Raw genomic sequence first — 72,089 nt, forward strand, 5'->3', positions numbered from 1 at the left:
TATATGAGAATGAAATCAGATGCTTCCATAGCAAAGAAAAACTACAAGAATATGTCTACACAAAACCAGCTCTGCAAAGTCTCCTTAGAAATGCGCTAATTCTGGAAAAAAAGGAGGCAAACCACAAACAAAGTTGGCAAATAAGAAGGGCTCCAAACTAAAGCCCACACAAGGAAGGGCAATTACACAGACAACAACACACACAAACACACTCGCATGGCAGGGCAAAATTGAAACCTCTCAATTTTAACTCTTAACACAAATGGTCTAAATTCACCAATCAAAAGACAGAGATTAATAGAATGGATCATCAAACAAGACCCAACTATATGTTGCCTACAAGAAACACATCTAACCAGAAAGGATGCAAAGAAACTGAAAGTGAAGGGATGGAAAAAGATATTTCACGCCAATGGACGAGAAAAAAAAAAGCCGGGGTAGCTATCCTAATTTCAGACGAGATAGATTTTAATCTAACTAACATCAAAAGAGACAGGGAAGGCCATTTTATACTGGTGAAAGGAATGATCCATCAAGAAGCAATCACCATCATTAATGTTTATGCACCAAATCTTAATGACCCTAGTTACATAAAGCAATTACTTACAGACTTAAGGGAAGACATAGATACACACACAATTCTTGTAGGCGATCTCAACACATTTAACATCAATGGACCGGTCTACGAAACAAAAATTCAGCAAAGAAACAACAGAACTCACACAAACAATACAACAACTGGACTTAGTAGACATATATAGAACTTTTTATCCTAAGACCACAGACCATACATTCTTCTCAGCCGTGCATGGCACCTTCTCCAGAATCGACCACATGATAGGACACAAAGCGAATCTAAACAACTTCCAAAACATTAGTATCATACCATGTACCCTCTCAGACCACCATGGAATGAAACTGGAAATCAACAACTCAAAACTCCCCAGGAAATATAGGCACTCTTGCAAGTTGAACAATATGCTATTAAACGAACAACGGGTCAGAGAAGAAATTAAAGATGAGATCAAAAAATTTATGGAAACCAATGAAAACTCCAATACAACATTCCAAAACTTGTGGGACACCACCAAAGTAGTGCTACGAGGTAAATTCATCGCAATCGGAGCCCATGTCAAGGCCCAAGAAAGACGCAAAATACAGGAACTAACCACACCTCCAGGATCTGGAAAAACAGCAGCAGAAGTGCCCCACTCACAATAGGAAACAAGAAATCATCAAAACAAGGGAGGAGATAAACCAAATAGAAATCAAAAAAACTATACATAAAATCAACAAATCAAAAAGTTGGTTTTTTGAGAAAACAAACAAAATAGACACACCACTGGCCCGATTGACCAAAAAAAAAACCAAGAGAAAGGGAGAATCAACAGCATTAAAGATGAAAAAGGCAACAAAACAACAGACACTGCAACCATTAAGAAAATAATTAGAAATTACTACAAAGAACTGTACTCCCACAAATTTGAGGATCACCAAGAAATAGAAAAGTTCTTGGACTCTCACCACCTACCAAAACTTAGTCCAGAGGCAAGTGAAGAATTAAATAAACCCATAACCGAGGTAGAGATTGAAACAGTCATCAAGGATCTCCCAACAAAAAAAAGCCCAGGCCCAGATGGTTTCACTACAGAATTCTACAAAACATTCCGAACAGAACTAACCCCAATCCTCTACAAGCTCTTCAAAACAATAGAGAAGGAAGCAACCCTTCCAAACTCATTCTATGAAGCCAACATCACCTTAATCCCAAAACCGGACAGAGAACCTTCAGAGAAGGAAAACCACAGACCTATTTCTCTGATGAACATTGATGCTAAAATTCTCAACAAAATCCTAGCCAATAGAATTCAGAAAATCATCAGACAGATCATTCATCCAGATCAAGTAGGATTCATCCTTGGCATGCAGGGATGGTTCAACATTCGGAAATCCATAAATGTAATACACCACATCCAAAACCTGCAAAACAAGAACCACATGATTGTATCAATAGATGCAGAAAAAGCTTTCAACAAAATCCAACACCTCTTCATGCTAAAAACTCTAGCCAAAGAAGGCATAGATGGGAAAATCCACAGCATAATCAAAGCAATTTATGAAAAACCCAACGCCCGTATCATACTGGATGGAGAAAAGCTAGAACCCTTCCCACTGAGATCTGGAACAAGACAAGGATGCCCGCTATCACTACTGCAATTCAACATAGTCCTAGAGGTACTTGCAGAGGCCATAAGACAAGAAAAAGAAATCAAAGGCATACGTATAGGAAACGAAGAAGTCAAGGTTTCACTATATGCAGATGACACAATTCTATACATAGAAAAAATAGGAGACTCAATACAGAAACTACTAGAACTTATACGAGAGTTTGGCAGAGTGGCAGGGTACAAAATTAATGAACAAAAATCAACAGCCATAGTGTACGCAAATAATACCAAGATGGAAGAAGATCTAACCAACAGGATACCAATCAAAACAGCAGAGAGAAGTATGAAGTATCTTGGACTAAATCTAACTAAAAGTATAGGAGACCTATTCGAAGAAAACTACAAACTACTCAAAAAAGAAATTGAACAAGACCTCCAAAGATGGAATAACATTCCCATGCTCCTGGATAGGTAAAATCAACATCATAAAAATCTCTATACTAGCAAAAGCAATATACATTTTCAACGCAATTCCAATCAAATTGCCCAAAACATTCTTCACGGAACTAAACACAATGATTCAGAAGTTCATCTGGAAGCACAAAAAACCACGAATAGCTAGAACCATCCTGAAGAATAAGAAGTTAGCAGGGGGAATCACAATCCCGGACCTCTGGACATACTATAGAGCAGTGGTTATCAAAACAGCCTGGTACTGGCACAAAGATAGAAAGGAAGATCAATGGAATAGAATAGAAGCACCAAAAGGGAACCCACACAGATACAGCCAATTAATCTTTGACAAAAAGACCAAGGACAGTCCAAGCAAATGGGAAGGCCTCTTCAGTAAATGTTGTTGGGACAACTGGCTGATAGCCTGTAGAAACAAAAAGATAGACCCACATCTATCACCATACACTAAGATCCAATCTACATGGATAAATGACCTAAACCTACATCCAGAAACCTCCAAACTCTTGCAAGAAAATGTAGGAAATACCCTGCAAGACCTAGGAGTAGGTCCTGACTTTCTAAGAAGGACACCAAAAGCAATAGCAGTTGAGAACAGAATAAACAAATGGGACCTCATCAAACTAAGAAGCTTCTGTACAGCAAGGGAAACAATTAACAAAGTAAAAAAGCAACCCACAGAATGGGAGAAAATCTTTGCACACTACATAGGTGATAGGGGGCTAATTTCCAGGATATACAAAGAACTTCAAAACAACCAAAAAACCAAAACAAACAAGCCACTCAAGAAATGGGCACGGGAAATGGGCAAACATTTCACAAAGGAACAAGTCCAAATGGCAAACAAACATATGAAGAAATTCTCCAGCTCCCTAGCAATAAGGGAAATCCAAATTAAGACATCGATGAGGTACCACCTAACACCAGTAAGATTGGCCCACATAAACAAGAACACAACGACGCTTGCTGGCGAGGATGCGGGGAAAAGGGAACCCTACTCCACTGCTGGTGGAGCTGCAATTTGGTACAGCCTTTATGGAAATCAGTCTGGAGAACACTCAAACAACTCAAAATCAGCGTACCATATGACCCAGCAATAGCACTCCTAGGAATATATCCAAAACACCTGTTTTACGACAAACCAACATGCACCCCTATGTTCATAGCAGCACAATCAGTAATTGCAAAAACATGGAAGCAACCAAAATGCCCATCAGCAGAAGATTGGATAAGAAAGCTTTGGTTCATCTACTCCATGGAATACTACTCAGCTATTAAAAAAAACAAAATGCAGTTCTTTGTGGCTAAATGGGCACAACTGGAAACTATAATGCTAAGGGAAATGAGTGAATCCCAAAAGGTTAGATACCACATGTTTGCCTTGATTTAACCTGTAATTTTTGTTTGGTTGTTTGTTATTTTTTGAACCTGTCATTGATACTGTCTCAACCCAGGTGTTTTGAAGAATGGAACTTGTATTATTTTTAACATATTGTTTACCCAATACTATGTCAATTAATTCCATAATGTTGTATATTGATACTGAGGTTTTGTAGGGGCTTTTAACTGACCGGAACTTTACTCTGTTAGCTCTACCTTCAGACCAGTGAAGGTCTCCCCAAGAGGCCACTGAACTTATCTGGACAATAAGACGCTGGACTTTATGCTAGATATGTGCTTGCAAGGAAGGAATCTCAACTGAACTTGAACTGTGGTTATGCAGCAAGGTGGAGGAATCCACTATGGGGGGAGGGGTATGGGAGGGGTGGGGGGAATCCCCAGTGCCTATAAAACTGTATCACATAATACAAGGTTAATAACAATAAAAAAATAATAAAAATTTAAAAAAAGAAGCCTACAGGAGCCATGGAGAACAAAACCACAGGAATGAAGTAACAGCTTGCACATCTCCACTGAACCTCTGTCAGCAAAGGGGAGCCCCAGTGCCTACCTGGTGATGCTTGGCAGCTTCTTTTATCCGGCTGTATTTATGGGATTTGTGGACCTTAGAATTACAACAAACCACACAGAGGAATTCACCATCTTCCTCACAGAAGTAGTACAGCTTCTTCCCATGTTTTGGACATCTCAGCTGTTCCTCTTCTTGCTGCATCCCAGAGAGATACACAGCTTGAATTCTCTCTATCAGATTCCCCAACAGCAAGTTTGGAACAAATGTGTCCTTTATCATATCACTGCAGAGGGGACATTTGAAGAGATCACATAATACAATGTTAATAACAATAAAAAAAAAGAAAAAACCCAACTTTTTGATTTGTTGATTTTATGTATAGTTTTATTGATTTTTTATTTGGTTTATCTCCTCCCTTGTTTTGATGATTTCTTGTTTTCTGTTGTGTGTGGGGCTCTAATGTTGCTGTTTTTCCAGATCCTGGAGGTGTGTGGTTAGTTCCTGTATTTTGCGTCTTTCTTGGGCCTTGACTTGGGCTCCGATTGCAATGAGTTTACCTCGTAGCACTACTTTGGTGGTGTCCCACAAGTTTTGGAATGTTGTATTGGAGTTTTCATTGGTTTCCATAAATTTTTTGATCTCATCTTTAATTTCTTCTCTGACCCATTGTTCGTTTAATAGCATATTGTTCAACTTCCAAGAGTGCCTATATTTCCTGGGGAGTTTTGAGTTGTTGATTTCCAGTTTCATTCCATGGTGGTCTGAGAGGGTACATGGTATGATACTAATGTTTTGGAAGTTGTTTAGATTCGCTTTGTGTCCTATCATGTGGTCGATTCTGGAGAAGGTGCCATGCACGGCTGAGAAGAATGTATAGTCTGTGGCCTTAGGATAAAAAGTTCTATATATGTCTACTAAGTCCAGTTGTTGTATTGTTTGTGTGAGTTCTGTTGTTTCTTTGCTGAATTTTTGTTTCGTAGACCGGTCCATTGATGTTAAATGTGTTGAGATCGCCTACAAGAATTGTGTGTGTATCTATGTCTTCCCTAAGTCTGTAAGTAATTGCTTTATGTAACTAGGTGCATTAAGATTTGGTGCATAAACATTAATGATGGTGATTGCTTCTTGATGGATCATTCCTTTCACCAGTATAAAATGGCCTTCCCTGTCTCTTTTGATGTTAGTTAGATTAAAATCTATCTCGTCTGAAATTAGGATAGCTACCCCAGCTTTTTTTTCTCGTCCATTGGCGTGAAATATCTTTTTCCATCCCTTCACTTTCAGTTTCTTTGCATCTTTTTTGGTTAGATGTGCTTCTTGTAGGCAACATATAGTTGGGTCTTGTTTGATGATCCATTCCATTAATCTTTGTCTTTTGATTGGTGAGTTTAGACCATTTGTGTTAAGAGTTAAAATTGAGAGGTTGCGATTTTGCCCTGCCATGCGAGTGTGTTTTGTGTGTGTTGTTGTCTGTGTAATTGCCCTTCCTTGTGTGGGCTTTAGTTTGGAGACCTTCTTATTTGCCATCTTTGTTTGTGGTTTGCCTCCTTTTTTTCCGGAATTAGCACATTTCTAAGGAGATTTTGTAGAACTGGCTTTGTGTTGACATATTCTTCTAGTTTTTCTTTGCTATGGAAGCATCTGACTTCATTCTCATATATAAATGGGATCTTTGCTGGGTAGATTATTCTTGGTTGACAGTTGTTTTGTTTCAGGGCTTGGAAGATCTTTGTCCATTCTCTCCTTGCTTGTAGGGTCTCTTCAGAGAGGTCAGCAGTGATTCTGATGGGTTTTCCCCTGTGTGTGATTTTTTCTCTGCTTCGTACTTGTCTCAGGATTCTTTCTTTGTCTTCATTGGAGTAGAACTTGAGCACCATGTGTCTGGGTGAAGATCTCTTTGGATCATGTCTGTTGGGAGTTCTCTGTTCATGCTGTACGTGGGCTGGATTCATGTTCCAAGTGTTTGGGAAGTTTTCCTGTATAATTTCATTGAGCACCACTTGCATTCCTGACTCTCTTTCCACTCCTTCAGGAAGACCCATGATCCAAATATTCGAGTTTCTGAGGTAATCTTTCATTTCTTGTATCATTGTATTAGCTTTGCTGAGGCTTATCTCCAGTTGTTTAACAAGCTGGGTATCTTCATTATGTGTGTCTTCAGTTTCGCAGATCCTATCTTCTGCTGTATTTATTCTGTTGTTCAAACTTTCCATTTTAAAATCCATGTCAGCCATTTTGGTTTTGACTTGTTGTATTTCTGTGACTATGTTGTTCTTGAAGTCTTCCCACTTCTTCTCATGGTCTCTGACGAATTTTAGCATTATTTTTTAAATTCCTTGTCTGATAAATCTTCCATGTCTTCATCTCACATCTCCGATATTGGTAATGGCTTTTGGCCCTCATTTGATGGGGTGCTGGCTCTCTCAACTGAGTCGTTGCTTTTTCTGATGCTTTTTCTCATTTTGCTATTTTTTCCACATTCCGGGTGGGTTGTTGTGTTTCCTGCTTACTTTCTCTGGATTCCTAAGTTGCGTGATTCTTCTTGGTTGCTCCGTGTTCAGGGACGCTTCAAGCACTCTTCTCTGCACGTTTCTGGTCTGCTGTTCTTCCCTCAGCTATCTTTCGTCCCTCTTTTACCACGTCCTCCTCTATGCCTGCCCTTCTCAGTCAGCCTCCTTCTATTTCCTCAGTTAGGTATTGTCTTGTGTGTGCCAGCAGGGATAGAGTGTGGATGAAAGATTTTGTAGCCTTGGGTTTCTTGTCTTTGCTGTGGGTTGATATAGAGTGTGCGGTTCCACACTCTGCTATACTCTCACAAATGTACTCCCCTGTTGGGAGACACACTGCTGTGACCCACTTGCCTGTGCCTCCACCCAGGACAGCAGACTCTCTAGCTGCTGTTCTTAACTAAGATGTTTCCTGCAAGTTCTCTCTGGGTTCATATAACAAAATTTTTGTGGTGCTTGGTTTGGTGAGAAACAAAAAGGATTTTACCTGCAAAATGTGCTCAATATGCAAACACATACATATGTTCCTTTAAACATAATTTTAAAATATTGTTTATTTTTATTTGAAAGTCAAAAGAAGGGAGCTGGTTGGGAATACATAACCATATGGGATCCCAGTGGTTACAATATGAGGACCTAGCCACTAGGCTACCGCACTGCCCCAACATACATAAACCTTTATAAACAGAGGAAATTGGAGAAACCAATGACTGAATAGTGTAAGGAAATGTTTAAACAAATAGAGAAACATTGGCCAGTGTGAAGCACAGAGGGCACATTCCAGGAAAAAGGAGAGGACAGAACAATAGCAGAAAATACCTGGAGACTGACAGACACAGGAAAGCACCAGAAATAATGGTGTGGTTTTACAGTGACTGATACTGCAATGACATTCAGTCAGTGGTGATTTGAATTTCATCCACCAGCAGATCCCCGCCTGCAACAAGGTGGGAAGGGATGTTCACTGGGAGCTCAGGAGATGAACCCAGAAAAAGAACTGGTCATCCTGCTGGTCTTGATTTGACCAGGAGCAGAGACTTAGCGGTAGGTCCTAGATGGGTGTTGTGGGAACAGGGTGGATTTCACAGCCCAGCTTACTCCCTAGAGCTAAATCAGGCTCCATTTTGTCTAGAGAGACAAAGGCTATGGGACAGGACTTAGCATGCACTGAGCTGGGAGTGAACTTGTTTTTGGTCCAGTGAACTGCTACGCCGTGGCATACTACGGGTTCCAGACCTGATGGCCAGCAGATCAAGAACTCTATTAGTGGCAGGGGCCATTTCATATGGTGTGGCAAAGAAATTAAGACTGTAGGGACAACAGTGAGCTACACTTGCACAGGTACATGTAGCCCCCAGATCTAAAACGGCCAACAAGTTCCAGCACTACCACCAATAATTTAGTTATTTAGGACACCTGGTATCTCCCTAATGTGGGACCTGCTCTAATCAGAAGTGGGAGAAAGGTCATCAGATAATGGTGCGGCCTCAGCACAATATCACAGAGTAGAGAGTTGTAAGAGTGATGAGCCAGGAGCTTGGGCTATGAAGATCATGGTAGTTGTCTAACATAAGAACTCAGAGGTACAATGACCAAAAACAAAAGAAGAGACAAAGGCACAATGAAGACTCCCCTGCAAAGGAGCAAAATCCTTTGTCAATCTCAGATTAAACTGAGGAAGACAGAGAAAATGGGGGATACAGAATTCAAAACATTTGTTATAAAGCTTCTTGTCTACAACAAGAAGCATGTAATGCAGGTGTTCAAGAAATGTAAGGAATATGTCACACAGGAACTGAACCAAATGGAAGCTGATAAATCAGAAATGAAGAATACAGTGAAGCAAATTAAAATGGAGAGTCTCCAAAATAGAATGAAGGAGGCAGAAGAAAGAATCTCAGAATTGGAAGATATTTCCTGTCACCAGGGGGAAACAAAACAAAAAGCTGAAATAGAACTGGGTCAAGCTAAAAAAAGTATTTAAGAATTGAAAGACACTAATAAAAGGTCAAAAACAAGAGTTATGGGAGTCGTTCGCATTTAATGAAATAATAATGGAAAAATTCCCTAATCCAGAGAAATAATTGGGAAACAACTTGCAGGAGGGGCACAGAACTCCCAACAGGGTTAATCAAAAGTGATCTTTACAACAACACGTGATAATCAAACTCTCTTCAATTAAACATAAGGAAAAGATCCTTAAATGTGCACGTGAAAAAAATCAATTGACATATAAAAGAATGCCAGTTTACATATAATAAAATAAGCATCACTTTATATATATAAAAAAAAAAATTCACAGGAGGCGTCTCACAGTAAACTCTACAGGGCAGAAGAGAATGGAGTGACATATTCCAGAATCTAAAAGCAAAAAATTGTTGGCCTAGGATAACATACCCAGCAAAGCTTTCCTTTGTCTTTGACAATGAAATAAAATTCTTCCACAGTAAAGAAAAGTTAAAGGAACAATGCCTCTCCCAAACCTGCCCTACAAATGATAGAGATGTTCTCTTGACAGAGAAAATGAATTTATTGCACCCAATACAAAGGCAGTACAAAGGCAAATGTGAAGAACGTTCTAGTAAAATAATAACTGAAGATTAAATCAATGAATAATCCATTGTTAAAATGACAGGACCAAATCACCACCCACTCATATTAGACCTGAATGTAAATGGCTTAAACTCATCAACCAAGCGCCATAGATTAGTAGACTGGATTAAAAAAGCAAAACCCATCTGTCTGTTGCCTACCAACAAAGATCAGTGGATACTATATCCCATACATTTTTATTTATTTTTATTTTTTTTGTTTTCATCTATTCAAAACGTGTTTTCGTTGAATTCTTCACTTAGTCATATATAATACAGCAGCATCATTTTCTTCAAGAAGGTTCTTGATTTTCTTGTTCATTTCTTCAGTGACACATTAGACAATCAGCAGCATTGTTATTTAACTTGATGGCATTGTAAATTTCTATTTTTCTTCTCATTGTTGATGTTGTATTGTGGTTTTTCATTTAAGGGGATGTATAGTAACTGTGTAGTGAGGACTATCATACCCAGGTGTGAGGATACAATGCAGTATGAATCTCTACTTCCAAATCAAAGATGGGCTCCAAATGAAACTGTATACTATATCTTGCCAATAGGATGCTGGACTCTCTGCCAATGTCCATGCCGCAATGATGGACGTATGACTGTCTATGAACAACTATACTATAGTAACAATACAGGGAAACTCAATGGGGAGAAAGCACTGGGGAAGGGGGGTAGGGAAATCCCAGAGTCTATGGAACCGAATCATAAAATGATGATGATAATAATAATAATAAAAGTTAAAATGAAAAAAATTAAAAAATAAAAAACAAGAAGAAATGGGCCCGTGTGGTAGTTGCTAAAGTCTTTGCCTTTGCATGTGCTGGGAGATCCCCTATGGGTGTTGGTTCTAATTCCAGCGCCCCTGCTTTACATCCATCTTTTTGTTTGTGGCCTGGGAAAGCAGTTTAGGATGGCCCAAAGCCTTGGGACCCTGCACTAATGTAGGAGACCCAGAATAGGCTCCGTCTCCTGGCTTTGGATCAGCTCAGCTCCAGCTGTTGCGACCACTTGGGAAATGAATCATCAGATGGAAGACCTTCCTCTCTGTCTCTCCTTCTCTCTGTGTATCTGACTTTCCAATTAAAAAAAAAAACCAAGAAATAAAACTTTAAGAGAGAGAGAGAGGAATCACACACATCAGACCCCAGACCCCCAGAAACCTTAGGTCAACCCTACCACCCTGTGATGGAATAACCCAAAGAATTTGCAATGTGACCAAGGAGAATGGCTAGGGGCTCACGCTGATCTGGGAACCTGAGAACAGCAGCATGAAGAAAGGGAAGATTTTTCCCGGGAAGGAGGTGTGGAAAGTGTAGATGTGGTCCTTGGTGGCTGCATCATAGAAGGTGACCTCCTCGCCCTCAAGATCCAGACAGACACTCACTCTCTTGGGGCAGAAGCAGAGGGTCTTCCATGAGTTCCTCTCAGTGAGCGCCTGGCACACAGCACTGGTGATTTGCAGAACCCAGAAGCCGCTTGCGGGTTCCATGGCCAGGTTGCCCTTGCGGGGTACCTGCTCCCAGGCCACGCCCAAGATGCAAGCCCTGCCAATGGGCCCACTGAGCTCAACCTCCCAGGTGTGGCGGCCAGTGGAGAAGCCTGGTGAACCCAGCACACAACGGGATGGATAGAAGCGCTGTGGTTCCGCTGGTTCCTCTGAGTGCTTTTGAGGGATCATGCTCACTGTTACCGTTTTCAGGTCCTTGGAAATATTGAGGCCGATGTGGGCTGAGGCCTCATCGAAGGTCACAGGGGCTGTGGAAACAGTAGAAAGAGGCACAGCCCTGGGTTAAGTCCTAATGGAGGAGGAAGATTTTCTCTTGTTAGTCGCGTCCATAGGGATGGGTTCTGCCACCTGTGAGCAGGCAGGCCTTAACTCCTGTGTGGACTTCCACTCTGGAGGAGTGAAGGGGAGTGGACACAGCAGCAGAGGCCCCGTGTATCCGCTAGAAGGTACTATACAGCCCATGCAATGCCCAGGAGGCCAAGTGGTTGTTACTCTAAGAATAACTCCTTCCCTTCTGAGAGTCATCACCACCACAGCCACCCTACACCCAATCCCAGGATCCCAGACCTCTCCCCTAGTTCCCTCAAGTCAGAGCCCTCAATTGCCCCCAGCACTCACTCAGCACCCGATGGAGCTCTATAGAACTCGTGGGAGCACAGAAGCTCCTTAAGTCTGTGGTGTGGGCAACTTGGGCGGGAAGAGAGTCTCTGCTTTCCGGCAGACTCAATTCTGAACCAGTATCATTTAAGTCAAAGCAGGGCTGAAATTGATGTAGGAATTGCACTGGGGAATTGGGAGTTGAAGATCCCTGATTGACTGTTGGGTCACCTTTGACAGAGAAGGAAAGGAGAAGAATGAGATCGGAAGGAGCAAGAGGGCAGGAATTCCACACCACCCACACAAGCTCAAGGAGCTCACTCTGAGGTTATCTCCTTCCACAGGTGGTGCAGTGTGGGCAGGGACAAAGGAAGGCATGCATGCCCCAATGCACAGCACACCTCACATCTTTTAGACCACCCATGGCACTTGACATTGTCTTCAAGGCCTGTGGAGGCCATAAGGTCCCCGCACCAACAGCCTCCTCCCTCTGCCTCTCATTCCCTGTTTACTGTTCTTTCTCTTTTTCTCTCCATCTCAGTTGGAGCTGACAACAGTCATTCCTCCAAGCAGCTGTGGTGAGGGCTAGGACATGCATCAGGCAGCCTGCTCCATCTCTAGGCTGTGTCCACCTTCACCCACATACCAGCTTTGTATCCCCTCCAGCTTCGCAAGCAGTTTCTTGTGTTCAAACCAGACTCCTAACTGGTGTCACTGGCTCAGATTGTGAGGTTCTCCCCAGCCACTCACTCAGCAACTGATGGAGCTCCATAGCACTTGCACTCCTGCGTAAGCTCCAGGAGTCTGTGATGTCTATGGTGTCTGAGACTTGGGTGTTCCCAAACATACAGGCAGGAGATTCTCTGCTTTGCAGCAGGCTCAATTCTGAACTAGCATTGTTTATGTCGAAGGAGGACTGAAATCGGTGTAGAAATTGTGCTGGGCGATTATGAGTTGAGGATCCCGGGTTGGCTGTTGAGTCACCTTTGATAGAGAAGGAAAGAAGAGCCAGGTCAGTGGGAAGAGAGGGTAGGAATTCAACACCGACCACCAAAGCTCAAGGAGCTCACTCCGGGGCTACAAGCTCCCAGTTATTGGAAAATGGGCAAGGACAGAGGGAGGCATGCATGCCCCAACACATACTACACCTCACATCTACCCAATCACCTGTGGCACCTGACATCTCGTCAAGGTCTGTGGAGGCTCCACCATCCCCTCTCAACCAGCCTCCTCCCTTTGCCTCTCCTCCCTGTTTTCTGTTCTTTCCCTTTGTTTTCCACCTCCGGTTGGCACTGAGAACAGTCATTCGTTCCAGCAGCTGTGGTGAGGGCGAGGACACACATCCCACAGCTCGCTCTGCAGGCTGTGTCCACCTTGGAACACCTAGCGGCTTTATGTCCCCTCCAGCCCCACAGGCAATCTCCTGTTTTCAAGACCAAACTTCCACCTGGGGATGCTGACTCAGGCTGTGTTCTTCTGTGTTAGTATTATTTTTCTCCAACAGTCACCAAAGAAGTTGGGAAAGGGAAAGGTAATTTTTGTCCTGAAACTAAACTCAGAGGCTGAGAGCTAACAGGAAAGGTGATGATTGCTTACCACAAACATCAGGAATAAAGGCAACCAGGGATTCCCTGGGAGCACCATCTCTGACCACAATGGAGGTGTAAAAGCCTTTCATTTGGCTTCAGGTCAGCACAAAAAGGATTCACTGCTGGCCTGAGCTGATGGGGCCTAAGGGTGGGAGCACTGAGTTACTATTGGAGGTGGAGCACCTAGTCATTGTCCCTCCCAATGGAGACCTTGCCCAGGAGCATGGAGATTGCCCAGCAGGGCTGCTAACATGGCAGAGAAGGCCCTGTGTTCAGTACATCTAGAGCCATTTCTTAACTTCCTGGCTCTGAGTAGGAAAGGTATCAGTTGATGATTTTTTATTACATTGGACTGTTTTTGTGTGGCTGTGAGCTATCTGTAGCTAAAAGTGTAAGACATCCTCATAGGGCCTGTTCTTCTCCCTTTGTGGGGGAATTCTCCTCCATATACCTTTGGGGGATCTTTGGGAAATCAACCCCTCACCCCCATGTACCGTTCTGCTTGTGAGTTGTTCTTGCATCTTGGAGGAACTTGCTTTGGTCTTTCTTCCTGTCATCCTGGATCTCATCTAGAGGTAGGGAACAGAAGGCATGAGAAGCTAGAGAAACTGAGCAAGCAAACCTGGGCTGCACCACAAGGCCCTGATTCCCTGGGAACAGTGAGGTGGAGTTGTCTCTCACATTCTCAGTGCATGTGAGACTCTCAGGCTGTCTGCACTGTTCCCTGAGATGTCCTCACAGCCCAGCACTGTTCAGTGGACATGTGATGAGACCACATTTTGGGGTATATAAAAATTCATGGGGATTGGCATAGCAGAGTAACTGACTAATCCTTTGCTTGCAGTGCAGGGGCATGCCATATGGGTGCCAGCTAATAATCTAGCTGCTCTGCTTCTAATCAAGCTTCCTGCTTATGGCCTGGTTAAGTAGCAGAAAAATGGCTCAAGGACTTGGGCTGTAGTACCCACATGGAAGATCCAAAAAGAAGCTCCTGGCTTTAGAGCAGCCCAGCTCCATCTGTTGCAGTCCTTTGGAGACTTAACCAGTGTATGGAAGATCTCTTTCTCTCTCTGCCTCTTCTTCTCTGCTTATAATTCTGCCTTAAGTGAAAACAAGTAAGTCTTTTTATAAAGTCATAGAAAGATAGAATTGAAAGACACCTTTAGGTAGATCTGGGGGAAGTGTTTAACATGTTGCTTAAGACACTTGATGCCCAGCTCTCTTTCCAACTCCAGCTTCCTGCTAAGGGGCACCGTGGGAAGCCCAGGTGATGGTACAAAGGTTTAGGTTCCTGCCACACACATGGGAGACTAAGATTGAGTTCTTGACTTTTGGGTTTTTCTTCACCTAGCTCTGGACGAAGTGAATTTGAGAAGTGAATTGAGTGGATGAAATACACATACACACACACACACTCTATTCTCTGTTTTTTAAATAATAATTTTTTTTAAAAAAATCATTCATTTTGGTGCAACAGTTTTTGAAAGCCATGGGCAGATTTTTTCCCCAAATATTTTCCATGAACACTTAAGCATGTCACATATAATTATAACTTTTGTAATGGTAAGTCCAGTGTTGTGGCATTGCAGATAAAGGTGACATCTGTACTGTCAACATTCTATTTGAGTGCCTCTCTATTGGACACTCAATTCTGCTGCTCCATTTCTAATCCGGTTCCCTGCAAAAGGTTTGGGAAAGCAGCAGAGGATGGCTCATTGCCTGGATTCCTGCCCTCATGTGGAAAAACCAGATGAAGCTCCTGGCTCTTGATTCAGATCTGGCAATCCCTGGCCATGTGACCATCTAGGGAGTAAGCTAGATGATAGAAACCTCTCTCTGTGTTTCTCAATCTCTATCTCTTTCTCTCTCTGAAACTCAAGTTAATAATCTCTTTTTAAAATATATATATATATATATATTTATTGGAAAGGCAGATCAGATTCATGAAGAGGAGAAAGGTAGAAAAAGATCTTGCACCTCTGGTTCACTCCTCAGATACCCACACCAGAGTGAGATGATTTGATCTGAAACCAGGAGCCAGTAGCTTCTTGTAGGTCTCCTACATGGATTCAGATTCCCAAGGCTTTGCACCATCCTTGGTGCTTTCCTAGGTCACAAGCAGGGAGCTGTATGAGAAGTCAAGGAGTGGGATCATGAACTGGCACCCATATGGGATCCTGGTGGTTGCAAGAAGAGGATTTAGCCCATTGAACCACACTGAACTGGGCCCAACAAATAAATCTGTAAGATATTTCTTCCTGTGGCTACATTAAAAATTAATTGGAGAGGTTGACATATGATGCAGCAAGTTAAATGACCCCTGGCACGCTGACATCCCCTGGGAAGGCAAGGTTTTGCCTCCTCCCTACAGACATAGGCTTCAGATCCAAATGGTCCTGAAGGTCAGGCACCCTTTGTGGCTTTCCCAAGAATGTGGGCAGTGGGTACAACCAAATACCATGTGGAATAGAGCATGGGAGAAATGCCTGAGTGAGACATAGCCATGGAAGTGTGCCATGATGCCCATGGGCAGGAGAGAATTCTCCAGGGAGGAGAACAGAGGCCCCTCAGCCTCTTCCTTACCTCCACATTTCCTCAGGCTCCTGATGATGCAGTCATTTCTGGACTTTACTTTCTTGAGTTGTTTCTGCAGGTCCAGAGGAATTGGGGTTTTGCTTTGAAACTGAGACTGAACCACCTCACTCCTAGAAGGACAAGGCAGAGCCCCATGGGGAAAAGAGGGAGAGAGGCTGGTCCTCTGGACTTAGCCTGTGGAAACAGAGTCATGAAAGTGTGAAGAACAGTGGGCATCAAGGGCTAGAGAGTGTTGACCAGGACGCGGGCACTACAGAAATGGGGCTGGAATGAGAAGCTGCCCAAGGGACTTGGAAGTGAAGGGGAGAGATGAAAAGCAGTGGGGCAGAGAGATGGGACCAGGAGGCATCCAGCTGAGCAGGGGACCTGCAGGAGGACTCAAGAAATCCAGAGAACAACTCAGGCTTCTCACAGCCAACTCATTTGCTCAGCTGATATCATCCCCCCTGCAGCCTAAACCTCTGACTGCAAAGTCTTGTGGCGTGGATTTTGGTGAGTGTGGGATGTAGATGATATCTGACATATGTTGAGAACAGAAACTAGCAATGGCTTGGGAGGCAACACACATCTGGGATGGCCATCATACCTTTGCAAGGTACCTTTAATGTCCTGGAAGAGAAAGACAAATAGCATGGTCTCAACACCTGGCTGACCCTTGGTGGCCAGGGAGGAGCTCAGGAGACAAATGGGTGTGGACAGAGCTTATGAAGTGAGACATCCCTAGACTCTCTCTCTCTCTCTCCTGCTCTCTCTCACCATGAGGACGCCTCCTCCACTGATATGGCTCTAAGTAGAGACGTGGTTAGACATCAAGAAGAGCCATCGATTATCAGAAAAAGGATGACAAATTCTTAGATGAACTTTATCTGATACTGAAATGAGCACCAGAGCCCTACTCTCTGGAACAGGAGAAAAATCAGAATGAGTTTGCATTAACTTTCTTGAAAGGATGGACACCCAAATCAGCACAATGGTTAGAAAAAAAAAAACGCAATAGGAAACGCCTGGCTTTTGTCTGGCATAGCCCAGGCCATTATGATCATTTGAGGGATGAGGTAGCAATAGCAGATCTCTCTCTCTTTCTCTCTGTCTTTCCCTCTCTCTTTGTAACTCTACATTCCCAATAAATAAATAAATAAATAAATAAATAAATAAATAAATAATTCTGTATAAAAAGAAAATTTTAGTTTCTATCAAACATTTTGAAATCTATACTTTCCTCATCATGTGGATTTTTTTTTTTGAAAAAAGTTTATTTATTTTAACTGGAAAGTCAGATTTACACTTGAGTTTAGCCAAAAGGCCGAGAAGCAATGGAAAGGCAGATTTACAAAGTGAAGGAGAGACAGAAAGATCTTCCATCCTGTGGTTCATTCCCCAAGTATTCGCAACAGTCGGAGCTGAGCTCATTCAAAATCAGGAGCCTCTTTTGTGTGTCCCTTATGGGTTCAGGGTCCCAAGGCTTTGGCCCATTCTCTATTGCTTTCCCAGATATGTTAGCATGGAACTGGATTAGAAATGAAGTAATCAGGACTCTAACCAGCACCCATATGGAATGCCAGTGTCCTTTAACATGTTGAATGAAGCTTCTCTTATGTGGCTTTTAATACATTGCTAAATTGCCCATGTGGACATGTTACAATTCTAAATTAAACTGGGTAGTAACTCATATTACATTTCTAAATTACATATGCAGTTTACATATTTCTAAATCACACATGTGGCTCATACTGTCCTTCCAAACAACACATTATCACCTTGACTCGTTCTGCTGGGTGGGGCTCCCTAGAAGCAGTGTGTATGGGCAGACTCGGGGATTCTGACAGGTGCTGGGTGCTAGGCCAGACACTAGGGATGGGCTCTACCTTGTGGGGATTCTGTCCCTCAAGGGACTTACCTGTAGCAGCTCTCTGGGTAGCATCTGCTGCTTGGCCTTCAGGGAATCTATGAGAGCCTTGAGAGAGCTGAGCTGTGCCTGCGTGGCAGCGTTGTAGTGTTCACCCTCCTTGGTGCCCTCTTCCTCCAGGCGCTCAATGCTGGACAGGAGGAAGTTCTCTTCATCCTTCAGTATCTGCCGCAGGCACTCGAATTCTGAGTGGATCCGTTCCTATTCAAACACCATCTGGGCCTGGGGGTGAGTTACAGGGACACAGAGAAGAGATGTTTTCAGCTGTCCTTCTACCCACACTGTTCCATTTTAACTTTTGTGTTTGATTATACTGAGTATCAGTGTAGAAGTGGGTACAGACTTTAGAGGAAACAAACTTTTCTTTTGCTTAAAAAATTGCTTGTTTATCTGAATGGAAGAAACACAAGCTCATGCACATGTGTGGACACATATACAGAGAGAGAGAGAGAGAGAGACAAAATCTTCTATCTGTTCTATCTTTTGGTTCACTCCCCAAATTACCAAATTGTCTGAGCTGGGCCAAGTTGAAATTAGTTACCAGGAACTCAATCCAAATCTTCCACATGGGTGCAGGAACCCCCAAGCACTTGAGTCATCTATTGCTGATTTCCCAGGTATATACGCCAGGACTTGGACTGGAAATGGACCAGCTGGAACTCAAGCCAGTACTCATATGTAATGGTGAGTTGAAGGAGACAGATTAACCCCCTACACCATGATGCAGGCCCTGAGAACACACATTTAAAAGCACTTCCCATGGCAGTGTTGTGGAGCAGCCCATTAAGACACTGCTTGCATTGAAAGCATCTCATATTCAAGTGCTGGTTCAAGTACTGGCTGCTCTGCTTCAGACCCAGTTCTTGCTAATGCACCTGGGAAGACAACTGAAAAGAGCCTGAACACTGGGCTCCTGTCACTGCATGGGAGACCTAGATGAGGCTCAGAGCTGACTTCAGCCTGGACTACCTCCTTGCCACTGAGGTCATTGGAAAGTGAAGCAGTGAGTGAAAATTCTATCTTCTTTCACTGTTACTCTTCCTCTCAAGTCTTGAATTTTGTTTAAATAAAAGCACTTAATTTGTGCTTACTGGTAAACTCTGTTATAATTCTCTGTTACAATTTATGTCATAGCTTTTGCTTTTAAGAATTTGGTTATGGGCCCGTTGCGGTGGCGCAGCAGTTAAGGTCCTCGCCTTGCATGCCTGGGATCCCATATGGGCGCCGGTTCTAATCCCGGCGGCCCCGCTTCCCTTCCAGCTCCCTCCCTGTGGCCTGGGAAAGCAGTTGACGAGGGCCCAAAGCTTTGGGACCCTGCACCCGCGTGGGAGACCCGGAGGAGGCTCCTGGCTTCGGATCGGCATAGCATCGGCCGTTGCGCTCACTTGGGGAGTGAATCATCGGATGGAAGATCTTCCTCTCTGTCTCTCCTCTCTGTATATTCGCCTTTCCAATTAAAATAAAAAAATAAATAAATCTTAAAAAAAAAAAAAAAGAATTTGGCTAGGCCACTGTTCTTGCCAGGACAGTAGGTGGACTAAGTCAGCTTGGGCCAAGTACCCATCAACGTGTATGAGATCTCCCACTGGGAGGAGACCAGAGATAGAGTTTGGGGAACTCTTGTCAACATGCATTTCCTGTAGGTGCACACAAGAACTAAGGCAAGGAACAGAGCAGACCAGCCCATGCCAGTATCTGCCAGCACACATCTTTTAGGTCTGGCTGCAGGCCAGGCTCAGCCAGTTCATAATATCTACTGGCATATATGAGAACCAGGATGGGGTACAGGACAGGCTGGTGAGCCACAGCATCAGCCAGTTTCCATTAGGGCCAGGACTGGAGGCTGGCTGACTGTGCTGGATTGGGTGGTAGCACCTGCCAGCAGGAGTTGGAATGGGGGCAAACCAGGCCAGGCCAAGCTATAACACCCACTGGAAACTGTCAAGGTGAAATGGGCAATACCAGATTGGGTCACAACACCCACCAGCACACATGACATAGGGGAAGATGTGTAAGCCCTGTAGGGGAGATATGGGGACTCCCTTGTTGGGTCACTGGTCCAACTGGTGAGCATGAAAGCTGGGAGTTGGGGTAGACCAGGCTGAACAATACTTCAATATCTGTGGCCTACATATAAAAAGGGGTTAGGAGTAGAGCCTGGCTGGGCTAATTAATTATATCTACTGATACAAGCATGAGCCAGAGTAAGTGCAAGCAGGTTGAACTTTGCTGTAGTATCAGCTGACAAATTCTGGGACTGGTGGCAAACCCTGTCGAGCTAGATAGCAGAACCACCTGGATAGTGCAAGATGTGGGAGTGGGTTCAGTGGGAAGGCACCTTTCTGATGGGCTGCAATTGTGAACATAAGAGTGGGTCTGGCTGGACAGGAACTGGACAGGCACTACATGAGTGTGGACTGCAGGGTGGAGTTGGTTGGGTTGAGTTAGGCTTTAACGCTCAATGATGTATTTGATATATTATTGGGATGTAGGACAGACTGGACTGGTCCACTGCACATACCTGCAGGCACATGAACCAGAGCTGGGGCTGGTCCCATGGGGATTATTATGGGTCATTCTAACTGGGCTGCAGCTCCACATTTGGTATGTGAGGACTGAGCATGTGGTGTGTAGGGCTTGGCTGGGCTGCAGAACCCATTGGTTTACACAGGAAGGAGGGCAGAACAAATTGATCAACTACCCTAGCAAGGATTAACATCAAATTTCTGGGTGAATGGAGACTCTGAGATGGACTATGTCTGCCAATCAACCTTGGAAGGATTTCCTCATACTTGGAGCAGCAATATCAACAGCATCTCAGAACTATTGAAACCACTTGGGCAGTACCCGCAGAAAATGCTTCACAACAGGGACTCTTGGATGACATCGGTTAGCTGTTCCCCAACCCTGGGCATTGAGGCAGTTGGGAGGCTGGGCATGATTTCTCCCTTTATATTCTCCCACCACACCTTCACCAGATACAGAAAGAAGAAAAAGAAAATATATAAACAATGGTCTCACCCACTCTCCCCTGATCTTCAAAACTTCCTACCCTTATCAACTATACAAACATCATCAAAGATAAAATCGAAAATTTAAAAATAAAATAAAATTCAGGGAAGATGTCTATTAGGAAAAAATTTAAAATACCTTTAGATTAAAATAAACTTATATCTTATGCCGTTTTGCACATATTTTTGCAGTGTTGTGTATGTTGAATTACACGCTATGTTTTGTTCTTGGCTTATTTCACTTAGTATGTTTTCAACTTCATCTATGAAGTAACATAAGTTGGAATTTTGTTCCTTAAAAGACTGAAATACCATTTCATTTAATGTATATATTACATTTGAGTGTTTGGTTGTCTACTTGTGGATGTTTAGGTTGTCTCTACCTTTTGTATATTGCAAATAAAGCAATAAGCATTAAGAAAAAGGGATCTGCCTAAGACTCATCTTTCCAGAAGGTTGTTCAGTTTTAATGCTTTCATACAAGTTTTTTTCCTTTGATACATCTAAACCAAAGCAATACAGAGTGGAGTGTTTCCTTACCATGAAGTTGAGATTTTGCGTATGCCAGTTCCTGCTTCTTTTTTTTTTTTTTTAAGATTTATTTTTATTATTTTCTCATTGGAAAGGCGGATATACAGAGAGGAGAGACAGAGAGGAAGATCTTCCATCCGATGATTCACTCCCCAAGTGAGCGCAACGGCCGATGCTATGCCGATCCGAAGCCAGGAGCCTCTTCCGGGTCTCCCACACGGGTGCAGGATCCCAAGGCTTTGGGCCGTCCTCGACTGCTTTCCCAGGCCACAGGCAGGGAGCTGGAAAGGAAGCGGGGCCGCCGGGATTAGAACCGGCGCCCATATGGGATCCCGGGCATGCAAGGCGAAGACCTTAACCACTTGCGCTACCGTGCCGGGCCCTCCTGCTTCTTTTGCTCCAAGACCTCAACACACAACTGAATCTGCTCCTGTGGGGAGAGAGACCTTTAGCCTAGGCTCTGCCTGGATTGTTCTTGGCTACATAAAAACCCCTGATCTCTCCAGATAGCACATGAGAGGTTCTAGGGAGTTCTGGGAGTGTTAATCCACACTTCTTTCTTGCGCTGGGGGGAAGGGAGAAATCAGAACCTCTGTGACCTAAAAGACAAGAGGGTTGCTATGATTCATTATGAGTAATGTTTGGATGGTACTTCAGAAAAATTCCCACAAACCTTCCCTTACCTATTCTACCAACTATTTTAGCAGGGATGTCTGTGGTCTGTTGCTAGTGGACTGGGAAACTAATGAAGAATGGCCCAAGTCCCTGGGTTTCTCCACTAGTTTGGGAGAGCTGGGAGAAGCTCCTGGCCCCCAGCTCAAGACTGGCTCAGCTCCAACGGTTTCAGCAATTTGGGGAGTGAAGATGGAAGATCTCTCTCTCTTTCTCTTCCTCTAATGCTGAATTTCAAATCAGTAATTTTGTTTTAAGACATGAATGCAATTTCAAACCTGAAGAATCGGAAGCTCAGAGAACCCCAGGGATTCCTTGAAAGTCACACAATCAACTCAAAGTCTAGATTTGAGCCCATAGCTTTTTAAAAAATTTATATTTTTAAAATTTATTTTTTATTTTGCTTGCATAGTTGAGAGGGATGCATGCACATGTACTTCTCTAATTAGGGTGAGGAGGGTCAAGGTATGTAAGAAGGTAAGTGGGATGAATGCTTCATTTCCTTTCTTTTTTTCCTCCTATTTCTGTTGGGAGAACTTAAGGAAGGGAGAGAGGGGGCAGCACCTTAATGTCAAACTGAATTTGACATGATGACATTTAAGAGACCCCAGTGTGGAGTCCACATCTTCTGAATTAAATTCATGTGTCTTGGGGCCAACACTTGGCTCAACAGACTAACTCCCCATCCCTTGTCTTCAAGTGCCAACATTCTGTGTGGGTGCTGGTTCACATCCTGGTTGCTCCACTTATGATCTAATTCTCTGCTTATGGCCTGAGAAAGCAGAGGAGGATGGCCCAATTTCCTAAGATCATGAACCCATGTGGGAGACCCAGAAGAGGTTCCTGGCTCCTGGTCTCTGGCATAGGATTGACTCGGTTCTAGCAATTGCAATAATCTGGGGAGTGAATGATTCTATGGAAGATCTTTTTCTACTTCTCTAGGTAAATAGGCCTTTCAAATTAAAATAAATAATTATGTTTTTAAAAATTTTAAATCTATTGAGGCCTGAGATGATGGCCTAATTAGCTAATCCGCTTCCTTGCAAGTGCCATGATCCCATATAGGTGCCAATTCATGTCATGGTTACTTCACATACAGTGCCCTGCCTGTGGCATGGGAAAGTGCCAGAGAATAGCCCAAATCATTCAGACACTGCACCCTTATGGGAGACCCAGAAGAAACTCCTGGCTCCTTGCTTCAGATTGGCTCATTTAGGGTTGGTGCAGCCATTTGGGAGTGAACCAGTAGATGGGAGGTCTTTCTTTCTCTGTTTCTCCTTCTTTCTGTAGATATAATTTTCCAATAAAAATAAATAAATAAACAAATAAATACATCCATAAAAAATCATTCTTTTCCATCTTCTTTTATTTCCTGAGTGTAAGAGACAGTAGTACCCCAGAGTAGAACCTTGAGCTTATAGATCTGGTCTATAAGAAGCCTGCAGGAGCCGGCAGGGGAATAAGGGAGGGTTCCTTTGCTGGACAGCTACTCCCACAGGAGAGCATAGGCTGGGATGGGGGCAGACCAGACTAGGCAGAGCTACCACACCTGTGCACCTCATGTGGACTAGATTAGGGAAAAGCTGGGCTGGGCAGATTATTCCTACTGGTGCAAACAAAATTAGAGTGGGCGAGGGTTGTTTGTTCTTAGCCACAGCATCAGCTGGAATCTGGGAGTGGGAGAGGCCTGGGAGGGAAATAGTGGGCTCATCCCTCTTGGGTTACCACTTCCACAGCAGGACATAAAACTAAGATAGCAGCTGGGGTGGAATGGGGTGTGGGACAGACTGGATTACTGCCTCACTTACTGGAAAACCAGGGTAGGAGGCGGGCCTGGTGGGGGTTATTGTGGGTCGCTCCAACTAGGCTGCAGCTCCCACTAGTCTATGTGAGGGCCAAGTATGTGCTGGGCAGAACCAGGCTGGACTGCAGCACCCATTGGTTCCAGTGGAAGTCAGGAGTGAAAACAGAACCAACCCAGCAATTACAACCACCAGTTGATTGGGGCGATGGACTGTGCCAGGCCATGTACTTGTTAGCACATACAAGAAGTTTCTTTGGAGATCTTCCTAATCTAAATGCTGGAGTCAGAACCCTAATGAAGAAAAGAGAGAAGACAGAACAGGTCAACCAACCATCTCAGCTATGATGGACTATGTCAATCAGTGGATTTTTCAAAGACCTTATAGTGCTTGGAGAGGCAAGATTGGCAGCAATTCATAACTGTGGCAATATCAAAACCACTTGAGCAAGAACCTCAGAGGAAGCCCTACATCTGGGACCTGGGGAGGGTGGGAAATGGGGTGGGTCTTCTCCCTTGATACCCCCCTTTAAACATGAAGGTAACAACATGGAAAACATAGTAGTATTATCCACTTTCCTGTAGCCCTTGAACCTTCTTACCCTAATTAACTATGTAAAGATTGTCAAAATAAAAAAAATTATATATATATATATATATATAAAACAGAAGCCTGCAGGAGGAGAATCAGATGGCTGAATAGGGTAAGGATATGTTTAAACTGATGGAGAAACATCTAATCACGATGAAGCAGAGAGGACACATTCCAGGAAATAGGAGAGGACAGAACAACGGCTGAGGGGTACCTGGAGATGGACAGACATAGGAAAGCAGCAGAAATAATGGTGTGGTGTGGCAGTGACTGACTATACAGCAAAACTCAGCCAAGGGCAATCTGAACTCCATCAGCAGCGGAACTCCCCAGCAACCAAGTAGGAAGGGACTTTCACTGGGAGCTTGGGAGGTGAACAGAAACAAAGAACTGTCCATCCTACTGGTCTGTTTGATTTCACCAGGAGCAGAGACAGAGCAGCAGGTCCCAGACAGGCAGTGCAAGAAAAGGGTGTATTTCACAGCCCAGTTAGCCCCCTTAAGCCAAATTGGGTTCCATTTTGTGTAAGGAAGCAAAGGCAAGAAAAAGGACAGAGCATGTACCGAGCTGGAAGGAACTAATTTCTGACTCAGTGAACTTCAGCAAGACAGAAATGGGTAGCCCTCAGACCTGATGACCAGCAGATGAAGAACTCTAGTAGTGGCATTTTATATATTGTGGTAAAAGCTTAGGACTGCAGGGGACAACAGTGAACTGTGCATGTGATGAGCTCGCAAGAATTCACTGAGTTCAGCAAATTACACTAGTCCCAAAGAGAAAATAATACCGACTGTGGCATCATATGGGTCAAAATAGGTCCGTGTGGTACCCAGACCTAATGTCCAACGTGTTCCAGCAAGATCACCACCACCAACATCCTAGCAATTTAGGACACCTTGTGTCTCTCTAATCCTAGCACCTGCTCCAACCAGAAGTGGGAGAAAGATTGCAGAGACAACAGTGCAAACCCAGCATGGTATCATAAGAGGTGGAGAGTGGTGGGCAAGAAGATGGAGCTACAGAGATCATGGTGGAAATCTAACATAAGAACCCAGACCTGGAATTTGCTAGAGGGAGTGGCACAATTGGCTACAAGCAAAGAGCCGTGTACCAACTGCAATAAGTAAAATTGAACTGTAGACCTCTGGGTGACACAGCTTAGAAACCTGTCCCAAGGAGAAAAATCTGATAACCAGAAGTATAATAATCAAGAGCAAAAGAAGAGACAGAGGCACAATGAATACTACTGAAAACTCCCCTGCAAAGGAGTAAAATCATAAGCCAACATCAGAGTTAACTGAGGAAGACATCAAGAAAATGGTGGATACAGAATCCATAAGACTCATTTTAAAGCTTCTGATCAACTATGAGAAGCACATAGAAGAGTTCAAAGAACTTAAGGAAATTGTTACACAAGCAATAGCAGCAATAAAGCAAATCAAGACTGATATAGAACACAGTAGAGCAAATTAAAAGTACAGTGGAGAGTCTCCAAAATAGAATGAAACAAGCAGAAGAAAAAATCTCAAAATTGGAAGGTATTTCCTGTCACCAGGGGAAACAAACAAAAAGCTGGAAGCAGAGCTGGATCAGGCCAAAAAAAGTATTCAAGAATTGAAAGACACTATTAAGAGGCCAAATCTAAGAGTTATGGGAGTCCCAGAAGATGCAGAAAGAGAAGCTGAGTTTTAAAATGTATTTAATGAAATAATAGGAGAAACTGTCTCTAATCTAGAGAAAGAATTGGGCTGGGAAACAACATCCAGGAAGGGCACAGAATTCCCAACAGGGTTGATCAAAAACAATTTTCACCAAGACACATGATCGTCAAGCTCTCTTCAATTGAAAATAAGGAAAAGATCCTTAAATGTGCATGTGAAAAAAATAAATTGACATATAAAGCAATCCCAATTAAACTCACAGAAGATATGTCACAGGAAACACTACAGGCAAGAAGAGAATGCAGTGACATATTCCAGATTCTAAAAGACAAATATATCAGACCAGAATAATATACTCAGCAAAGCTTTCTTTTGATTTGAAAATGAAAATGAAATTCTTCCACACTAAAGAAAAGTTAAAAGAATTTGCTTCTTTCAAACCTGCCCTTCAAATGATACTTCAAGATGTTCTCTTTACACAGAGGAGGAATAGCACCCAACAAAAACAATGGCAAATGTGAAGAACATCCCACTACGATGACGATAGAAAACTAAGCCAATGAATAACCCATTCCGAAAATGACAGGACCAAAGTATCACCCATTCATATTAACCCTGAATGTAAATGGCTTAAACTCAATCAAATGTCATAGATTAATAGATTGGATTAAAAAATGAAACCCATCTATTTGTTGTCAAGAAGAGACATGGTTCACCAACAAAAATCAGCAGAAACTATATACCATGGATTTTCATTTTTTTTTTGTTAGTTTCATCTCTTCAAAACACTTTCTTCTGATTGAATTATTCAATGACTCATAGATCATAGAGTAGCATCATTTTCTTCAAGAAGGTTCTTGATTTTCTTTTTTTCTTCAGTGACACGTCAGTCATTCAGTAGCATGTTATTTAACTTCATCATTTTAATTTCTTTTTTCTTCCTATTGTTTTTGCTTTGTAGCTTTTCATTTAAAGGGATGTATAGTAGCTGTGTAATGGAGACTATCATATCTAGTAACATTTTATTTAACTTCATGGCATTATAAATTTTAATTTTTCTTCATTTTTTTTATTTTATATTGTGACTTATCACTATAAAGGGATGCATAATAACTGTGATATGGAGACCAACATATTCAGATGTGAGGATACAATGTAGTATGCATGTCTACTTTCAGACAAAGATGGACTTCCAATGAAACTGTGTACTATATCTTTACATTAGGATGATGAACTCACTGCCATTGTCCATGCCCACAATGATGAACATATGACTGTTTATGAAGAACTATATTTTAGTAATGATATAAAGGAACTAGGTGGATGGGGGGGAAATTGGGGAGGGGTTAAGGAAAATCTCAGAAGCATATAGAAGTGTATCATAAAATGATAATAATAGCTAGAACCATCCTGAAGAATAAGAAGTTAGCAGGGGGAATCACAATCCCGGACCTCTGGACATACTATAGAGCAGTGGTTATCAAAACAGCCTGGTACTGGCACAAAGACAGGAAGGAAGATCAATGGAATAGAATAGAAGCACCAAAAGGGAACCCACACAAATACAGCCAATTAATCTTTGACAAAAAGACCAATGACAGTCCAAGCAAGTGGGAAGGCCTCTTTAGTAAATGTTGTTGGGACAACTGGCTGATTGCCTGTAGAAACAAAAAGATAGACCCACATCTATCACCATACACTAAGATCCAATCTACATGGATAAATGACCTAAACCTACATCCAGAAACCTCCAAAACTCTTGAAAGAAAATGTAGGAAATACCCTGCAAGACCTAGGAGTAGGTCCTGACTTTCTAAGAAGGACACCAAAAGCAATAGCAGTTGAGAACAGAATAAACAAATGGGACCTCATCAAACTAAGAAGCTTCTGTACAGCAAGGGAAACAATCAACAAAGTAAAAAAGCAACCCACAGAGTGGGAGAAGATCTTTGCACACTACATAGGCGATAGGGGGCTAATTTCCAGGATATACAAAGAACTTCAAAACAACCAAAAAACCAAAACAAACAAGCCACTCAAGAAATGGGCACGGGAAATGGGCAAACATTTCACAAAGGAACAAGTCCAAATGGCAAACAAACATATGAAGAAATTCTCCAGTTCCCTGGCAATAAGGGAAATCCAAATTAAAACATCGATGAGGTACCACCTAACACCAGTAAGATTGGCCCACATAAACAAGAACACCAATGACACTTGTTGGCGAGGATGCAGGGAAAAGGGAACCCTACTCCACTGCTGGTGGAGCTGCAAATTGGTACAGCTTTTATGGAAATCAGTCTGGAGAACACTCAAGCAACTCAAAATCTGCATACCATATGACCCAGCAATAGTACTCCTAGGAATATATCCAAAACACCTGTTTCACGACAAACCAACATGCATCCCTATGTTCATAGCAGCACAATCAGTAATTGCAAACACATGGAAGCAACCAAAATGCCCATCAGCAGAAGATTGGATAAGAAAGCTTTGGTTCATCTACTCCATGGAATACTACTCAGCTATTAAAAAAAACAAAATGCAGTTCTTTGTGGCTAAATGGGCACAACTGGAAACTATAATGCTAAGGGAAATGAGTGAATCCCAAAAGGTTAGATACCATATGTTTGCCTTGATTTAACGTGTAATTTTTGTTTGGTTGTTTGTTATTTTTTGAATCTGTCATTGATACTGTCTCAACCCAGGTGTTTTGAAGAATGGAACTTGTATTATTTTTAACATATTGTTTACCCAATACTATGTCAATTAATTCCATAATGTTGTATATTGATACTGAGGTTTTGTAGGGGCTTTTAACTGACCGGAACTTTACTCTGTTAGCTCTACCTTCAGACCAGTGAAGGTCTCCCCAAGAGGCCACTGAACTTATCTGGACAATAAGACGCTGGACTTTATGCTAGATATGTGCTTGCAAGGAAGGAATCTCAACTGAACTTGAACTGTGGTTATGCAGCAAGGTGGAGGAATCCACTATGGGGGGAGGGGTATGGGAGGGGTGGGGGGAATCCCCAGTGCCTATAAAACTGTATCACATAATACAAGGTTAATAACAATAAAAAAATAATAAAATTTTAAAAAAAGAAGCCTACAGGAGCCATGGAGAACAAAACCACAGGAATGAAGTAACAGCTTGCACATCTCCACTGAACCTCTGTCAGCAAAGGGGAGCCCCAGTGCCTACCTGGTGATGCTTGGCAGCTTCTTTTATCCGGCTGTATTTATGGGATTTGTGGACCTTAGAATTACAACAAACCACACAGAGGAATTCACCATCTTCCTCACAGAAGTAGTACAGCTTCTTCCCATGTTTTGGACATCTCAGCTGTTCCTCTTCTTGCTGCATCCCAGAGAGATACACAGCTTGAATTCTCTCTATCAGATTCCCCAACAGCAAGTTTGGAACAAATGTGTCCTTTATCATATAACTGCAGAGGGGACATTTGAAGAGATCCCTGGAAGCTTCCTTAAACTGAGTGATGCAACCATGGCAAAAATTGTGCCCACAGTCAGTGGTGACAGGGTCCTGCAGAATCTCCAGGCAGATGGGACAGGTCACCTCCTGCTGAAGGTTGGTGGAAAAATGTTGGCTGGTCATGTCAGAGCATCCAGGCTGACCCACATCTGCAGAAATCCTGGAAGTTGGCAGTGGATACCATTGCCAGAAGAGAGAAGGGAAGAGAGCAGGTAGAAGTCAAAGAGTGTGTCAATCAATCATGGGAGCAAGGTGGGAGGAAAAGAAGAGGGAGGACAAACTGATCCAAAGGAGTGAAGTTTTCTATCCAATGAGCATTCTGGAGCGAGGAATCAGAAGGACAATCCTCTTCATTCACCACTTGGGAACAAATGGCTACTGAGAAAATATATTTGCTGATTATTCATATGGTATGTTGTTTTGAACCTTAGACTGGTTGTGTATAAGACAGGTGACTGGATCAGAAAGGGCAAGGTGCAAAAGCCCAGTCATAAAAGACTTCCTAGCAGCATTAGGAAGGGAATGGAAGGCCTGGCAGGCATCTTTGGTGAGGTCATAGGCAGGTGGAGTAAAGTACAGAAGAGGAGAGAAGAGAGATAAAGACAGAGAGAGAGAGGTGGGGAGAAAGAGAGGGGGAGAGAGAGAGAGGGAGAGAGAGAGAGAGAGAGAATATGAGATCACAGCACTTGCCATAGGGAAAGAGAGAAATTAGATCTACTGTAAGGTAATGTGGCTCCTCATTTTTAAGAATATTGTGAAAATTTGGAATATATAATCATTGTCTCAAAACATTTAGTCTCTTCAGGGATTCCAGTCAAGTGGAAGAAACAAGAAACTTCCTTTCTGTTTTTGTTTCATTATTTATTTTCTTTGTTTAATATTTATTTTCTTTAACTTCTTTGAGACAGGTATAGAGAGAGGGACTAAGAGAGAGGGAGATCTTCTTCCAGCTGCTAGTTCACCCCCCATAAGACCACAATTGCCAGCACTGAGCCAGTTTAAAGCCAGCAGCCAGGAGTTTCCTCTGGGTCTCCCACATAGGTGCACAGGCAGTTGGGCCATCCTCCACCACACTCCCAGCAGGAAGCTGTATTGGGAAGTGTAGCATCCAGGACACAAACTTGTGTCCACATGAAATGCTAGTGCTGCCAACTTGTCACTCCACCACACTGACCCAAGGAACTTTCTTTCTGCAGATCATTCTCTTTTTCACATTGTTCTTAATTTTGGTGGAGCTCTTCCTGATGCACGCCAGTGACAGTTGTCTGTCTTCTGTGAAACTCCCCTTGTATGCCTTCAACTCTTTGCTTTGTGTGTTATGACTCTTCTGTGTTTCTTCCTTTTTCATGGTGACTCTAATTCCTGACTTGTTTTCCCCTGTAGATGAAAAACAAGCAGTACACTGATCATTTCTATCTGATGCTTATCCTAGGTCAAAAAGGTGTGGTGAATGATTTTATGATCATAGATGGGCCATATATTCCACCTGGCTTTCCTTCTTTTTCCTGGTTTAATTATTAGCACTATCCCCGTCCTTCTCAAAGTGCACCTTTTGGATGATAAATTACATGACTATTCTAATCCTAGCAGCTGTTGGAAGCCAAGGCTTTTGGAAATGTTTTGCTTCCAAGTCTCTGATTGCTTTAAAGCTGAATTAAAGCAATGGTTTTTAACCTATACTCACCCTAAACTGCTGGTTCCCCAAGACAGAATTTACATTCTTTGATTGGCATAACAATATAAAAAATGGAAATTTGAATGTCTTTAGTAGGGTGCCTTCCTTCTCACCACACTATTACCTTGGCTCTCCTTGTCTTGGCAGACATCTCCTTGTCTATGACCCTGATTTATAGATTTTTTTTTTTTAGTCTCTTCTGTGAGAAATTATCTCTACCCATCCTCATAGAAACTGAGGATGTGTCAGATGGCCTGAAAGCCTTGTTAAAGCTCAGATTGGCTGAGCCTCAGAGCCATGTAATTACATATGAATTACATATACAAATGTATGTATATATACACACATATAACTTTTATGTATATACAAGATTTATTTATTTTTATTGGAAATTCAGATTTACAGAGAGGAGGAGAGAGAGAGAGGAAGATCTATTGTCCAATAATTCACCCCTCAAGTGGCTACAATGGTCAGAGCTGAACTGATCCTATGCCAGGAGCTTCTTCCAGGTCTCCCATGCAGGTTCAGGTTTCCAAGGTTTCAGGCCATCCTCTATGGTTTTCCTGGGGTACAGACAGGGAGCTGGAGCAGCCAGCATTAGAACTGGTGCCTATATGGGATCCTGGCTTGTGAAAAACCATGACTTTAGCCAGTAGACTACTAGGTCCTCTTACTTTAATTTCAGTTTTTCAGCAGAAAGGCAGAGAGAGAGAGAGAGAGAGAGAAGTCAGGTTGTATCCAAGAACCAAGATCTCAGACAGGTCTCCCTCATGGGTGACAGGACCCAGATTACTTGAGCATCACTTGCTCTCTTCCAGGTGTGCACATGAACAGACAGGTGCATTAGAAGTGGAAGGGCTGGGACTACAAGTAGGGTGTCCTACATAGGTGCATTCATCACCAGAAGTGACTTTAAAACTGTCCAATAGACCCACTGCTGCAGGCACTTTACAAACAGCTTGACTTGATTAGAAGCGCAGGGAGGATTGTGTCAGGAACCTTGCCTTCACAGACTTCTGGTGCCAGAGACCATGATCAGAGCTTATGTGTGATTATCTATAGTTGGACAACAGTCCAAAGCCACTGAACTGTGTGCTTAAGAATATCCTTAAGGGCTGGGGGAGCACAGGTGCATCTGAGCTGAAGGTGCTGGTCCTCGACCCTCCTTGCCATGTGACTATGGTTGGGGAAATCCTGGCCAGGCTAGGTGGGATACTAGCTCTGGCCACCACTACCAGGTGGTGACAAATCCTAAACTTGTCTAGGCCCAAGGCCCAAGAAGCTTCTCTGTATACAGTAATCACACTGTGTGTGGATTTCAGGCAGCTATGGGCAGGCGCAGGACCCTGGTTCTGCATGTCAATGCCATCTTGGTCAGTGGATCTGAGCTGGAGGCACAGCTGCTTGACCTCCAAGTCACATGGAACCAGCTAGCATGTCAAAATAGGGAACAGGTTCTGAGAGGCTGGGCTATGAAGTCAACAAATACATGAAAGAATCAGATCTTGGGGTAGAAACTACAGGGGAATATGTGGGCTCACCCATGTGAAACAGCAATTTGCATTGGCATGCACAATAACTTTGGCTGGGAATAGGCCCAGCTGGAGATCTTAAAGGAATACTCTGGCTGGGCTGAAATTCCCTCTAGTGAATGTGAGAGCCAGAATCGGTGCATTCTCCTGAGCTGAACATGGCTCCAATCTCTGTCAGCACAGGTGTGGCCTAGGTGCAGGGCCCAGTCTCTCAAGGGTTGACTCCACAGCTTCACTTGTTTCTCAAGAGGTAACAGAATGTGCAATCTTGGCCCAACTTAACTGCAAGTCTCTGCTTCCTGTTTGTCAAGTTATGTCCCCGGGGCATTTTAGGAGCTACTTGAGCATTGGAAAAATACTGAGAGGAGCCAGGCAGAGTATAAAAGACAGCCTGGAGTTTCAATAAATGGCATTCCCCTTACACAAATAACCCAGTGTGTGTTGTCTTCTTTTCAACCCTAGTCACTCTGCTTGGCTGAGGATACACAGTGACATAGGTGTTGCTGACACTCAGATCTAGGGTGGGCTGGGCTAGGCTAGACTCCAACACCCTCTGAGTCAGGGTAGGTGTAGAATGGGCTGGGCTAGATCCCAGGGCCCACTGAATCATGTGAGAGTTGTGTCTGGGTATGGACCAGGTACGGCTGGGCTGCAACACCCAACAGTAAGAACTGGAATGGGTATGGGCTGATTGGGGAAGGACATCATTCCTGCCAGGACAAGAGGTAGACAAAGTCAACCTGGGTCAGGGACCTGCCAATATATGCAAGATCTGCCACTGGGAGGAGCCTGGATTGAAGAGCTTGGTGAACTCCTTTGTCAAGTTGCAGTACCTGCAGGTAAGTGCAAGAACCAGGGCAAGGAGCAGCCCAAAACAGACCAGATTACAGTTTTAGGTCCAAAAGATCCCCGAACCACAGACAGACAGGTTCCACATTCAACCATGTGAAAGCAAAGACACTTTATTGCTAGTTCGAGCTAAGGTCCATGTCTCATCCATCGCAGTGGAGTCTTGACAAGGACCCCTCTTGTCTCTTGCAGACTGTTTTTATTCCCTCCTAATCATGTACAACACATCTCCAGCAAGCAGTCCTTATCTTGGTCGCGTATAACTCGTACCAGCATAGGCCACAGGAATGCAGACGTGTGGATGCCCCTGATTCTCCCTGCCCACTCCATCACTCTGAGGAAAATCAAACTTTGAAGTGAAGTGAAACTTAGGCCTACTCCCCAACCTTAGGTCCATCATGGCGTTGGTCCTGTTCTTTATGCAGAAAAGCCAAGCAGCAATTACAGAAGCCAAATATAGCAGTTATGCTAACAGTTAAGACACTGCCTTATCACTACTGTTGTTAAGAGTAAATCCCTGCCACCCAGGCTTGTACCCCAACTCCAAAACACTATCTGTTGGTATACATATAGGTCAGGTCAGAGTGTGGACCAGGCCGGGCCAGTTCATAATATGTACTGGTAGATCCGAGAACCAGGAAGGGCTGCAAGAGGGACTGAGTTAGGCTGAATCACCAGCTTGTTCACATTCAAGCCAGGACAGAGGGCTATGGGCAAGGTTAGGGTCCAGCACCAACCAGCACAACCTGGAACTGAGGGCAGGTTAGACTTGAACTAGGTTGAAGCAGCCACTAGTGGATGCTGAGGAAAGATGAGCCATGTCAGTTTGGGGATGGTAGGTGTTGGGTCTGTGAGCCTCAGGGACAGAAGGACCCCTGAACCCACCAGCAAGGTGGACGCTGGATCCATGAGTCCCAGGGGCAGGAGGTCCAGTGAGTTCCGAGTATCATGTTCCAGCTCTGTCTCTCTCCTTTTTCCATAAATCTGATCTGCCATTCCAATAAAAATAAATAAATCCTTAAAAAAGCAAACTTTCCCAGAGACCACAAATAACCACTTGAGAAATGTAGTGGTAATCATAAAATGTATTATGTATTTATTTTTACAGATTTACAATTTTGAAAGAATTAAAAGAGAAGCAGTGAGAAAGAAAGAGTGTTCCATCCATTTGTTCACTCTAAGATGGCCACAATGGCCAGAGTTAGGCTAGTCCAAAGCCAAGAACCAGGAGCTTCTTCCAGGTTCCTACATGAGTTCAGGGTCCCAATGTAGGTAGTTTTCCACTGCTTTCCCAGGTGCATTAGCAGGGAGCTGGGTGGGAAGCAGAGCAGCTGGGACTCAAGTCAGTGCACATATGGTATGAAGGTGCTGGAGTAGGTGGCATTACCCATGACATCACAGAGCCTACCACTTTAATTTATACTTTCTGTGTGAAAAACAGATACATAAACCCGTGAAACCTCTTAAACATATTTTCCAAAAGATGGGAAAAGAAACGTAAGAAAAGTATTTTTTTAGATGAATTGAAAGGCAGAGCAGTAGTAAGTGGGGTAAGGGTCAAGGAGAATGTTTTCCATCAGCTGAGCACTCTTCCAGTGTCTGTGACAGTGAGGGCCAGGGCCAGGTTAAAGGCAGGAGCCAGGGACTCCATCCAGGTCTCCCCCTTGGGAGGCAGGGGCTTATACTTTCTTCCACTGCCTTCACACATACATTAGCAGGAAGCTGGGTTGCAAGTAAAGTAAGCAGGACTCAAACTGACACTGCAAAATAGATGCTGGTGTTGCCATCAGTGACTTAATCTACAACACCATCCCCAACCAGCCCCTAAGTTTAAAGGAACATGGCAATCTAATGTAGCAACAATGATTCATCACTCATCCATAAATTCCAGGTAATACCAGTGATAACTCAATGATAATAATTTTTGTACATATATAAACTATGAAAAATTCTAAAATTCATATGAAAAGACTAACAATCTGCCCCCAACCTCTTCCAACCAGTCCTATGCAAAAGCCAAGCAAATTGTGTTAAAAAGGTAGGGAGAATTGTCTACATGCTAGCACGATTTATTCTAAGCTAAAGTAATGAGATCAGTGTCATCTTGTTACAAAAAAGTAAATAAATATCAGTGGAACTCAATACAGAACTTGGAAGTAATGCATCCCTCTATAATTGAACTAAATAGAGATAAAAGCAAAAATGAAAGTTCTGTTTTATAGACAGTAAATATCAACATACACTATTAGATGGGAGAAAAAAGGCAATGATTCAGAGTAGTACAATCACTGTGCTACTATTTGAATAAAAATAAAAATAAAAATGGTGATGTTGATGATGATCATTGATGAAATCTTTCTTGGGTTTGTGTAAGAACTTTCTGTCTGGAAGGATAAGAATCTAACAGCATTGCCTGCCTCTAGAGAGACAGACTGACTAGCAAGGGAACAAGAAGTCAAAATTTTCATAGTTTGTGTATTCTTAGATTTCCTTAAAGATTTATTTATTTATTTTAAGCCAAGTCAGAGAGGAGGAGAGACAAAGAGGAGCATCTTCCATTTGTTAATTCACTCCACAAGTGACTGCAATGGCCTTTGCTGCTCTGAAACCAGGATCCAGGAACCTCCTCCAGGTCTCCCATGTGGGTGCAGGATCCTAAGGATTTGGGCAATTCTTGACTGCTTTACCAGGTCACAAGCAGGGAGCTGGATGGGATGCATGGCTGCCAGGATTAGAACCAGTGTGTATGTGGGATCCTGGTCCATGCAAGGTGAGGACTTTAGCCATTTGACCACCGTGCTGGGCCCTCTTAGATTTTTTAAAGAATTTTTATTTATTCATTTGAAAATCAGAGTTATAGATGGAGTGTGTGGAAGAAGTCTTCTATCTGGTGTTTCACTCTTAAGTGGCTGCCAAGGCCATGGCCAGGAGCCCAGAATTTCCTATAGGTCTTCTATGTGAATGACGGGGCCTCAAACACATGCACCACCTTCTGCTGCTTTTCTCAGGCACATTAGCAGGGAGCTAGATGGGAGCTGGATGAGCCAGGACTTGAACCATTGCCTTTACACATTCTGACAATGTAGCAAGAATCACCCCATTAAATATGAATATCATATAAGTAGTGAATAATGCAAGAGTTGAGTCATATTCGCAACTGCTTATCTGAAATTCAATTCTGAATGTCTTGTACTTTAGCTGGCAACACTGCAAGTGATCCTCTGCTCCCAACTGCTACAAGAGTCTCTCCTAAATTCTCACAAATTTCCAATAAACTGGGAGGGATTAAGGTGAGGAAGCCTAGGGTAGGAGTGGGAATGAGACAAGGCTGCCCAACAGTTCTACCTAAGTAGCACATTTGGGGGCTGCAAGAATGGTGGGGCACAGTATAAAGGATGATTCTTGATCCTGACCTATATTTTCCTGTAGATAAAGATTGTACCTTTGATCAGAGGATCCTGATTGTAAGTCGAGTAGCTTCAATGTGAACTTTGGCTCTCCCAGAATATAAACTATTTGCATTTTGCAGGGCATTTATGTATAAGGCCCAGCTTTTTAAATCCAAGTCATGTGTCATTATTCAATGCTTTGGTAACCCAACGGTTTAAAAATTGTCTTGATTTGAATAATCTATGGTGGCTTTAATTATGGCTGACTTCTACTGTAAACAGCAATGTTTCTCCCATTTTCTGACCTGGCCTTGGCCCTCCACAGCTCTTGCCCCACACACTTGCTCTTTAGACACGCGGCAGTGTCTCAAAGCTTATCTCTATCTCAGAGCCATGGTCCTGTCCTGTCTCAACATCAATTCGAGTTTAAAGCTAAGCTTGTGCTGCTTGCTAGGTGGAAAGTAGGTGCTCTTCCCCTCTGCCAAAGCAGGAGCCCAGACCCAGAGCTGGCACAGGTGAGCAGGTGTGATGTGGTTGCCAGCAGCTCTCAGGCTAACATTGAGCAACTTCAAGGCACAAAGACGTTGTACCATCAGTCAACAGATCCCACGGGCCCACATCACAGATGGCCTATGTGAACCTTCCCAGATTACAGACAGTTCTTCCACTTCAGAATGTGAAAGCCAACATCTTTACCAATGACTCTACTTTTCCATCCTGATATCCTCTGCCCTATTAAGTTTGCTTAATATATGCACATACATATATATTTATTTAAACAATATTTCTTTTTAAGATTTATTTTTTATTAGAAAGATATACAGAAAGGAGGAGAGACAGAGAGAACGATCTTCCATCCATTGATTCACTCCTGAAGTGTCAGCATCAGCTAGAACTGCAGTAATCTGATGCCAGGAGCTCAGAGGCTCTTCCAGGTCTCCCCAATTGGTGCAGGGTCACAAAGCTTTGGGAAATGCTGAACCGCTTTCCCAGCAAACAGGAAGTTGGATGGGAAGTAGGGCCACTAGGACTAGTGTCGGAGTCCAGCTCCAGCCGAGTTCGGAGCTCGGGAAGGGTGCGTGGAGTCGGCGATAAAGAAAGACACAGACACGGACATTTGGTGCATTCTCACAACAGTTCAGAAAGAAACTGTCCTTTTTATTTACTCAAAACCCTTCTCAAGCTTCTGCACAAGCAACTATTCTATTTTTTTTTTCTTTTCAAAATTAAGGGGGCATGTACAGACATTTGGTCACTCTGTCTGCACCTCAAGGCTAAGCAGGTGCTCCTAAAGATAATTTTGCAAAATACTGTATTCATATTCTTCAAAGCAAGCTATTGTTTATTCTACAACAGTAGCCGTGGAGCAACAGCCAGGACTCCAAGGCCAAGGCACATGCGATTATCTACTAATCAGTAGTACTTTCCCACCACATGTTTACTTCTACAATTTACCCATCATTTAATCGGAAAATAGGTTATAAGGGAAAAAACCTAAAATCTAAAATAGAAACTTCAAATGTTAAATCTCCCTACAACTATAGACCCCTACAACCCCATAAACAATAAGACAATAATCAAAAGCATTTTTCTTTGATAAAAGCATCCTTAATTCCTCTAGCTAAAAATTATAAAAGCAGCTAAAACAATTACATTTTCTATGTTCCAAAAAAATTGCAAAGACAGGCTAGCCTTTGAGATAACAATAACTATGTTAATTGCCATAGCAGTTTCAGCTCTCACTCCCATCACTTGCATTGGTATTTAAGACATATATCAAGCCCCTTCCCAGAGGGTGTGTTGTATGTCTGGGCCAGATTCTGAAGCACACAATAAGGTGTCCAAAAATGGTATGGGCTTAATTGTGCTCCTGTGTGTAAGTTGTCAAAGGCCCACTCACCAAGACATTATCGGTGACATTAACTCTCAAGCTCACATCAGTTGCAAAAACCTGCAAAACTGTCTCACAGGGGCAAACAACAATGCCTCAAAAGAATACAGAATTCTTAGTGGGGTGCTTGAGTGTCCATGCAGCCAGGGGGTGAAACAGCGTCAGGGTGGTCAGAGAGAAATGCGCCGGGCCCTGCCAAACAGCTGGAAGCGCCCCCGGGCCCTGCCAAACAGGGGAGCTGTTCTCATCATACCCTCGTGTCATCCACACCCACTGCGCGGACCCCAGCAGACTAGAACAGAATCCCATATGGGATCCTGGCACATGCAAGGAGAGGACTTTAGACACTAGGGGACCATATTGGGCCCTATTTATTTTTATTTGAAAGATTTACAGAAAGGACAGAGAGAAAGAGCTTCCATCTGCTGCTCACTCCTCAAATCATGACAATGGCCAGTGATGAGCTGGCCAGAAATCAGGAGCCAAAAGCCCCTTTGGAGTCTCCCATGTGGGTGCTGTCCCAAGACTTTGGGCCACCTGCTACTGTAATATCATGTCATAGGCAATTTGAGCTGCATGGGAATTAGACCAGTTGGGTCTCAACTTATCATCCATATGAGATCCTTGCACTTCCAGGTGCAGGATTAATCAACTGAGCCATTAAAATGTGAGTGGTTCCTAACTTTTACAGTCATATGTACTTTATTGCAGGCAGAGAATCCAGAATTCTATTGTCAAGGTACAGTTAATAGCTTCATTAGGAGTCCATCTTTATCTGGAAATAGAGATGCATACTGCATTGTATCCTCACATCTGGATATAATAGTCTCCATTACACAGTTACTGAACATGCCTTTAAATGAAAACCCACAATACAAAACCAACAGCAGGAAGAAAAATAGAAATTTACAACACCATGAAGCTAAATAACATGCTACTAGATATGATAGTCTCCATTACACAGTTACTGTCCACAGTTGTCCCTGCAATCCTAATGCCTTTGTCACACTGCACAAAATGGAGCCTGATGTGCCACTAATAGAGTTCTTGATCTGCTGGCCATCAGGTCTGAGGGCTACCTGGACCAGTTTTGGGTGGAACCTGTAGGACGCCACATTGTTGCAGTTTATTGAGCCAGAAATGAGTTCACTTCCAGCTTAGTGCATGTGCAGTACTGTCATAGCCTTTGTCTCTCTGGACAAAATGGCCCTGATTAAGCTCTAGGAGGTGGACTAGTCTCTGAAATCCACCCTGTTCCCACACTATCTTTCTGGCACCTGCTGCTCTGTCTCTGCTCCTGGTCAAATCATACAGACCAGTGGGATGGACAGTTCTTTGCCTGGATTCACCTCCTGAGCCCCTAGTTAACATCCCTTCCCACCTTATTGCTGGTAGAGTTCTGCTGGCCAATGAAATTCAGATCGCCACTCTGCCTGAATGCCTCTGGGGTATCAGTCACTGCAACACCACACCATTGTGTCTGCTGCTTTACCTGTGGCTGTCAGTCTCCAGGTGACCTTCTGCTCTTGTTCTGTCCTTTCCTATTTTCTAGAATGTGTCCTCTCTGCTTCACACTAGCTAATGTTTCTCTGTTTAAAAGTTTCCTTATCCTATTTCTTCACATGATTCTTATTTTTTTTCTGTTTACACCTAAAATGTTTATTCAAAATTTGTAACATCATAGTATAAAATAATCCTAAAATAACAGGTACATCTGCAAGGCAATCTGGTAAAATAAAAGGAATAGGGTGATTGTTTTGATTCTAAGGCTAGGAAATTTAAGCTATATTTTTTTTTCAACAAAATGCAGTATTTATTTATTGGCTTATGATTGCTTTGTTTTCATAAAGAGAGGTGCAGAGTAAACTATTCTTTCAATGTTTTGGGTTCTAATTAGTTTGTTCTAGCCTGGATATGATTATTTGAAAGCCAGTTTTTCTTTTTTTTCTTTTAATTTTGACAATCCTTACATATTTAATTGGTGTAAAAAAGGTTCAAGGCCTACAGGGGGATATAGAGGAAGAAGCCCCACCCAGTTTCCCACCCACCCTAAGTCCCGGATGTGGGGCATGCTCTGAGATACTCGATCAAGTGGTTCCAATAGTTCACCATTCATGGGTCGCTGCCAGTCTCGCCACTCCAAGCACGATGTGGTCGTTGAAGAGTCCATTGATTGACACAGTCCCTTCTAGAGTCTCCGTTTGCCTAGTATTTTGCTGCCAAAAGATAGCTGAGGTTGTTGCTTGACTTGTTCTGTCTTTTCTTGGTTAGGACTCTGAGTCCGGTGTGTCAACTGGGGAGATCCTCAAAGAAATTTTGAGGTATTCCCAGTCCAGATTCCTGCGTGTTCTAGTAAGCATAGGGCCCAGCACAGTCCATTGTCCCGATCAGCTGGTGGTTGCAGTTGCTGGGTCGGTTCTGTCTCCACCCGTGTCCTCTTGCAGTCCGGCCTGGTTCCGCCCTGGAAACACTTGGCCCTCGCACGTACCAGTAGGAGTTGCAGCCCAGTCAGGGCGGCCCACAGTAACCCCAACCAGGCCCACCCCCTACCCTGGCTTGCCAGTATGTATGGCATACTAGTCCAGTCTGTCCCAAATACCCTTCTGTTCATATACTTGCCAACAGGTGTTGCAACCTACTTCCGTCCAACCATCTCATCCAACCGGCCCTAACGGATGTTGTTGGGTGTCTGTCTAGCCACCTCAGCCCCTGTCCTGGTTCCCATGCCCTCCTGTGGAAGGTGATGACCCACGAGGGAGGAGCCCACTATTTCCCTCCCAGGTCGCTCCCATTCCAGTTGTGCCCTCTTCAGTTGGCCCTGTGGTTCAACTCAATGTATCTAACCCTTTGTACCAGCTTCCGCCAGCTGATGCTACAACCAAGCCCCAACAACCCTCATCTACTCTGATTGTAGCTTGCACCAGTGGGAATAGTCAGCCCAGCCTGGTTTTCACCCAATCTGGTCCACATGAGGTGTGCAGGTGCTGTGTCTCTGCCTGGTCTGGTCTACCCCCTACCCAGCTCATGCTCCTCAGTGTAAGTTGCTGTTCAGCTAGGGATCCACCCCTTATTCCCCTGTCAGCTCTGCCTCCTCCTTTCCTGGTTCTCACGTGTGCTGGTTGGGTGCTGCGGCTGCATCCAGCTCAGGCTACCTCGCCTTGGCATTCCAACTTGTGTGTTGCTTTTGTCACGACCGGACCTGGTTCAACCCACACTCTGTTCTGGCATTCGGATTTACCAGTGGATGACATGAACAGATTCAGCCTGGTCTGCCCCCGACCCATGCCAAATGCATGCCAGTGGGACACTTTCTATGACCTCTTGGCTGTTACCTTCCATGTTCCTTGCGCTGACCTGCAGGGTCTGTGTCCTGCCAGAGGAGTTGCCCGAGCTCCTCCATCAGAACCCCTCCATGTGCCAGGTTTCGCGCATACCAGTGGGTCCATGTGCCAGTTCGCCTCCTGTCCTAGCAGGAACAGTGGCCTTTCCTAACTGGCCATCATCCTGTTCTGGTTCTTGCTGTAGAGTGTTTCAGCCCAGCCACGGTCATCCACACCCCCATATAGCTCATATATGGCTCAATTGGGGTTGGGACCTAGCCTAGTCTGTCCTACATCTACCATGGTACACCAAAGCACCAGAAGGTGTTACGGTCTGGCCCGGCCCGGTACATATTTTTCCAGTCCACACTTGTGCCAAGGGAGACAACAACTGTATCCAGACCCTACTGCAGCCCCATCCACCTGTCACGACCCCTGCCTTAGACACCGTGGCTCAACTCTGTGCTTAATGTGGACCAGTTGGAGCCAAAACCAAGCTGGGCATGTCCTGCGCTGCACCCTGTGTTCCAATCATGTTTGTGGACTAAGGTTTGCTTAGTCCAAACATTCAGGTCTCAGTCCCACACTTGCATTAAGGTTTCATGTCCCAGTTCCTGGGAATCTCCAGAAATTAGCGTCTAACCTACGCTAACGCTGGTCTTACTTATGGGTGTCCCTAAGCAGCTATTTCATATCATCAAAACCCCAGAGCTCGCCACTGGGCGGCCAGCAGGCAGAGCCTGGCACCACTTGGTGCACCGGCCGCCCAAGGCCGGGGTCTCTGCCCCCGCCTTGTGGCAGGGACTGTGGCCGAGACCCAGGCAGGGTTCCATCCAGCAGAGGCGCCCCCACCAAGAGCCACCTTGATGAGGGTTGAAACCCGCCCCTTGTCCTGAGACTAGACCCGCCCTACCTGTCCTGCCGCCAGCTATTGGCTGGCGGGGACAGGGGAGAGCCAGGAATTTACCCCCAGCTCCCAGCCATCTCCCGCGGGTACTTACCCACGAGGGGGCTTTAGGTGCTCCCGGGCCAGGAGAAGGCCAGGGTCTCTGACCCCGCCTCGTGGTGGGGACTGTGGCCGAGACCCCAGGGGGGTTCCGTCCGGCAGAGGCGCCCCCGACAAGTGCCACCTGATTCTTATTTTATTTTTTGAAAAATTCTATTACTCTGATAATCTTTGCATAGTTGATTAGGGTTCAAAGAGTCAAGGGCTACAGGAAAGTAGATAAAACTATTTTTTCCACATTCTCTCTCTTCATTTCTGTATGTGGGTAATTGGAAATATAAAAGGAGAAGCCCTACCTGGTCTCCCAACCATCCCAGGGTCCCCAATGTGGGGCATGCTCCAAAGGCACTGCTGAAGTAGTTTTGTTAGTTCAACAGTTGTAAATTGCTCTCCATCCTTATTCCAAGCATGATGAAATCTCTCCATAATCCACTGACTAACATAGTCCACCTTAGAGTCTCCGTTTGCCCAAATTTTCACTGCCACCACATGGCTGAGGTGGATGATCAATTTGTTCTGTCCTCTGCTGTGGTATCAGGTGTTCTCTGCAGCTTCCAATGGACTGCCATATCCTCCATGTGCACCTGGATATGCTGTCCATTGCTCTTTCTTTGCCTCTGAGGAGGCTCAGCTTTGACACATGCTCTCCATGGTCAGACCATGGAACCTGCAAATCTCTTCATGGTTGGGGTTCTGAGATCAGCAGTTCAGTTGGAGGGACTCCCAAAGAAATTTCATCTGAGGTCATTCCAGACCTTTTTCTTGTTTGTGCGTGCCAGCTCAGGGTCCAGCACAGTCTGTCACCCAATCAGCTTATGCACATGCTGATGGTTGCAATTGCTGGGTCAGTTATGTTTCCAGCTCTGTCTTCCACTCAAACCAATGGGTGTGGGAGCTCATCTTGATCCTGCCCACTACACACGTGGCCACCTAAACCACTGGAAGCTTCAGCCTAGTTGGGGCAACTCCCAATAACCCTCACCAGGCGCTCCCCCTGCCCTGATTTCCGTGCTTGCCCGTATATACAGCAGACTGGACCAGTCTGACCCACAACCCAATCAGCTCTCATACATGTCAATTGGTATTAAGCCTAGTTCAACTCAAGCAGCCCTGCTATCCAGCCAACACACATTCTGGTTTTCTCTTCTGTCTAGCCACACCTGCCCCAGTCCTGGTTTTCATGCTTTTGACTATTTCCCTACTAGGCCCACTCCCATTCCTAGAGCATGCACTCTCTAGGTGGTCCTGTAGTTTAACTTGATAGAATTAGCCCCCAATGCCAGCCTTTGCCAGCTTATGCTGCAGCAAAGCTCCACCAATACTCACCAACTGTAATTTATGCTTGCACCAGTAGGAAGAGTCAGACCAGCCTGGATTTTCCCTGATCTAGCTAACATGAGGTCTACAGGTTTTGCTGCTCTGCCTGGTCTGGTCTGTCCCCATCTCAGCTCATGCTGTCCAGTGGGAGTAGTGGTCCAGCAGGAGAACCCTCCACATTTCCACTACTCGTTTTGCTCCTGCCCCCATAGTTCTCACATGTATTGTTTGGCCACCATGGCCCACTCTGGCATGGCCCACCTTGCCTCAGCATTTGCTAGTGGGTGTTGTAGCCTAGCCCTGCCCGGCCTGGCCCAGCCCGAATTCTAGCTCCCACTGGTGAGGGTTATAGCCTAGTCTAGCCCAGCCAACACCCAGTCTTAGCCATAGTGTGTACTGGTATGTGTTGTGATCGAGCCTGGCATGACCCATACTCTATTCTGCTGCTCAGATTCTCCAGCAGGTGGTGAGAAATGGTTTAGCCTGGTCTGTCCCCAAACTGTGCCAAATGTATGCCAGTGCATACTGTGGCCTGGCCTCATCTGGGCTGCTCCCTATCGTGGTTTTTGTGCTCACCTATAGGGACTGTGTCCCTACAGAGGAGTTTCCCAGGCTTCTCCATCAGAACCTCTCCCAGTGTCAGATTTCACATACACTGGTGGGTACATGGACCAGCCCTGTTTAGTCCACCTCCTGTTCTGGTAGGAACAGTGGCCTTTCCTAACTGGCCTTCAACCCATTCCTGTTCTTACTGTTGGATGTTTTAGCCCAGCCAAGACTGATCCACACCTAGACATAGCTCACACATGGCTCAGAAAAAGTAGAGACCTAGACTAGACTGTCCTGCACCTACCTTGTTCCTCCAGAGCATTAGTTGGTGTTGCAGTCTAACCCAGCTTGGTGCATCCAGCCCCAGTCCACACTTGTGCTAAGAGATAATGTAGTCATATCCAGACCAGAACGCAGCTCCCACTCCGGCCCCCACCCTCACCAGTGGGAATCCCAAACCAGCCAGAGTGTCCACTTAGCTCACAACCAGGCCTGTTTCCAGCCATAGATATTGCATGTGCCAATGGTAGCTCTGACCCAACTTGGCATAGCCCCTCACCTACCTTGGCTTTTGACTTAGATGCTATAGCCTAGCATCCCTGGCTCATGCAGACCAGTCGGTGTGAGAGTCTAGCTCAGTATGACCTGTGCTCCAGCCTGATTTCTGTTCTTGCTTTTGAGCTAAGGTTTGCTCTGCCCTGCTTGATCCACCCTATTCCGTAACCAACCCACATGTTAGCCAGCAATTGGAGCTATTCTGCCCAACTTGCCCAACCCCCAGGCCTGGACCATGTGATCATCAATGAGAGTTGTAACCCACTAGAGGAGTTTCCCAAGTTTCCCCACTTAACCCACTCCTAGACCCAGATTTCATAGATGCTGGTAGGTGTCACTCCAGTGCCCAGCATTGTCTGCCCTCCATTTTGACCTTGTATGAGCTGGTGAACATTGCAGCCTGCCCGCCTCTGTTTTAGGATGAATATTAGGGTGCTGATGCCTTGACCTGCCAGAAATATTGGTTCTTTTACCCATGCAAGAAGGCAGGTTCCATGATCATACCTAGCTGAGCCAGTCACCACTCCAATCCTCGAGCTAACTAGCAGGACTTGTGTTTCCACTGTCTTGATTCCACTTATCCCCTGCAGAATCTACTCCCAGAGCTTATCCTCTCATGTGCTGGTTAATGTCATGACCCTGTCTAATGCAAACCATCCCCTTTTCCACACTCAGTCAGGTACTGGGATCTCTAGCCCTCCAAACAGGCCTCCAGCCAGATTTAATGTGGACTAGTGTGTGGAGGTCAGTGATGTTCTGTGCTAACAAGCCCATTTCAGGACTCCCATGTAAACTGGTAAATCAGTTTGATCCACACAGATCTTTTAGATAGTTTGGGACGGTGCATGCAAATGGGCCATGATTAGGATGAGGATGGTCAGGTGTTTAGGAAGGTAGGTGGGACATGGGACATATGTTTCAGTCTCTTTTTTTTTTTTTTTGTGCTGCTCATGTCCACTGGTGATGTGTGGAAAAGGGTTGTTTGTAGCTGTCGAACTACATCAGCATCAGGCATAAGAGATGCTCCTGTGATGATGTTTTAGAGACCCTGATATGGGAAGAGTGTTCTGAAGGTGTTACTTGAGAAGTATTGATAGCCCAGAGAGGTTATCAGTTTCATTGCTCTAAGGATGAGTAATTGTTCTAAGGCCTACTGGCCTACTGATTGACAAAGTCCATCTTAGTGCATCCTCAGACACAGGAACATGCTGCAAAGTTTAGCCAAGAGAATTGTCCAACCTGTTTTGCTTTCCATTCTCTGATAAAGCAATCAATATCCCCTGCTCATCCAGATGAGCTAGATGTCATGTACCATATGTATCTTTGCATGGTGTCCACTGCATGTGCATTAGCAATGGAGAAGGTCCAGTCCTGCTACATGAACTCTAAGGTCAGACTATAATTTTCACTGTGGCCAGTGTGTGAATCTAGCAGTTTAGCCAAGGAATCCAGAAGAAATCTCAACCTGGATTGACCTCAGACTTCACTCCTATATGTGTCAGTCAGTGCAGGGTCAAGTTCAATCCATCACCTGCACTAGTCAAAGCACACACCTGTGGTTCCAGTTGCTTGATCAGTTCTGCCTCAACTCCATATCTTATAAAAACTGACAGGTGTTACAAACCAGCACAGCCAGGCAGCCACATACCCAGTCTTCATGCATCACTAGCTGGTGCTGAGGCCTAGTGGGTGTGACTCCCATAATTGCCACCAGTCCTGGGTTTTGTGTATGCCAGCCTCTACTGCAGACTAGTTTGACCCAGCCTATATCCCATCAGGCTTTTGTACACATCCATGGGTTCTGCAGCTTAGCTTAGCTCTTATATAGGTGCTAATATGTGCTGCTCTCTTGCCCAGCCTGACCCTCCACCAACCCTGGCTCTTGTATTCACTAGCGATAGATGCAATTTAGCAGGAGAGCGCCCACAGTTCCCTGGCCAGGATGTTTCAACCCTAGAGCTTACACCTGCCAAGATGTACTCTTGTTCAGCCTGATACGACTTGTATCAGTCCTGGCACCTGTCACCTGGTGCTGGGGCTTAGCTTGTTACCTGCACCCAACTGGCTCTCATGCATGTCAGTGGGTGCAGCAGCCTAGCCTAACATGACCCATCCCCAGCCCTCATGGGAACTGACTGGTCCATTGTTATCAATGTGAACTGTTGAGATCTAACTCAGGCTGGCCTGCATCCTCTCCTGATTCTACTCATGCCAGTGTCCATGGCCTGACTCTGCCAGAATCACACTCAGACCCTGCTAACACATGTACCAATGCCTGTTACAGCCCAACCTGGTCTAGCTTGCTCTCACACTCACTAGTAGTTGCTGTTTCTAGCAGGGGAGTTCCTCAAGTTCCCCAACTAGACCTGTCCCAGACCTGGATCTCATGCTTGCCAGCAGGAGCAGTGGCAAGTATGCCTTCAGACCCAGCTTTTGCATGCTCCAGCGAATGCTGTGGCCTAGCACCACCCAGTTCTCTTCCAACCCCAGATCCTGCAGGTATCAGGTGGGTTTCTTCATCAGATAAGTTTCATGATTTAGCCTGGCTCTGCCCATCACTGCAACCAGCTTGATGTAAACCAGTGGGTGCTGCAGTCCCACAGAGATAAGCCCACACTTCCCCTACAGAATGTGTCCTCAGATCAGTTTTCTCACATCATGGGTAGTGTTGCAGCCTAACCTGATGTCCCACCCACTTGAACCCACATTTATAGATGGATACTATGATCTAGCCCAGCCTGGCATGCCCTCCAACCCCAGCTTTTATATACATCAGTGGCTAGTGGGTATTGTTGTTAAGCCCATCACCATCTCCCACATGGGCAGGTGCCTTGGTCTGACCCAGACATGCCCTTCAATGTTCACTCTGTCTCAGCTTCTTTGCCTACCTGCAAGTTCAGTTGCCTGGTTCATGGAAAATCCCAGAAATCATTTCTTCCCTGTCAAACATGTCCTCAGCAGCTCCCACTCCAATGCATTCCCAGGCACTTTTCCTGGGCAATTTCCGTCCCCCCCCCCCCCCCACACACACACACCACATCTGCCTGAGGGCCTGTTGGCCCAGAGTCTCTCACCTTCCCTATTTGTCCTTAAATATATATACAAAAATGAGGCACTGCCCAACTGTTAGCAGCAGAGGTGGCTCCAGATTTGGCCTGCTTGTCACTTTGATCCTGCTTGCTCCATAGGAGCAGTGGGAGGCTCCAGGGTCCCTGCTTGGGGTCCTCTTGCCCCCACCCAGCTGGCAGTGACAGAAATGGCACTAGATTGGGTGGCAACATGCTCTAGGGACTTGGGCGTGTGGGCTTACATGGGATATGGGCTATGGCACAAGTGAGACAGGGCAGGACTTCAGGATTCATGTCCAGAAGAGAAATAACTATCGTGGGATATTAATGGACAAGGTCACTGTACTTTCAGGTAAGCGAGGGTGTTGAGTTCAAGCAGTTTGGAGTAGGAAATGGGAAGATCTTATTTATTTATTATTTCCCCTGCCTTATCCCCAAGTCCCCTTTCCTGTGCTAAATTCCCGTATATCATTAATATAGTATAGGTCTTCATAAACAGTCACCTGTTCATTATTGCAGTCATTGACAATGGCAGAGTGTCCAGCTTCCCATTGTCAAGATAGAGTTAACAGTTTCATTAGTAGTCCATCTTTGATCTGTAAACAGAGATGCACACTGCGCTGAATCCTCACATATGGACATGATAGTCTCCATTACATAGTCACCTCATATCTCCCTTAAATGAAGTTATAATACAAAATTAACAATAGCAAGAATAATTGAAATTTACAACACCATGAATTGTCAGTGAACCCATCACTCTAATCATGATGAAATCTTTCCCAAATCCACTGGCTGTTTTAGTCCACTTTAGTGTCTCCGTCTGTCCAGATCTTCATTGCCAATGATTGGCTGGGGTAGTTGATCAGTTTGTTCTCTCCTCAGCTCTGCCATGATACCAGGTGTCCTCTGGAGGCTCCAATGTACTGCCATATCCTCCATGTACATTTGCATATGCTGTCCACTGCTCCATCTGAGCCATTGAGGAGACCCAGCTCTGACACATCCATTCCCACAGTCAGCCCAAGAAACCTGCAATTCTCTCCATGGTTAGGGTTCTGAGTCCAGCAGTTTAGTTGGTAGTGAATTGCCCAAGAAACCTCATCTGAGGCCATCTGAGACCTGATTCTTGTGTGTGTTTGTCAATACAGGGTTGGGCACAGTCTGTCACCCAAATCATCCAATGCACACACTGGTAGTGGCAATTGCTGGGTCAGTTCTGTCCCCAGCCCCGTGTTTTATACAACCCAATGGGTGTTGGAGCCCAGTCCAATTCTGACCACCACATTTTCTGCCTTCATGTAAACCACTTGGATCTTCAGTCTAGTCAGAGCAACCCACAAAAACTCACACCAGACCTGTCCCCTGACCTGGTTTCTGGGCTTGCTGGTATGTATAGCAGACTGGTACCATCTGTCCCACATCCCATTCAGCTCTCATACATGTTGCTGGGTATTGAAGCCCTGTTCGTCCCAAACAGCCCCATTATCCAGTCCACACTGGTGCCAGTGGGTGCCATCATTTGTCTAAGCCATGCCTGCGCCTGACAGAATTTGGCCCCTGTGCCAGCATCTGCCAGCTGATGCTGCATCAAAACCCCATCAATCCATACCTACACTGGCTTATACATGTGCCAGAAGGTACAGTTAGCCCAGGCTAGCTTTTACCTGATCCAGCTGGCATATAGACCATCAGATATGGCCCTCCCCAACCTTCTCTGCTCCCATCCCAGCCCTCATGCTTATTACCGGGAGTAGTGGCCCAGCAGGGGGGCCTTCACAGTTCCCTTACTGGGGACAGCCCCCACCCCCTTCTGTTTCACATGCATGGCCCAATGTGGCACAGCCCTGTTACCTCAGCATTTGCCAGTGGGTACTGTAGCCTGGCCAGGCCAGGCCTATCCCCAATTTCAACTCACACTGGTGGGGCCTACAGCCTAGCCCAGCCCTGCCAGCCCCTAATCCTAGACCTCATGTGGACTAGAACGTATTGTACCCTGACCTGATCTGACCCACACTCCATTCTGGCACTCAGATTCACCAGTTGGTGATATAGTCTGACCCAGTCTGGCCTGCCCATGACCTGCAACAAATGTATGCTGGTGGGTAGTATATTTGGCCCAGTCTGGGCTGCTCCCAATCTTGGTTCTTGCACTCACCTGCAGGGAGTATGTCCCAACAGAGGAGTTTCCCGTGCTTCTTCATCAGGATCTCTCCCAATGCCAGACCTTGTGTCCACTGCTGGGTCCATGGGCCAACCCTACTTAGTTCACCTTTTGTCTTCGAAGGAACAGTGGCCTCTTCTCACGGGCCTCACCTCAGTTCTTGTTGTTGGGTGCTACAGCCCAGCCAAGCCTAATCTGTACCCAGACACAGCTGACACATGGCTCAGAGGGCAGGGACCTTGCCTATCCTGACCTATACCTACCCTGGTTCTCACAAGTACCAGTGGGTACTGGATCCTAGCCAAGTCTGGAGCATCCCATACCCAATTCACACACATGCTGAGGGACTCTTCAGTTATACCCATATCAAACAGCATCCTCCACCGAGGCTCTCCAGCTCTCCAATGGGGATCACAACCCAACTAGGGTGTCCCCTTTGCTCCCAATCTAGGCCCGTTCCCTTCCACAGATTTCACGCTTGCCAGTGATTTCTCTATCAGCCTGGCATAGCCCCTATCTGTCTTCGTCATTGCCTTTGGATGCTGTAGCCTGGCCTGATTTAGCCAGCCCACAGTCCCAGCTCTAGCTGACGGATGCTGCAACCTGGCCTTGTTCAGTCTGCTCCCATTCCTGGCTTATGTGAACAAGTAGGTGTGATACCCTAGCCCGGCATGATCTGTGCTGTAGTATAGTTTCTGCACTCACCAGTGGGCTAGTATCTGCTCAGCCCTGCCCAATACAACCCCCTCCAAAACGAACTCATACACTTGCCAATAGGTGGGGCTACCTTTTCCAGTTTGCCTGACCCTGGAACATGCTTGCCAGTGGGAGCTATGACCCAGTAGGGGGGTCTCCCAGTTTCTCCACTCCATCCACTCTCAGACGCAGTTCTCATATGCTCCAGCAGGTGCTAGGTCCTTGCCTGGCATAGCCTGCCCCTCCAATCTTGGTCTTAGTATGAGTTGGTGGATATTGTGGCCCGGCCCACACTACATCCTGTCTTAGGTTGCACATGCACGTGCTGCAGCTTGGACATACCCAGCCTATTCTCAGCTCCTGCACCTGTGAGTGTTGGCAGGTTCCATGTTCATTCTTAATTCAGCCGGTCACCACTCCATCTCTCTCTCTTTTTTTAGTATATTTTTATTTTGAATTTTTGAATTATGTGGTACAATTTCATATTGGCTGGGATTCCTCCCCAATTTCCCCACCTGACAGATTTCTTCCACTTCAACTCTTGAGCTAACCAGCAGGACTTGTATTTCCACAGGGTTGGGCCCACTATTCCTCAAAGAATTTATCCCCAGGCCTGGCTCTCTCTCTCGTACTGGTTAGTGTCATGGCCCTGCCTAATGTGACTTGTCCCCTGTTCCAACACTCTGTCAGGTTCTGGGATCTAGCTCTGCTAGACAGGGCCCCAGCCATAGTTTTTGTGTGGGCTGGTGTGCGGTCATCAGTGATGCGCTGCATTAACAAGCCCATCTAAGGACTCACATGTGGGCTGATGAATCACTCTGACCCATACAGATCCTCCAACCTCTCCCCTCCATACCACCAGGTCTCAGTCCCCTCACTTAACAGCCAGTACAGTACAGCCTGTTGATTGGTGTCCCTTGGGATTCATTCCTCACTTGCAGATATGGTATCCATAGGCATAGATGTTCCTAGGCAATTTTTCATCACCCAGAGTCCCCAGAGCTCATTTTAGGCGGCAAGTGGGCAAACCCCGGCACCCAATGATTGCACTGGCTGTCTGCAGAATAAATATGGTGCCAACTGTTAAAAAAAAGCTGCAGGTGGACTGCTTCCTCTGCTCATCAGCCAAGATTGGCTGTCAAAGCAGAGTTCTGCTTCGCATCAGAAATGGGAAGACCTTTAATGGTCAGTCAGAAGCACCAGCACACATGGGAGTCGTGAAATGTGGCAGTTAGCATCAACCATCATCTAGCATCACTGCTTGGCACACACTAAACCCAAAGCTGGGCCTAACACATAGGGCAAGATCACATTAACTACCAGTAACAGCTCAGGGGAAGGGTGAAGTTAGAATAAGCCATGATAATAATCTGATTTTATGGCAGGATCAATGAGCAAATGTTTGGGCTTACCCCTATGGAACTTCAATCTCTGCTGACACGCCCAAGAACTGTGACTGAGAACAGGCCTGACTGGGGAACTATGGAGGTGCCCCATCTGGGGTGGGATTCTCACTGGTGAACAAGAGAGCTGGACTGAGGGCAGCAGGCTGGGTTGGACATGGCTATGGCTTCCCTTGATGCAGGTGTGGCCTGAATCTTGGGTATGTCAGATTGGGCTAGACTCCAACTCCAGGGTGGATGTAGAATGGGGTTGACTAGGTCTCAGCTTCCACCAAACCATGTGAAAGCTGTATCTGGGAACAGACGGATGTGGCTGGGCTGCAACACCCAATAGTAAGTAGAATGGGTTTGGGCTGATTGAGCAAGGCCACTGTTCCTACAAGAACAAGAGGTGGAGAAAACCAACCTGAGCCAAGGACCCACTGATATGCGGAAGATCTGCCACTAATTGGAGACCCAGCAGTGGAGCCTGGGAAACTCCTTTGTAGAAATACAGTCCCTGAAGGTGGGTACAAAAATTAAATCAAGGAGCAGCCCTCACCATGCAAGGTTATAGCATCCACTGGCATATACGTGGATCAGATCTAGGGACAGACCAGGATTGACCAGTTCATAACATCCACTGGCAGATCTGAGAACCAGGACAGGGTTCAGGAGGTGACAGGTACAGCCACAGTCCCAGCCAGCTCACACTGGTGATGCTGAGGTTAGGCAAGCCATGCTAGACTGGGGTTAGTGGAAGCTGGGTTCATGAGCTTCAGGGCTGTTGTGGGCTAAGGAGTTGATTAGTGCTCATTGGAATGCACAGGAACAGGAACTGGGCTTGTGGCTAAAAACACCTAAACTAATTGGACTCTTCTGTATCCAATATCCTGGCTAAATTGGGATGTGGAGGGGGGAAGAGTATTTAAGGAGAGATGAAGGAGCAATAGAGACTTCACAGAGACTTCTACCATCACTAGTCTGTCAGTGCTTCATTGCCAGACCCTCTCCCTGTCCACGTTGTGGGCTCTGCTGGTCGGAGCACAGGGCTGGGAATATTGTGGGGCTTTGATCACCTGGCCTGGGTCCTGGGGCCTGCCTGTGAGGTAGGAGCCAGGTTTGTGAACCCCAGGGGTAGAGGATCCAGCAGGGCTTGGGTCCTATGGCCCATGTCTTGGGGCCCACCTATTCAGTGGATGCCGGGTTCACAAGTACCAGGGGTGGGTGATGTTGCATGGCTTGGGTCACCTGGCCTATGTCCTGGGGCCTGCCTGATCAATGGGTACCGGGTTCATGAGTCCTGGGGGTAGCGGATCCGTCAGGACTCAAGTCGCCTGGCCCTGGTATTAGCGCCTGCCCACAAGGTGGGACCCAGGTTTGTGTGCCCTGGGGGTTAGGGATCCGGCAAGGCTAGGGTATTCTGGCCTGGCCCCGGGGCCTTTACGTGAGGTGGGTGCTGGATTTGTGAGCCCCAGGTGTCAGGAACCTGGAAGGGCTTGGGTCACCTGGAATGGGTCCTGTGACCCACTTGCAAGTTAGGTGCTAGATTCATGAACTCTGAAAGTCAGGGATCCAGTGGGGCTTGGGTCTCCTGGCTTTGGTCCTTGCACCTGCGTGTGAACAAAAAACACAGGGTAGTGGACGCAGACCCTGATGCACATGGAAAATATGGCAGAAGAGGAAGGAGAACAGAGCAAATTGACAGCTACCCTAGCAAACAATGACAGCAAAAAAAAAAAAAAAAAAAAAAGTCTGAGTGAATGGAGAACTGAAGTTAACTATGTCAGTCAATGGACATTGGGAGGGTTGCCTCATCCTTGAATCAGTGAAATTGACAGCCCAGGGAAGCATGCCACCTGCCCAGGGAAGCATGCCACCTGCCTCGGCCCTATTGACCAAAGCACAGAATGAAGGAGTTCCCAGGAAGGAGCCCATAGGCATCCCCCTTGACTCTCACACTATGAATTTCTTTTAGTTTTCAGTATCACCCAAGGAACATGAGCTCAGTAACACTGGGGTCCCTGATGTAGCAATCATGGAACAGGTCAAGCTCAGTGTGCATGATGGCAATGACTACTGGAGGTGAGGATGCAAGAGACTCAGGATTAGCTTTGGTTTCCACGTGTGAGTCACCAACCAGGGAAGGAAGATATGTTTGTCTTTGAAACAGAATCCCTGATCCATTCCTGCTCCAGAGGTAAACAACCTTGGGTGACAATTCCAACCTTTTCGGCTCTTCTGAAGGATGTCTGGCCTCTGAGTCAGGTGCTTTCCCCAATAATGATATTCAAAACTGTTTTTCAAGGATTTTTTTTTAAAGCCAATTCCAACTTTCTTATTATACCATTTCTAACCTTTCAGTATGCAAATCACTCGCTTCAGAGTACAATTGGAGTACAACTCCCTTTAGAGTACACTTGTACAATGCAGTTCTTCAATACAGATGCATTTTGTGATTTCTGACTCATACTTTTAAAATTTAAATTGCAATGGTTTTATCCAGATCAGGTCAAAACAAGAGTGCTATTACACTTGGTGGAAATGGCCTTTACTTGCTTTAATTCTGTATGCTCCCATTTTTTCCTTAGGACTATCTTTGATAAAGAAAACTGGTCTATTGTCTTGGAAAATTTCCCCAAATTGGAGTTTTCTGTCTGCATCTCCACAAGGATGGCAGCATGATTCTAATGGGTTCCTACCCATGTTTAGCACTGTTTTGTACTCAACGCGCAGAAATAAATTTTACTATTTTCCAGAGGAATTACATCATGAGTTTATACGGATTTCCAATTCAAAGTTAGCATTAATGTTTTATTATTAGCATTTAATCATGCCATTTTTATAAAACAAAACCTAATCTTATAGGTTCAAAACCTTGATTCTTTTTTTTTAATACATTTTTTTATTTTGACAATCTTTACATAGTTGATTTGGGCAAAAAGGGTCAAGGGCTACAGGAAAGTGGGTAAGATTATTATTTCCATATTGTTTCCTTCATATATCTGAGGTAGAGGGGGATATTGAGGGAGAAGCCCCACCCGGTTTCCCACCCACCTCAAGTACCGCATGTGGGGCATGATCCGAGATACTCATTGAAGTGGTTTCAATAGGTCACCACAAAACCTTGATTCTTTTAAGCTTAATTATTTATTTTATCCTTTTATATCAGTGTACATACATATATACTTATAAGCATATACATACATAGTAGGTTCAGATAGTAAAATTAATATTACCAACGTGACACATTTAAGATCTATTGTGATAGCTTTTATCCTTACGACACATCTTCCCAAGGATTACTATCAAATTATTGCATTTAAAACTTACTTTGTTTCATTATATTTGTAAACAGAGATCCCTTCCATCTGCTGGTTCACTTCTCAAAGGCCTGTAACAGGTGGGGCAGGGCCAGAGCAAAACCAGGTGCCATGAATACAAGCCAGGTCTCATGGACCTGGCAGAGACCAAAGGATTATCACTCGTCACCTCCCAGAACCCACAAAAAGAAGAGAGCTGGAATCAGAAGTGGAGCCAGGATTCAAACTCAGGCCTGGATGTGGGATGCAGATACCCAGGTGTCATGCAGCTGTTGGCACTGAACACTCTCCACAAACAACTGCCTATAAATTACTCCTATCTTGAGTGTGAGGTGCCATCTCTACACACAGGCCATTTGTCTCACTTAAACTTTGCTTGATAATTATGTACAGTATTTACATTGGATCAAAATCAAATGCACAAGACAAAATATACCCAGGAGGACCAACTTACATCCTTTCATCTGACTTTCCCTCCCTCTACAGGAAACTGTTTACAAGAGTTCGGTTTGTTCTTCACCTAAAATATAACTAAAGGCAACAAATTATTTCTTACATAACATTTAACATACTTTGTGCATTGTTCCCCACCATACACCTTTCACTCAACAGTACATCTTGGAAGTCATCCTATATGGACTAGTAGAATACCATAAACAGTTTATAATCTGTTTGCTAGCAACAGCATCTCAAATGGAAACCAGTTCATGTCACAGATGCTCCATTTCTTTTTTTTTTTAAACATTTTATTATTATTACTATCATTTTAAGATACAGTTCCATTGGCTCCTGGGATTTCGCTTATCTCCTCAATAATCCCTCCCCCACCACCACCTAGTTCCTCTATATCATTACTAAAATATAGTTCTTCATACAGTCATATGTCCATCATTGTGGGCATGGACAATGGCAGAAAGTCCAAAATCCTGTTGTCAAAATGTAATAAACAGTTTCATCGTAAATCCATCTTTGCCTGGAAACAGAAATGCATACTACATTTTATCCTCACATCTGGACGTTAGTCTCCATTACACAACTACTGTACATTCCCTTAAATAAAAAGTCATAATACAAAATCAACAGCAGAAAGAAAAATAGAAACTTACAATGCCATGAAGTTAAATGACATGTTACTACATATGACAGTCTCTATTACACAGCTACTATACATTCCCTTAAACAAAGAGCCACAAAACAAACTCAACATCAGGGAGAAAAAAGAAGTTAACAACAAAATGAAGTTAAACAACATGCTACTAAATGCATAATGTGTAGCTGAAGAAACAAAAATCAAGAACCCTCTTGAAAAAAAATGATGCCACTACATAATCTATGAGTCACTGAATGATTTAATCAGAAGAAAGTGTTTTGAAGAGATGAAATAACAGAAAACAACAAAACCCATGAGATATAGTTTCCACTGATCTGTTGAAGTGTGTCCTCCAGAAAAATAAACAGAAGGGTTTTGTTTTTTAATCCAGTCTACTAATCTATGGTGTTTGATTGAGCTTAAGCCATTTACATTCAGAGTTAAATATACATGGGTGGTATTTTGGTCCTGTCATTTTAGGAATGGGTTGTTCATTGGTTTAGTCTTCTATTGTCATTTTACTGGGATGTTCTTCCTGCTTGCCTTTGGTTTTGGTAGGTGCTTTTCCTCTTCTCTGTCAAGAGAACATCTTGAAGTATCATTTGTTAGGGCAGGTTTTGAAGAGGCAAATTCTTCTAACTTTTCTTTACTGTAGAAGAATTTTATTTCATTTTCAAAGATGAAAGAAAGCTTTGCTGGATATGTTATCCTAGGCCGACAATTTTTTTCTTTTAGGATCTGGAATATGTCACTCCATTCTCTTCTTGCCTGTAGAGTTTCCTGTGAGAGATCTCCTGTGAGTGTAACTGTCATTCCTTTATATGTCAATTGATTTTCTTTTTCACATGCAAACTTAAGGATCTTTTCCTTATATTCAACTGAAGAGAGCTTGATGACCATGTGTCATGGTGAAGATTGCATTTGATCAAGCCTGTTGGGAGTTCTGAGCCCCTCCTGGATCTTGTTTCCCAATTCTTTCTCTAGATTAGGGAAATTTTCCTTTATTATTTCATTAAATACATTTGCAAACTCAGCTTCTCTTTCTGCACCTTCCGGGACTCCCATAACTCCTATATTTGGCCTCTTAATAGTGTCTTTCAATTCTTGAATACTTTTTTTTGGCCTGATCCAGCTCTGCTTCCAGCTTTTTGCTTGCTTCCCCGTGATGACAGGAGATATCTTCCAATTCTGAGATTCTTTCTTCTGCTTGCTTCATTCTATTTTGGAGACTCTCCATTGTACTTTTAATTTGCTCTACTGTGTTCTTAATTTCTGATATATCAGCCTTGATTTGCTTTATTGCTTCTGTAAATTCTTTGAACTCTTGCATGAGCTTCTCATTGTTGATCAGAAGCTTTTTTTGTTTGCAGTCACTTGTGCTACAACCTCTAGGGAGTTCTAGGCGTGGGTTCTTATGTTAGATTTCCACCATGGTCTCCACAGCCGCAGCTCTTGGCTCACCACTCTCCATCTCTTGTGATACTGTGCTGAGGCTGCGTTGTTGTCTCTGCAATCTTTGTCGCACTTCTGGTTGGAGAAGGTACCAGGATTAGAGAGATACCAGGTGTATTATATAGCTAGGTTGTTGGTGGTGGTGATCTTGCTGGAACCTGTGGGACGTTAGGTCTGGGTGCCACATGGACCTATTTTGAACCATATGATGCCACAGTCAGTATTATTTTCCTGTAGGACCAGTGCAATTTGCTGAACTCAGTGAGTTCTCATGAGATCAGCTCATGTGCAGTTCACTGTTATCCCCTGCAGTCCTAAAGCTATTACCACATTGTACAAAATGGCACCTCAGTACTGCTACCAGAATTCTTGATCTGCAGGCCATCTGGTCTGAGGGCTACCTGGGCCTGTCTTAGGTGGAACCTGTAGAATGCCATGTCGTTGCAGTTCACTGAGTCAGAAATGATTTCATTCCCAGCTTAGAGAGCTCAGGAGGAGTTCAGGTGGAGTTCACTGAATGCCATTGGAATATCAGTTGCTGTAACACCACACCATTATTTCTGCTGCGTTCCTGTGTCTGTCCATCTCCAGATACCGCTCTGCTGTTATTCTGTCCTCTCCTATTTCCTGGAATATATCCTTTCTGTTTCATTCTGATTAAATGTTTCTCCATCTGTTTAAATGTGTCCTTACCCTATTCCGCCATCCTGATTCTCTAGCTGTTCCATTTCCAATTAGGTTCCCTGCTTATGTCCTGTGAAAGCAGCAGAGAACTAAAGTGCTTGGCCCCTGCAGCCACATGGGAGACTGGGAAGCAACCCTGGGTTCTCTGCTTCAGATTGCCTCAGCTCTGGCCATTTTTGCCATTTGAGGAGTGAATCAGGGAATTGAAGACCACATTCTCTGTATCTGTTCTCTCAGTAAATCTGTCTTAGCATCCCAAGATTTAAGGCCATCCTCTACTGCTTTCACAGGTCACAAGCAGGGAGCTGGACAAGAAGTGGAGCTGCCAGGATTAGAACCAGCGAACATATGGCATCCCAGCGCATTCAAGGTGACGACTTTAGCCACTAGGCCACCAAGCCAGGCTCTCCCATAATCTTGGTATCAACCCTACCATCCAGTGAGGGGGTGACCACTAGGAGTCCCAGAGGATGACTAAGGAGCATGGCTAGGGGCTCAGGGTGATCTGGGTACCTGAGAACAGCAGCCTGAAAAAAGGGAAGATCTTTCCCTGGAAGGAGGCCTGGAAAGTATAGATGTGGTTGTTGGTATCAGCGTCATAGAAGCTGACCTCCTTGCCCTCAAGATCCAGACAGACACCCACTCTCCTGGGGCAGACCTGGAGGTTTTCCCGCGAGTCTCTCCCAGTGAGCACATGGCACTCAAACCTGGTGATGTGCAGCAGCCAGAAGCCACTGGCAGGCTCCAGGGTCAAGCTGCCCTTCCTTGGCACCTGTTCCCATGCCACTCCCACATCACAAGCCCTGCCCAGGTGCCCACTGAGTTCCACTTCCCAGGTGTGTCGGCCGGTGGAGAAGCCTGGGGAGCCCAATACGCAACGGAACGGGAAGAAGCGCTGCGGATCCACTGGTTCCTTTGAGGAGTTCTGACGCATCATGACCAATGTCACAGTTTTCAGATCCTGAGAAAGGCTGAGGTCAGGATGGGCCGAGGCCATGTTGAAGGTCACAGGGGCTGTGGGAAAAGGAGGGGAAAGAGGTTCAGCCTCCGGTCAAGTCTTATATCTTGCCAGTCACATCCATGGGGACGGGTTTGGCAATCAGTGACCAGGCAGGCCTTAACACCTGTATGGACTTCCACTCTGGAGGAGGGAAGGGGAGTGGACACAGGCACAGGAACATCCTGTGCCCACTAGGGAGGACAACAGCCCATGCAACAGCCAGAAAGCAGTGTGATTGTGGTTTCTTCTAAGAATAAGTCCTTCCCTCTTTGGAGTTATCACCACCACTACTGCCGCCTTGACACCCAATCCCAGGAGCCCAGGCCTCTCCTCTAGGTCTCCTCAAGTCTAGGTCCTGATCACCCCAGCCACTCACTCAGCACCCGATGGAGCTCGATAGAGCTGGAGGGTATTTGGAACCTCCATGTGTCCGCTGTGTCAGCATCTACTTCATTTCCAGCAGTTTCAGCTTGTGGCAGGCTTGATTGTAAATCCGATTCTGTTATTTCGAACTTTGCCCCTAACTGGGCTTCGAAATGAGCTGGGGGATGGGGAGTTGAGGATCCCGGGTTGGCTTTTGGGTCACCTTTGACAGAGAAGGAAAGAAAAGCAAGGTTGGTGGGAGCAAGAGGGCAGGAATCCCCAACGCCCTCACAAGCTCAAGGAGCTCACTCCAGGGCTACCAGCTCCCACAGTTAGTGGAAAATGGGCTGGGACAGAGGGGCGCTTGTCGTCTGGCAATGCACATGTCACCTTACGTCTGCCCACACCATCCATGGCACCTGACACCTCTTCAAGGCCTGTGGAGGCCATAGCATCACCTCTTCTGTGGGCGATCACTCCAGGTGATCTTCATTATCAGCTAATTACAGCATGTGGTGTTTGCCGGAAGGTTCCTTCTGCCCTTCCCTTCCTTACCCTTTAAAACCTGTATGCAGCATGAAATAGAGTGGGCATTCCTAACCAGCTTGTCTCTGGTGGTTCTTGCGGCTGAAACCACCGTCTGCCTCACCCTCAGTGACCTTGCATCCTACTGGTGGGCCCAAACCATGGAGACTCCTCCACCAGCCTTCTCTCTCTGCATTTCATTCCTGTTTTCTATTCTTTCCCTTTGCTCTCCACCTCAGATTGGACCTGAGAACAGTCATTGGTCCCAGCAGCTGTGCTGAGGGCGAGGACACATGTCTGCAGCTCCCTCCACAGACTGTGTCCACCTTGAAATACCCACTGGTTTGTATTCCCTTCCGCCCCAAGGGCAGTCTTCTGTGTCCAAGCCTGGAGTTCTACCTGGGTTGCTTGGCTCCATCTGTTTCTTCTTCTGTGTTAGGATTAATTTTCTCAGGCAGTGTGTGGCAAAGTTAGTTTTCATCCTCAAAGTCAGAGGTTGAGAGCTACACAAAGGCAATGCTCACCTACCATCAACATCAGGAATAAAGGCAGCCAATAATTCCCAGTTTGCACCACCACTGCCCTCAACGTTAGCTTGGATATATTTCAGTTTGCCTCGTACTCAGCAGGAAAGGGGGTTGCTGCTGGCCTGTGTTTCTGGTTACTGAAAATGGGAAACACTGAGTTCAAATTGGAGGTGGGATGCCCAGTCATCTAGCACAGCAGAGAATGCCCTGAGTCTAGTACATCTAGATCTATTTCTTGTGTTCTATGGCTCTCAGCAGGGAAGATATCAGTTGATGATTTTTGATTACTTTGGATTGTTTTTGTGCCTGTGAGTTATCTGGGTTAAAATTTAAATTAGAGCCCGGAGCAATAGTGTAGCAGTTAAAGTCCTTGCCTTGAATATGCCAGGATCCCATATGGGCTCCGGTTCTAATCCCGGTGGCCCTGCTTCCCATCTTGCTCCCTGCTTATGGCCTGGGAAAGTAGTCGAGGATGATCCAAAGCTTTGGGACCCTGCACCCACATGGGAGACTTGGAAGATGCACCTGGCTTTGGATCGGCTCAGCTCCAGCTGTTGTGGTCGCTTGGGGAGTGAATCACTGGACGGAAGATCTTCCTCTCTGTCTCTCCTCCTCTCTATATATCTGCCTATCCAATAAAAATAAATAACTCTTTAAAAAAATATGGGCCTGGCGCGGTGGCACAGTGGTTAAGGTCCTCGCCTTTCACGCTCGGGATCCCATATGGGCGCCGGTTCTATCCCGGCAGCCCCGCTTCCCTTCCAGCTCCCTCCCTGTGGCCCGGGAGAGCAGTCGAGGATGGCCCAAGGCGTGGGTTTTGGGACCCTGCACCCACGTGGGAGACCCGGAAGAGGCCCCTGGCTTCAGACCAGCATAGCATCGGCAGTTGCTCTCACTTGGGGAGTGAATCATTGGACGGAAGATCTTCCTCTCTGTCTCTCCTCTCTGTATATCAGCCTTTCCAATAAAAATAATAATAAATAAATAAATAAAATAAAAGTATGAATTATTCCACTAGACCTATTCTTTGCCCTTTTGTGGGAGAATTCTCCCCCTTCCCTTTGGGAGTGTCACTCTCCTGCTTTGGCAGGAATCAGCCCCAAACCTCCACTTATGGTTCTGTTTGGAGGAACCTGTCCATATCTGCTCTGGGGTTAGAGAACAGAAGACATGAGAGGTCAGGGAATTTGAGCAAGGAACCCAGGTTGCACCACAAGGCCCTGATGTGAAACCCCTGGGAGAAGTGAGCTGAAGTTGTCTCTCACATTCTCAGTGCACATGAGACTCCTAGCCTTGTTGTCTTCCTTCCCTGAAGTATCCACACAGCCCAGCACTATTCAGTAGATATCTGATGAGACCTCATTTTGGAGGATTTAAAAATTCCTGGGTACTGCATGATGGAGTAGCACCCTAATCCTCTGCCTGCAGTGCAGGTACATCCATATGGGCACCAGTTCATGTTCGGACGACTCTGTTTCCAATCCACCTTCCTGCTTATGGCCTGAGAAAGCAGCAGATGACCCAGGGACTTGGGACCCAACACCTACATGGGGGACCCAGAAAGAAGTTCCTGGTTTTAGAGGAGCCCAGACCCATCTGTTGCGGCCATTTGGGGAGTTAAAAAGTGGATGAATGTACTTTGTGTTTTTGTTTGTTTAAATCTGGTGTTTCTCCTCGCCCAGCCCTATATGTTGTAAACATTTGGGAAATTAATTGAGTGGATAAGAGATCTCTCTCTTTGATTCTCTGCTTTCTAAATAATGAATTTTTAAATTAGTTTATTTTTGTGCAACAAATTTTGAAAGTCATGGGTTACTTTTTTTTTAATAAATATTTTCCATGAACAATTAATCATGCCACACATAATTTTAACTTTTGTAGTGGTAGGGCCAGTGTTGTGGCATTGCAGATAAAGCTGAAATCTGTAATGTCAACATCCCATCTGGTCTCCTATCTATTGCACACTCACATCTTCTGCTCCATTTCTAACCCAGCTCCCTACAAAAGGCCTAGGAAAGCAGGAGAAGATGGCCCAATTACCTGGACCCCTGGACCCCTGCTACTCACCTGGAAAAACAGATCAAGTTCCTGGCTCCTGACTCAGACCTGGCCAGCCCTGGCTGTTCTATGCATTTAGGGAGTAAATCAGTTGACGGAAGAGCTCTATCTCTTAATCTCTTCCTCTCTCTGAAACTCAAACAAGTAAGTTTTGTTTGTTTTTTCAACTCTTTTTTTTATTGGGAAGGCAGATCAGATTTATGGAGAGATAGAGAAACAGAGAAGGATCATGCATCTGCTGGTTCACTCCTCAGATAGTTGCAGCTGCAACAGCTGCAGCTGATTTGAACCGAAGCCAGGGGCCCCGAAAATTCTTCTGGGTCTTCACATGGGTGAAGGGTCTAAAGAATTTGGACCATCCTCTGCAGTTTGCCTAGGCCTAAACAATCAGCTAAATGGCAAGCAGAGAAGCCAGAATACAAACCAGTGCCCTTATAAGATCCTGGTGGTTACAAAGTGAGGATTTAGCCATTAAGCTATTATGCTGGGACCAGTAAATAAGTCTTTAATATGTTTTGTCCAGTGGTTATATTAAAATCTAAGAAGAGAGGCTGGCTTTGTGGTGCAGCAAGTTCTGTGGACCCTTGCAATGCTGGCATCCTGTGGAAGGCCAGGGTCTGCCTCCTCCCTACAGACATAGGCCTCGGGGCCATATGAGACTGAAGGCCAGGACCCCTTTTGTGGCTGTCACAAGAATGTGGGCAGTGTGGAGCACAAAATGGGAGAAATGCCCGAGGGAGGCAAAGCCATGGAAAGTTACCATGATGGCCACTGACTGGAGAATTTTCCAGGGCTAATAGAGGCCCCCTGAGTCTTTTCCTTACCTCCAAGTTTTTTCAGGCTCTCAATGATGGAGTCATTTCTGGACTTTGCTTCATTGAGTTGTTTTTCAAGGTCCAGAGGAATTGGAGTTGAGTGATGAAGCTGAAATTGAAACTCTTCACTCCTAGGAGGACAAGGCAGAGCTGTGTGGGGAGGCTGGTGTTCTGGACCCAGCCCTGTGGGAATGCAGTTACAGGAGTGGGAGTGGCAGGGGACATCAAAGGCTAGGGAGTGTTGAGTCAGGAGGCAGGCACTACAGAAATGAGGCTGGAGTGAGAAGCTGCCCAAGGAGACTTGGATGTGAAGGGGAGAGTAGAAAAGCAGTGGGCCAGGGTGAGGGGACCAAGAGGCATCCAGCTGAGCAGGGGCCAATAGGAGGCCCTGGGAGATGGTGAGAAGAGCTCAGACCTCTCACAGCCAGTTAATGTGCTCAGCTCAGACCTTCCCACATGCAGCCTAAATCTCTGACTGCAAAGTCTGAGTGTGGGTGTTGGAGAGTAGGAGGTATAGGTGGTATCTGAAACTATGTTGGGGGTAGAATCTAGCAGACTACTCAAGTCAGCATGCATGTCAGATGGTCATCATACCTGTGCAAAATGTCTTTGATGTCCTGGAAGAGAAAGACAAATAGCATGGTCTCATCACTTGGTTGATCCACGAGGTAAGGGAGCAACCAAGGAGGCAAATGGGTGTGGGCAGACCTGGAGCAGTATAACATATCTGAGACTCTCTCTCCTGTTCTCACTCACCAAGAGGACTCCTCCAAAACCACTGATATGGCTCTGTGTTGAAATGTGGTTAGATATCAAGAGGAACCATTGATGAACAAAAAAAGACTGACAATTTGCAGATGAACTTTTTCTGATACTTATCTTAGCCAAGTGAGGCCTATTCCCTGAGACAGAGACAAATTGAAATGAGTTTGCATGAATTTTCTTGATAGAAGGGAATGGACACTCCAACCAGCACAATGGTTCAAAAACCTAGAAGAAGCTCCTGGATTTAATCTAGCACATCCAAGCCATTGTGAACAATTGGGAAATGAACCAGTAATAGTAGATTCTCTCTTTCCTCTCTTTTCTTTGCATAACTTGTCCTTTCAAGTAAATAGTTTTTTTTAATTTATTTTGTCTGAAACATTTTGAAGCCCATTTGTAATTTCTTCTTCATATATTTTTAATAGAGATTTCTTTATTTTTATTGAAAAGACAGATTTACACAGAAGGATAGACAGAAAGAAAGATACTTCCTCTGTTGGTTCACTCCCCAAGTGGTCACAACACTCAGAGATAACTCCATGCAAAACCAGGAGACTCTTCTGCATCTCCCACATGGGTGCAGGTCTCAAGGCTTTGGCCTATTCTCTGCTGCTTTCCCAGCCATGTTAGCATGGAACTGGATTAGAACTGAAGCAGCTGAGACTCTACTTTTTTTTTTAAGATTTATTTATTTTTATTACAAGGTCAGATATATAGAGAGGACAGACAGAGAGAAAGATCTTCTGTCCGATGGTTCATTCCCCAAATGACTGCAATGGCTGGTGCTGCGCCGATCTGAAGCTGGGAACCAGGAACCTCTTCTGGGTCTCCCAGGCGGGTGCAGGGTCCCAAGGCTATGGGCCATCCTCTACTGCTTTCCCAGGCCACAAACAGAGAGCTGGATGGGAAGTGGAGCTGCCAGGATTAGAACTGGTGCCCATATGGGATCCATGCGCATTCAAGGTGAGGACTTTAGCCACTAGGCCACAGCGCCAGGCCCGCAGCTGGGACTCTAAACAGCACTCATATAAGATGCCAGTGTTACAGGCAGTATCTTAATTCACAAAGCCACAGTACCAGTACCACAATATTTTAAAATATAATTTTCATCTATCTGAAAGGCTGAGAGTCAGAAATAGAAAAAGACATGCTCCATCTGCTGGTTTAATCCCTAAATGCTCACACAGTCAGGGCTGAGCCAAGTAACAGTCAGGAGTCTGGAACACAGCCCAGTTCTCCCACTTGGGTTGCTGGGATTCCAGTACTTGCCCCATCACCTGATTCCTCACAGGGCCAACATTAGCAGGAAGCTGGGTGGGAAGTGAAAGGTGGAGGTACAGCTTGGACTAGGCATATCCACAAGGAATGTGGATGTGCCAAGTAACATATTAACCAGTGTACCGAACACCTGCCCTTTAATGTGCTGAAGCTCTTCTTATGTGGCTTGTAATATATTTCTAAAATTACATATTTGGTGCACATAAAAATTCTGGATTGTACTGGGCATTCACTCCCATTCTATTTCTAAATCATATATGTGGTGCACATATTTGAAATCAAACATGTGGCTCATACTGTATTTCTAAATGACACATTATTACTTTGACTCTTTCTGCTGAAGGTGCTGCCATGGAGGCAGGGTGTCTGGGACAGACTTAAGCATTCTGACAGGTGCTGGGTGCTAAGCCAGACACCAGACTAAGCTCTGCCTTGCGGGAATTCTGCCTCAGAGGGACTCACCTGTAGCAGCTGTCTTGGTGGCATCTGCTGTTTGGCCTTCAAGGAATCCTTGAGCTGTTTGAGCAACATGAGCTGTTCCTGGGTAGAAGTATTGTAGTGTTCACATTTCTTGGCACCCTCTTCCTCTACCCACTTGATGCTGGACAGGACGATGCTCTCCTTTTCCTCCAACATCTGGTGCAGGTGTTTGAATTCTGTGTGGACCCGTTGCTTCTCAAACTTCACCAGGTCCTAGGGGTAAGGTACAGGGTAACAGGGAAAAGAGAGGGTCACAATTTTCCTTCCATTCATGCTATCCAATTTTAATTTTTAAAAATATTTAGCTATTTTTATTGCAAAGTCAGATACACCAAGTGGAGGTGAGGCATAGAGGAAGATCTTGTTTCAGATGATTCACTCGCCAATTGACTGCAATGGCTTGAGCTGCACCAGTTCAAAGCCAGGATCCAAGAACTTCCTTCAGGTCTCCCATGCGGGTACTGGACCCTAAGACTTTGGGCCATTCTCATCTGGTTTCCCTGGCCACAGGCAGGGAGCTCAATGAGAAGTGGTGCTGCCAGGGTTAGAATTGGCATCCATATGGGATCCCAGTGTGCTAGGGTCCGTGCAGTAGGTGTGGATGACATGAAGGTATGAAGAGAACAGCTCCCCTGTTTGGCAGGACCCATGGGAGCTTCCTGCTGCATGGTAGGGCCTGGCAGATGTCTCTATAACCACCCGAATGCAGTTCCACCTCCCTCTGCAAAGACACCCGACCACCCCGCTAAGAATTCTGTAATCTATTGAGGCATTGTTTGGCCCTGCAAGATGGTTTTTACAAACAATGTGAGCTTGGGAGTTAATGCTGCTAATAACGTCTTGGTGAATGGGCCTTTAACATTGTATGTTGTCTCGGTTGCTGTTATGGCCCTTTGGCTGGAAGAGCTCAAGAATGTCTGTACTGGGTGGGTCTCAGGACGGGGCGTCTCATGCCTGGATCCCGGACAGCCGCCATGGGCACATGGTGAGCTGCTCCCCGGGTGGCCAGTGTGCCATTTTGTGCCAGGCTCAGCCTGCTGACCGCCCGGATTGGGAGCTCTGGGGATTTGGTTTTTTGAGTTGCTGCTTAATTAGCTCCAGGTTGAACCCATTGTGTTTCTTGGACCTGAAACAGGCAGTAACTCTTCCTTTGCAAAACTTGTAATCACTAATAATGCTGAGCACCAAATACCAGTCATGCAGAAGCTATGACTTGGGGCTTGTCCTGCACAAGTAGCTCCAACAGCTGGCCAATGTGTCAACTGGTAATGGAACAGAGTAGATTAGGCACGACTGAGCAAACCTTAGCCCACAAGTAAAACTAGAAACCAGGAGGGAGCAGAGGTCATGCCGAGCTGGGCTCTTGTACCTGCTGGTCTGTGGGAGCCTGGGACGCTAAGCCACAGTGTCTAAGGCAGAGTTCGGGACAGGGGATGGGCTGTGCCAAGCTGAGTCAGAGCAACCACTGGCATGCGAGTGATCTATGGCTGGGAACAGACCCGGTTGGGGAGCAAAGGGGACAACCCTAGCTGGGCTGAGGTTCACACCAAGAAGCGCGTGGCCTGGAAGGGGGGCTGAGTTCTGATCTGGAAACAGTTGTAGTCTCCCTTGGCACAAGTGTGGACTGGGATTGGATGCACCGAACTGGGCTGGACCCCGACTCCCCCTGGTGTTCTGGAGGACCAGGGCAGATGTGGGATGGACTAGGCAAGGTCTCAAACCCCTACTGAGCCATGTGTGAGCCATACGTGGGTATGGACAAACCATGGCTGGGCTGGAACATCCAACAGCAAGAACCAGATTGGGTGGAAGGCCAGTCAGGAAAAGCCACAGTTCCTGCTATGACAGGAGGTGGACTGAGTAGGGTTGGCTCATGGACCCACTGGTAAGCGTGAAACCTGGCATTGGGAGAGGTTCTAATGGAGGGGCCTGGCCAACTCCTCTGGCAGGACACAGACCCAGCAGGTAAACGCAAGAAACATGATAGGAAACAGCCCAGAACAGGCCATGGAAAACTACCCACTGGCATACAGTTGGCAGACGTGGGGGCAAGACCAGGCTGAATCTGTCCACATCATCCACTGGCAAATCCAGGCACCAGTGTGGGTCGAACCAGGTTTGGTTGCAACAAAGACTAGTGCACATTATGGAATGCCGAGGTGAGGTTGCCTATACCAGAAGGGACCGCAGCGCCCAACCAGCCTGATAACAAGAAAGGAAGTGGGCAGAGCTGGCAGGGGAATAAGGGAGGGTTCCTTTGCCGGACAGCTACTTCCGCAGGCGAGCATGGGCTGGGATGGGGGCAGACCAGACTAGGCAGAGCTACCACACCTGTGCGCCTCATGTGGACTAGATCAAGGAAAAGCCGGGCTGGGCAGATTATTCCTACTGGTGCAAACAAAATTAGAGTGGGCAAGGGTTGTTTGGGCTTAGACGCAGCATCAACTGGAATCTGGGAGTGGGAGAGGCCTGGGAGGGAAATAGTGGGCTCATCCCTCTTGGGTTACCACTCCCACAGGAGGACATAAAACTAAGACAGCGGCTGGGGTGGAATGGGGGGTGGGACAGACTGGATTACTGCCTCACTTACTGGAAAACCAGGGTAGGGGGTGGGCCTGGTGGGGGTTATTGTGGGTCGCTCCAACTAGGCTGCAGCTCCCACTGGTTTATGTGAGGGCCAAGTATGTGCTGGGCAGAACCAGGCTGGACTGCAACACCCATTGGTTCCAGTGGAAGTCGGGAGTGAAAACAGAACCAACCCAGCAATTGCAACCAGCAGCTGATTGGAGCGATGGACGGTGCCAGGCCCTGTACTTGTTAGCACATACAAGAAGTTTCTTTGGAGATCTTCCTAATCTAAATGCTGGACTCAGAACCCTAATGAAGAAAAGAGAGAAGACAGAACAGGTCAACCAACCATCTCAGCTATGATGGACTATGTCAATCAGTGGATTTTTCAAAGATCTCATGGTGCTTGGAGTGGCAAGATTGACAGTGATTCATAACTGTGGCAATATCAAAACCACTTGAGCAAGAACCTCAGAGCATGCCCTACGTCCGGGACCTGGGGAGGGTGGGAAATTGGGTGGGCTTCTCCCTTAAATACCCCCCTTTAAATATGAAAGCTAACAATATGGAAAACATACTAGTATTATCCACTTTCCTTTAGCCCTTGAACCTTCTTACCCTAATTAACTATGTAAAGAATGTCAAAAAAAAAAAGATATTCAAAGTATGTATCATAAGAAGCCAGAAACAACTCTATATGTAAAAACTCTATATGTAAAAAAAAATGTTTATCTTCCCTAAATAAACTGTTCTTTTCATGCGGAAAAAAAAAAGAATGTCTGTACTAACATTGCAATACACACTTTCAAACTAACTTAGGGTTAATTGAGGGTTTAGTGGGAATGTATGTTTGCAGTTTTTTTGTTCCTGATCTTTATCTTTTCCCCTCTGTGATATATTTTCTCCTCTAACTGATAAGTTATACAATAAGAAATGTAGGAGTGTACTACTGATTAATATGTGTTGTCTACTAAGGAATTCCTGGCTGCAACGTCAGAATGGATAATGCCCTGCTTTAAGGTGAAGCAATTTACAGAGTTATCTTTGGAAGCACCACTTGTCCATTATAGAGTTCAAACAAAAATGAGTAAACATGGTTCATTGCTAACTGCAATTCTTTTTGCCTTTATAACTCCTGCTTTACTTGCTTAGCTAACAAACTGTGTGAGCTTGCAGACCTAATGGCCAACTAGTGCCAATGGCCCCAGTCCCCATAAACCAAGGCCCCAGATTTATTAACCCACAGATAATTCAAGATCGGGGTCTGGTTGTCATTAGTGGCACCGAGGTTAGAGCCCAGACCTGAGGAGAGCAGGCAGGTGCTGGCAAGCCGAGATAAACAAGGAATGCTTAATCCTTCCTGTTGTAAATTGTGCCCCCCTTAAAGCTGTGCTGCTCGGGCCACACTCTGCGGTCAAATGGATATAGCACCATGATGTAAAAGGTTGGTGCCAGAGCTTGTGACTGCTTCTGTCTAAATAAAGGAGACAGCTTCCTTGCATTGTCCATTATGATCCTGAAATTGTAGTGGTCCATTTATTTTCTCTCTATGCCTATTTCACACACCCTTCTCAAGTTCCAAACTAGGCTGGAGCTGGCCTCCAGCACCTGTATATTCAAGGTGAGGACTTTAGTTGCTATGCCACCACGCCAAGCCCCCGTTTCAATTTTTATATTTGGTTATACTGAGTACCAATGTAGAAGGGGTACAGACTTGAGACAAGATGAGGAGAATAAACATTTTTTTACCTTAAAAAGATTTGTTTATTTATTTGAAGGTTGTAGGGAAGAGAGAGGTCTTCTGCCTGCTGGCTCACTCTGTAAATGCCCAAACAGCCTGAACTGGGCCACACTGAAACTAGCAGACAAGACCTCCATCCAAAATGGGTGCAGGAACCCAAGCACTTGGACCACCTTTTGCTTTCCCAGTTACATAAGCAGGAACCGGAATTTGAAATAGAGCAATTGGACTTCAAATCAGTATTCATTCATACGGGATGCTATTTTGAAGGAAGCAGGGATTAACACACTCCACCATGATGCAGGCTCTGTGAACACCTTCAAAAGCATCACCTTTGTCGGCATTGTGGTACATTTCATTAAGACATTGCTTGCAATGAAACCATCTCATAGTGAGTGCTGGTTTAAGCAC

General features: G+C 45.2%; 2 protein-coding genes across 2 annotated transcripts in view; both read right to left on the reverse strand.

The window, feature by feature from the left end:
• Positions 1 to 10,886: 10,886 nt before the first annotated feature.
• On the reverse strand, positions 10,887 to 29,487 carry LOC121149324 (E3 ubiquitin-protein ligase TRIM31-like). Its single transcript, XM_040969851.1, has 6 exons — positions 29,326 to 29,487; positions 17,844 to 18,053; positions 16,533 to 16,555; positions 15,935 to 16,056; positions 13,846 to 13,920; positions 10,887 to 11,413 (listed from the first exon to the last, which is right to left on the reverse strand). The coding sequence occupies exons 1-6, from the start codon at positions 29,485 to 29,487 to the stop codon at positions 10,887 to 10,889; spliced, it is 1,119 nt and encodes a 372-aa protein (XP_040825785.1).
• A 30,558-nt stretch (positions 29,488 to 60,045) lies between these two features.
• LOC121149327 (E3 ubiquitin-protein ligase TRIM31-like) overlaps positions 60,046 to 72,089 on the reverse strand; it is a 12,849-nt gene continuing 805 nt past the window's right edge. The window contains exons 4-7 of the mRNA XM_040969865.1: positions 67,352 to 67,582; positions 65,441 to 65,463; positions 64,856 to 64,977; positions 60,046 to 60,572 (exon numbers count right to left, since the gene is read on the reverse strand). Coding sequence (XP_040825799.1) covers positions 60,046 to 60,572; positions 64,856 to 64,977; positions 65,441 to 65,463; positions 67,352 to 67,582 — 903 coding nt within the window. The remainder of the gene's footprint in view (positions 60,573 to 64,855; positions 64,978 to 65,440; positions 65,464 to 67,351; positions 67,583 to 72,089) is intronic.

Source organism: Ochotona curzoniae, unplaced genomic scaffold (assembly GCF_017591425.1).
Source record: "Ochotona curzoniae isolate NIBS_2020 unplaced genomic scaffold, NIBS_Ocur_1.0 contig_1942, whole genome shotgun sequence".
Classification (NCBI taxonomy): domain Eukaryota; kingdom Metazoa; phylum Chordata; class Mammalia; order Lagomorpha; family Ochotonidae; genus Ochotona; species Ochotona curzoniae.

Excerpts from the sequence above, each read along its gene's own strand:
- LOC121149324 (XM_040969851.1), bottom strand. The coding sequence starts at position 29,487 with ATGCAGCAAGAAGAGGAACAGCTGAGATGTCCAAAACATGGGAAGAAG. Across the intron at positions 18,054-29,325 it reads AAGCTGCCAAGCATCACCAG|GAACGGATCCACTCAGAATT; the intron begins GTAGGCACTGGG and ends GTGTTTGAATAG. Across the intron at positions 11,414-13,845 it reads AACAACTCACAAGCAGAACG|CCCCTGTGACCTTCGATGAG; the intron begins GTACATGGGGGT and ends CTGTTTCCACAG.